The following is a 71,101-nucleotide window of genomic DNA, read 5'->3' as shown; positions in this document are numbered from 1 at the left end:
CACTCCTTCCACAGGCCCTAGGCTGAGAGGTGCCCCCTCCCAGGCTTTGGGCCCCTCCCCATGGCCCACTCCCCGCTCCCCTGCCAGAGGGGGGGCTCCCCACTCCTGGCTGGTAGACCCCAGGCTGTCAATGCAGGCTGCCCTGTTCTTAGTCCTGCATTTTTAGATGGGTATGGAAATGCTCTTAAAGAGGGGACAAAAGTCATCTCGAGGCCTGGGTGAAGGACCAGCCCAGCGCAGTCCGGCCTGAAATACCTGGAATTCTCGCAGCTGGCCCGGAGCCTCTTCCTCACCCCATCCAGATTGTGGACCCGTGGGTTTCAGGGTTAACCCTGTTTGGTTCTGTGCCGCGTGCACGTGGGTCCCCAGAACTCCCTGTGAACAGTGGGCCTGGGTTGGAAGCCCCCACTGTGGCGTTAGGGCTGTGATGGTGAGAGCGGCCACGAGGTGGCGCCATGAGCCTGGCGCCCGGCTGGTCCGCTAGCGGCTGACACCTGCTGTCCGGGCGGCGGCGGGGCGGCTGTCCCGAGGCCGCCACGGCGGGTTGGCCGGGGAGAACCAGACCTGGGCTGCTCTCAGCCCCCTCCTCTCCTTTGTCAGCCATCTAGGACCACGCGACTGGTTCTTGCTCAGTGGGAGAACAGCGTGCGGGGCGGGGGGTGCGGTGTGCTGGAGAAGGGAGGTGTGTGTGTCCTTGGAGTTTGAGAGTGGGGGTGGGGCAAGGTCAAAGATGCCTTTTTTCTTAGCCTGATAAGCTTCTTGGAAACAAACGCCAAACCCTGGATATCTGCTGCTGCCGCAGATCGGACATTTGAAGGCGCTATCTTGTGAGGGTTTGGATGCGTCTAATAAGCTTCCTTTCTTGTTTTTCATCCAGAACCCAGCCTTCCCAAAGTCCACGCTTCGCCCACCTCAGTTTGTTTCTGTGGTTAAATATGCATTTCTACAAATGTCATTTTCCAGACCCCCTCCCAACAGCTTTCTGCAAAACACAGCTCAGACACACATCTGTGCACACAGGTCCGTCCTCCTGCCAGCCCCGAGGCCCCCCCACACACACATACACATCACCCCCACACGCTTCTCACACGGGGCTCCTCACGGAGTTCGTGCACATTATCTCACAGGCATCGCTCTTCGTGGGAAGGTAGATGCGTGCCAGTGTGTGTGCACGTGAATGCACACGTGGACACGCACACTCACACACGCACACACCCTGAGACAGCAGACACAGGGTGATGCTGACCCCCACCCAAGGTGAGCTGCACACCCTTTGACCTTGGGTGGGAGATTTGTTTCCATCTCACACAGGCTGGCTGGGAGCTCAGCACAGGGAGCTGGACCTGGACGTGGAGCAGAAACAGGACGGTCTGTCCTCAGCTCTGAGGAGAGGGAGTCAGAGTTTGGAATCTTCTGTGAGGTCAGGGTTGAGGGAGACGCGCCTGTGCCCACAGGAGCCAGGAACGGTTGCCTTTGAACTTTGCCTTCGCAGGTCAGCCAACGGTCAGGGAGTTTGTTGATACAAGAACAAAAGTTACACTAGCGTGGAGCTGAAGCTGTGGGTGTTCAAAAAAGGGAAAGACCCGCGAGAGGAGGCAAGGACCAAACCACAAAGGTGGGAGCAGCGGCTGGGGACAGGAAGCCGTCGTCGGAGAACTTGGGAACAAAGACCGTGTTGAAATCTCAGATGAGGAGGGAGGGGATGGAAGCTGAGAGGGGCCGGAGGAGGACCAACCCAGGCGGGGCGGGGGCGGGGGGGGGGGGGGGTAGGGTTTTGAGAATGTGGGGGCGGGGAGCCTGAGCACCGCTATGGCAGCTCAGCTGTTACTTACAAGCACAAGCTCTTCTCAATCCTGATTAACAGGAATTAAGTGGCATATGGCTAATCCTCCCGCTTGCTATTAGTGCTCCCAGCCCTGCAGAGGGACCGGCGGCCCTCCTCAGCCAGGCCCCGGCATTCACACACCAGGGCTTCCAGCCAAGGGGAGGAGGAGGAGGAGGCTGGAAAACTTTCTACCTCCCTGCACAGAATACCCATCCTCTGTACATGTGCCCTTTGCCTTTCCTTCTTCCAAAATTCATTCCTGCCTGTTGTTTTATATAGATCATCACAGAACCGAAGACCGAAGACCTAGTTAGTCTCATGAAAGAACTAGGAAAACAAACCCAGGGAACTGAGAGGATTTAACCCAGGACTGACGACTCGGTGGATGACTCTGGGGTCCTTGCGCCCAGCCCAGACCAGCCCTGGAAGATGGTGGCTCATCTGCTCCTAGAGGAAGGGAACGAGGAGGGGGATGGGAAGAGGAGGGTGGGGAGGGGACAAAAGAAAAGAGCTGGAAAGATTTGAACTTCTGACCTTGGCTGGGGCAGAGCCAGGATAACGGAGGACCCCAGCCTCATCCCAGGTGAGTAGGAATCAGACCCTGGGGTGATGAGGATTTGTGTGGAGGAGTGTGCTCCCCGGGATAGTCAGAGGATGGTGAGCAGTCAGGGAAGGGAGGGAAAGTGTGCCTTTCAGGCAAAGCCCCACCCCAGCCTTAGTGGACCCTGGAGCGAAAGCCAGGAAGCCAGAAGGGGCAGGCTTCATTCTCCTGCAACAGAAGCCCCTCCCCACCGGGGACGGGCTGACTCCCAGGCACTGGGTTCCCTGAGCAAGTGGAGAGTGGCCTGGAGGCTCCAGGCAGCCCCCACCGGAGGGAGGAACTGAAGAGGGGGAGGACAGAGCCGGCACCCCCTACTACTCACAGAAAGCACCTTGGCGTCAGACTGAAATGTTTCTTCCCTTTCGGAGTTCACAGTTCAGAAGAAAGACAATTGCATACCATTCACACCTATGTAAATAATGATGAGCTATGGCTCAGTGGGTAAAGAATCTGCCTGCAATGCAAGAGACACAGAAGACTCAGTTTCGATCCCTGGGTCAGAGAGATTCCCTAGAGGAGGAAATGGCAACTCACTCCAGTGTGCTTGCCTAGAGAATCCCCTGCCCAGAGATACCGCCAAGATGCTTTGGAACACGGGAGTAAGTGGTTAATTCTGCCCAGGGTGGTGGGGAGGGTAAAGGTAGGACTCACTCCCCTGTTAGAAGGCCTTCCTAACCTCATCTCCTTCCGGATGCATTAGGAAGCTCTCTGCCTGGCACCCAAGGTTCTTTGCAGGGACTCCTTCACCTGCTCAACTGATCTGGAAGCCATGCACTTCTTTTCTTTTAAGGAGCACCCTAAATATTCCAACTCCACGCTCTTAATTCCAAAAGTCTAAATTGAATTTAAACATTTGCTGTTCTCCCTATGCTCTAAGTTTCTTCTAACCATAGGTTTTAATGTTACTAGTGCCTAGTATTTTAGGTTTATTTGTTAAAACTCACACGCTAGGTTATCATTATCATCATCTGTTTTTAGAGCCAGTGCTTACCTGCAGATCGCCTACCTGCTCACCAACGTTTTTGCTCCTCTTTGCTTCTTTCACCCCATGGCTTCCTTCTGGATCGTTCTCTCCTTTTCTTTTAGATCCTCGAGTATTTCTTTCAACACATAAACAGCTGATCAGCTGTCACCTGTTTTTACCCTTACTCCTGAGCCCTCGTTTAGCGGGAGATGGAGTCCTGGACTGTTCTGTCATTTCCTCAGCTCTTTGGAGCAGTTACTTTCTTTTGTTCCAGCCTCTCTTACTGCTGTTGTTCCCTTGTAGATGTCCTGTCTTTTCAGTGTAACTAACCGTGGGATGTTTCTTCTAGTTTTGGGTTCTGATACTTCACCATGTTATGTCTAGAGATGGCCTGTCAGGCTGGGCGACTAAATGAAAGGAGACATTTCTCTCTCCTGGGCACTCACACAGGATACCTCCTCAAACTAAAGATCTGTGTCTTTCATCCATTCTGGGCCTTTCTGAGTCATTGTCTCCTCACTTACTGCTTTTTTCCTTGTTCTTATTTTATTACTCTACAGGTCTTATCCTCTGTTACAAGTCTTAACATCTTTTTCGAATTTTCATGTCTTTACCTCTCTGTGTCTGATCCTGCATAATCTCCTAAGATCTCTCACTTCGTTAATTTTCTTTCAGTCAATTTTTTAAAATTATATTTTATTTATTTGGCTGCCCTGGGTCTTCGGTTGGGCGTGTGGGATATTTGGCTATGGCGTGTGAACTCTCAGCTGTGGCAAGTGGAACCTAGTTCCCAGATCAAGGGTGGAACCCAGGCCTCTTGCATTGGGAGTGCAGGGTCTTAGCCACCGGACCACCAGGGAAGTCCTCAGTCAATTCCATGGAGTTTTTTTTTTTTCCCTCCTAAAGGTTTCGTTCCTACTAACTATGCAAGTGCATGCGTGCTAAGTTGCTTCAGTCGTTTCTGACTGAAGCAACCCCATGGACAGTAGCCCCAGGCTCCTCTGTCTAGGCAAGACTACTGGAGTGGGTAGCCATTCCCTCCTCCAGGGGATCTTCCCAACCCAGGGATCAAACCCAGGTTTCTTAGGTCTCCTGCGTTGCAGATGGAGTCGTTACCACTGAGGCACCTCGGAAGCCCCTACTAACTCCTTATGTAGCTCTTTCTTGTCTGCCTCATCTTTCCAGTGCCCTTGGTGTTTCTCTGTGTTTTCTAACCCTCTTACCTCTGTGCATTTTGTAAGGCAACTTATTTTATTGTCCCTTTTGGATTATTTCATTATCTCAGGGTTCAAGGCTGATTCCCCTGCTGGTCACATGCTGCTTCTGTGTGAGGCGGGCCGTCTCCTCCCAGGACTTGTAAATTATGGTTTGCATCTTTGTGGGGTTGTTCCCTTCGTGGGGGCCTTTGTTCTCTCAGGACACACCAGGAACAGTTGTGGGTTTGCTTCAACTGATTGCCCACGGGTTTCCCCAGTATGAGAACAATTTTTACATTAATTTGGGGGCTTGGGGATTCCCACAGCCTGAGAGATAGTGAAAGTTCACACTCCACACCTGGAAATTTGAGTTTTACACAGGAAACATTTTTTTTTTTCCCTTTCCCAGAGCCTACGGCAGAAAGTGATGGATGGAGATTTTTCCTAGCCATCCTCCCCGTTAGAGCCAGAATTTCAGGTCCAGAGTCCTGCTTCAGACGGGTCCTAGGCCTGTCCCCGTCCTTGTGGGTCATGAGCTACTGCCCTGGCTTTGCATACCCTCCTGCCATTCGCTGTGCATTGGCTCCAGTTTGCAGACTTACTATTTTGGCTTTAAATTCCTTCCTTTTTCTGTCGCTTGAGGATTTCTTCATTTCAAGCTCAATGTACATGTTAATTTTCATGTTATATTTTATTCAGAATCTCCCTGTGTGATGCAGCGGAGCAGTGGAGATCCACACTGGCTCATTCTGTGAGTTACTAGACGCCTAAGGCACAATTATTTTTCCTTCTGTTTCTCCTACGGGACTACAGACTCCTGGAAGAAGGAAACTGTGCCCAAATTATCTCTGGTTCTTCGCTCAGTTCCGGGGACAAACACAGTATGAGAGTGACGTTTGCTGGACTGGATGGATAGTTAAATGATGGAAGGTGATCATCAAAGGTTATGCAGGACTTTTCACATCTCCAGGAAGAGTTCCTCAATCATTCCAAACACACAGGTATTATTTTATTCTGAAAAATCTTTACAGGTGATTCTGTAGCATATGTTATGATTGTGACATCGATGTACCTCAACACTCTTAACGTGGCCATCAAGCAAGCAGCATGCTGCAGGCCCTCAGAAGACGCGACACAAGGCCAGCACTGACCCGTGGCCTTCCAGCTGGAGGCCGTGGCGTGGAGGTGGTTTGCCATGATTTCACTCACAGAGAGCACTGTGTGTGTTTGGTGGAGAGCGTTCACCAGGCCTACCTGGGAGAGCAGCTCGGGCTACAGGGACTTGAGAGGAAGAGGCTGCCAAGGCAGCCGAGGCAGGAGACAGATGGACCCCTGGAATTTGTAACCTGTGGACAGCTGCTGCTGCTGCTAAGTCGCTTCAGTCATGTCCAACTCTGTGCAGCCCTATGGACAGCAGCCCACCAGGGTCTTCTGTCCATAGGATTCTCTAGGCAAGAATACTGGAGTGGGTTGCCATTTCCTTCTCCCACCTGTGGACAAAGACTCCAGAGAATGACAGGGCAGGGGGAGCTGAGTCCCCTTTCCCAAACCCCTGAGTAGGTAGGGGTGTGCCTGGGAGGGAGTTCGAGGCACACAGGTGCCCGGCAGCAATGGCAAGGCCCTGGTCTCTCTCCAGTGCCTCCAGGAAGTGAACACTGGCAATACAACTCAAGTGAAGAGAAAACTAGCTCTCATTCAGAAGGTTGAGATAAAAATACCTCCAGTCTGTAAACATAGCAGCAGGACAGGTCTCTGGGAGGGAGCGTCCAGGCAACAGGTCCCATCTGCCCTGGTCTTCTCACCCTGGTGTGGCCCTAACTCAGATCACACATGTCTCCAGTCTCGAAACATAGATTAGGAAAAGTTTCTTGCTTTCCCCAGGAGAGTGGAAATATTCTTGAGGCCAAGGGAAGAGAAAGAAAGAGCTAATCTGTTTTATTTCTCGGCAGGTGTCCTTCTGGGAGGCGATGGGGAGTGTTGCTTATCAGCCCCCCGTGCCCTATCCCTCTTCTCGCCCAAGCCCTGCTCCTCCACTTACTCAGAGAAGGCGCTGTGGCTGACACCCTGAGCCCTGACCAGGAGCTGGCATCCATCATCCTTAAGGCCCTCATCCTGGGAGAAGCCAATCCCACGTCAGGCTTTCATGTGGGCATGTCACAATTTGGCCTTGGTGGTGGTGGTGGTGTCATGGCTCCTTGTGCGCCGGTGAACAAAGAGGCCCTGGGTGATGCTGACCGCAGGCAGAGGGGAGAGGCTTCCTCTCTCACCCACGGCACATGTGATTCCTTTGCTTAAACACACACCCCACGCTGACACACTCTGGCTTCTGACACTCAGCCTCCTTTGGGTGAAACATGAAAGGCCTGCTAAATAGCTTCTTACAAAGTTTCTCTCTAGGAAGCTACTTTAAGCCCAAACTTGGACATTCATATGACCTTTTTCAAGTGAACCAGTACGATGGAGCTGCTGCTGCTAAGTCGCTTCAGTCGTGTCCGACTCTGTGCGACCCCATAGACGGCAGCCCCCCAGGCTCCCCCGTCCCTGGGATTCTCCAGGCAAGAACACTGGAGTGGGTTGCCATTTCCTTCTCCACTGCATGAAAGTGAAAAGTGAAAGTGAAGTCGCTCAGTCGCGTCCGACCCTCAGTGACCCCATGGACTGCAGCCCACCAGGCACCTCCATCCATGGGATTTTCCAGGCAAGAGTACTGGAGTGGGGTGCCATCGCGAATGTGCAAATAAACCAAGGAGTACAACTTTGCTTCTTAATCCAACACAAGCAGCATGTCTGATTGTTAGCCCCCAAAACTGTGTTTGCCTCTAGGTGGGTGTGGAACCAAAAGATACAACCAAGCCAGAGAGTGGGAGGAGGAAGGATGTATTACTTTCAGGAAGTAAGGAGAACATGGGGCATCTTTCCCTAAGCAGCTCCTCCCCAAAGAGCAAAATTGGGGAAGTTTTGCACTGAAGGTTACATGCATCTTCATGAAAGGGCTTGAGCAGAGGTGAACTCAGCATAGAATTGGGGCAAAAGTCAGCAGAGTCCAAGCTTGAGTTGATGGCAGCCACGAGAGTCCGCGTCATAACTCTGTCGCTCTCCCTGGTGGGCGCCTGAGTTCCTGCAGAACTCAGAGGCTGTGTGAGATGGTTACGTATTTCCCTTGAAGAGGGACTGGGACTCCTTTTTGTCGCTAAACTGTTGAGTTTTTGTTTGTTTTGCTTTTCGTAGAATTTTTTTTTAAGATTTTTTTTTTTTTGACGTGGACCATTTTTAAAGTTTTTCTTGAATTTGTTACAATATTGTTTGTATTTTATGTTTTGGTGTTTGGTTGCGAGGCATGTGGGACCTAGTTCTCTGACCAGGGACCCAACCCACTCCTCGTGTATTGGAGGCTGAAGTTTTAGCCCCTGGGCCGCTTGGGAAGTCCTCTGTGCTGTTATTTCTTGGCTCCTTCTCCTTTGTTTCTGCATTCTGTCTCTTCCCTTAAGAGCATTGATTACTGAGACCTGTTCAAGGGCAGGCGCTGTGGCCAAGATTAGATCACAGAAAGGCTCAAGCCAAACACGGCTTCTTTTATGTCTAGAGGAGAAGGGGGCGACAGAGGACGAGATGGCCGGATGGCATCACCGTCTCAATGAACATGAGTTTGAGCAAACTCTGGAAGATAGTGAAGGGCGGGGGAGCCAGGCATGCTGCCGTTCATGGACTGAACAATAACAACAGCAATGCCTGGATTTCTTTCTCCAGGGACCACCTACCCTGTTTACATTGTTAGAGGAAATGTCTGCTACTTGCTGACAAAAAAAATGTTGCCTGTCATTTCAGTAAACAGAGAACGTTGCCCACCAGCAAGCCATCAGCCAGTGCAGCCCACCGGCAGTGAGCCCTGAGAGGAGAGAGGAAAACGGTTCTTAGATCCTAGATATTTAAGGTGCATATCCAAGGCATGATTTCAATGAGCCCAGACTCTTGCATCGTCCCACAAATAGAAAAGCACCACAGTCATTAATTTCAGATGTCCAGTTTGTGTGTGTGTATGTGTATGTGTGAGATTAGCACTCATCTCTTGACATTTGATTACATGTGATTTTTTTCAGTAAAAACTTTTATACATCCTGATTCCCCTTGGCTCTCTGAAGCAGTCCCTCAGATTATGAGAGGCTGTTTCCCTGGTTGTATCCTCAGTAAATACCACCCTCCTGAAAAAAAAAAACAAAACCACCACCACAATTTGCAACTTTTAGGTTGTATGCTTTTCTTTGTTTTTTCAGTCTACATACTGTTTCCTGAGATTATGGGGAGGTGTCCTCCTACTCAAATAAAACTAAGGAAAGACATTGAAGAGAAAGAGAAGATGATAGTTAAGATAAAATGTGAGAAAACAGAGTTGGAAATATTGCAAGAGGGTAGGGCTTGAAGAGAGGGGATCTGGAGCCAGTTACTGTTACTTTTTCAGAATTCAGTCACACTGAAACCGAGCTGGACACTGTGGGGCTCTGGGGCACAAAAGCCTTTCTGTGTCCTCCACTCTCTTGTTTGCAGAAAATAGCTTCAATCAGCTTCCAGGAACCTTCCCTCATTTCTAATGGGCAGGTTCAAACAGTTGCTAATAGAGAAGGGAGGAGATGCAGAGAGGAGGGAGGAGAAGTCAAGGAACAATGGTGCAGCCTTAGGTCAGGTCCTATTTCCTTCTCAAGAGGAAGGTGTTTCACAGCTACTGGAACCCCAGCCAGGTGGGAGAAGTTAACTGTGTGCTGCCCACACGCACTCAGATCCCTGACGGGTTGGATTAAGGTAGATGATGTTGACATCTGATTCAGTTCAGTTCAGTCGCTTAGTTGTGTCCGACTCTTTGCGACCCCACGGACTGTAGCATGTCAGGCTTCCCTGTCCATCACCAACTCCTGGAGTTTGCTCAAACTCATGTCCATCAAGTTGGTGATACCATCCAACCATCTCATCCTCTGTCATCCCCTTCTCCTCCTGCCTTCAATCTTTCCAGGCTTCACGGTCTTTTCTAATGAGTCATTTCTTCACATCAGGTGCCCAAAGAATTGGAGCTTCAGCTTCAGCATCAGTCCTTCCAATGAATATTCAGGGTTGATTTTCTTTAGGATTGACTGGTTCGATTTCCCTGCAGTCCAAGGGATTCTAAAGAGTCTTCTCCAGCACCACAATTCGAAAACATCAATTCTTTGGTGCTCAGCCTTCTTTATGATCCAACTCTCTTATCTGTCCATACATGAGCACCTAGTATGCTCAAAATCTTTTCTCACATGATCTTCAAAGTGACAATTTGAGGTGGATATTGTTATCCCTATTTTATAGACAAGGAATCCATGACATAGGGAAGCAACTTTCCCAGGTTTACAAAATCCAAGGTTTTGAATCATTGTCCATCAGATGCCAGAGCCCATGTTCCTCCCTTGGACATGCTGCTTCCAGCATCTCCAGTCTGTTTGAAGGTGAATCTGTTTTTTAACGTAAGTTCACATGCTTGACTCACAGTGAGACCAATCCAACTAGAACACTGAAGTTTGGAACAGAGAAAGGTTTATTGCAGGGACACACAAGGAGACAAGGGGTTTATGCTCTAAAAAACCCTATGCTCCCCAATCATTTTGCAGGAAGAGTTTTTAAAGGCAAAGTTCGGAGTGAGCCCTGCAGTGTGTGTGACTTCCTTCTATTTGGTTGGTGGGAAGATAACAGGGTGATGCCCAGGAACCTTGTGCTCAGCCTGAAATTACCATCCTCTACCTGGGCAAGGGCCCTGGTTCTTGCTGAAGGACTCAAAGGTATGTTGTGCACTACCCGTAAGGAGGAACCAGGGCCCTGCTTTATCGAGGTACTATTGTTTCTTAACTCCTCCTCCTTTGTTTCTGCATCCTCTCTCTTTCCTAGTTAGGAACTGTTTGAACATGCCCTTTGGAATTCAGGGAAGGTCTAGAAGGCTGAAGCCTTTTTCCTGCTCTGGATGAAGAATTTCCCTGCCATATCAGTAAACAAAGGATGTTTCGGCCATCAAGCCTTTAGCCGATGCAGCCTCCCCCTTTCTAAGGGGATTCAGGAGGGAGAAAAACAGGATACTGGCCCTAGATAGTTAAGAGACATATCAAAGGAATGATTTCAATAAGTTGGGACTCTTCCCATATGTAGAAAAGCCCAAAATTCATTAACTTGAGGTATCTGGCTTTTCTTTAATTAACAGTAATCTCCTGATGTTCTGACTATCTGGTCTTTGTTGCAGAAATGGCCTGCCAGAAATATCTGCCCTGGCTCCTCCCTGCCCTCTTTGGAAAGGTCCCTCAGAGCCATCAGAGGCTGCCTCCCAGGCTTAAGTCCTGAGCAAGTCCACCAAATGAAACCTAACTCTGAACTTTAAAGTTGTGCTTCCCCCCGCCTCCCAGTCAACACAACTGACAAGAAACGGGGGACATGGAAAGGCTTTTGTACCTGAGGAAACCCCATTGCATCCTGCTTGGTTTCAAGTCTTGAAGGAAAATTCCACTCCCCATTTACTATTTGATTTGCACTTTGTGTTGATTTGAAAAGTATTGCAAAGGCTGTTGTTCAAATTTAGCACAAATATATTTCATTCCCTGAGGTCTTTTTTAAAAAAGTTATTTATTTGTTTTTATTTTGGGCTGCGTTAGGCCTTTGCTGCTATGTGAAGGCTTTCTCTAGTTGCATTGCACAGGCTTCTCATTGCAGTGACTTCTCCTGTTGCGGAGCACAGGCTCTAGGGTGCACAGATTCAGTAGTTGTGGTACATGGGTCTAGTTGCCTCATGGCATGTGGGGTCTTCCTGGACCAGTGATCAAACCTGTGTCCAGGTATACTGTCAGGTAGATTCTTAACCACTGGACCACCAGAGAAGCCCCTCCCTAGCTCTTTTAAGACTTGTGTCTCTCCTTAGTAAGCCACCATTAGAAACAAGCATAGTCAGTTGGATAATGTGGTGATAGAAGCATAGACTCCACAGCCCTATTCAGTGAATGCTTCCAGAGCTCTGACACCCTTCTGCACAGGGTCAGAACTCTCGCAAGAACAGTGAAATCATCGGAGGAGATCATCTGACAGCCAAGTGCATCCTACCATGTCACTAGTTAGTCTCCATTTCAGGATTCTATCTCAGCCACTGGTCCCGACATGCAGACTCCATCTGTAGAGGAAAATCAATGTTTTACAATGAGGACCTGCATTCACTCTCCTAGGAATCTCTGCTCCATGTAGAATATTCATTGAGCCTTTCTCTGATCGTGTTGTGAGTTTCCAAAGATTCCCTAAGACTGTTTAACAGACAGAACAATTTCACAGTGAAAACAAAGGAAATTCAGCAGTAGAGAAGAAGCACTGATTCTGAAAACTGCTGTTTTCACAATCAGATACTTTGTCATATTTCCTAGGTCACCAAAATGGCAAATATGCCTGAGTGTATAATTAGGACTAAAGGGAATGGCAGAACAGAGAGAGAGCAGAAGGAAAAAAGTCAGTGGGCCTAAGTAGAATTTTACTCTTTTAAATTTCTCTGTTGAGTTTGTTTATGGGACAGAGGCTGCCACTATAAAATAATTTTTATATATTTTTACTTGTGATTTTAGAACATGGTGATCTGGAGCAGAAAGAAGATTTAGGAAAGGAAAGACAATAGAATCATAACAGGTGATTGAGTTGGGTGATTGAGTTATTTTTAAATTTTTATTCTGTCTTTATGGGATTTGAAGGAATATAATTAATTCACACTTAACAAAAGTGTGCACAAAGACTTACAAAGAAAATCACATAGTGATGGCAGCTGAAGCATATCCTTGACAACTTCAATCGATTTCATGTTTCTTGACATCCATAATTTAGTACATATGTAAATTATATATGTATATGCACACTTATAGACACATTGTTCTACTTTGTAAAAACTAAAATATTAAAATATTAATACTGTAAAAACTAGGATGACTGTGTGAAAAGTGACGTTCATAAGTTAAACATTTAAAAACATATTAGTTGTTGGAAACTCTGCATTATTTTACTAATAACCATACTAAGAATTTTGTTTTGAGTTTGTTGTTTCCTGGAGCATTAGAGATGTACTGTGTTGAATGTAAAATAAGTTATTTCAATCATTTCCCACAGTATTAAATGACACTCAACATCTCCTGCATCCTTGGGTCAATTTCCAGTACATGTAATCCTTCTCTTCATTTTGTGTGCTTGTCCTTCTAAAATTCTTCTGTTTTTTCTCCCTAACCTTACCATTTCTCAATATTCAGAAATAAGAGCAAAGAATTATCTTGCTTTTCTGCGCAATAAACTGTCATGCTTATTGAACTAATGGATCAATAAATATACAGCCATGCTTTTGATCTAACAAACTTTTATTTTAGAAATATATCACTTTTATGTACTATATAATGCATGTCTTCCTTGTGTTTTATATAGATTTCAGCACTTTCCCCTCTCATCACATTTAGAATCAGGCCCCAAGGGGCTCATATGGCAAAGAATCTGCTTGCATGAAGGAGACCCGGGTTCGATCCCTGTGTCAGGAAGATCCCCTGGAGAGGGGAATGCCTGGAGAAGTCCGTGGACAGAGGAGGAAAGGTCACAAAGAGTGGACACGACTGAGCGACTAACACTTTAACTTTTCTTTCCAAAAAAGGCACAGGCAAAAATGCTTCTAGGACAACTGGGCTCCAATCTTATTTGTGAAATAAGAACTTCATTTCTCAAATTTTAATGGAGCCTTCCTTTCCAGATCTGTAGTGACGGATTCGTTTTATAAATGTGGGAATTAACCCGCCCACTCTTGAACGCGCTCCTTCACCTCCTCGAACCAAATTCTTTGAAAGAGACCCCAGGGGCCCAGTCCAGAGCATCCCTGCCTCCATAGCAACCAGACTCGGGCGTCCCATGCACCATGGCGACGGCTCGCCGCCGTGGTCGCTATGGTGACCGGGGCGGGCGCAGGACCGCGGGCAGGGCGCGTGCGCGGGGAGCGGGCCCGCGGCCCCTCAGCTGCGCTCGACATGGCGCTGAGGCGAAGGCCCTCCCTGGTCCTGCTGCTGTTGCTCGTGCGGGGTGAGTCCGCAGGCCTCCGCCAGACGCGGCCCGAGGGAACCAGGCGCGGGGAGCGGGTCTGGTGGCGCGGGGGCCCGGGGATCAGGGCTGCCGGGAGCGTCAGGGAAGGGTCTCGGGGGTGAGGGGGTCCGGCTCAGGTCCGGGGTCAGGGATGCGGGGATCCCGGCGTTCGGGCTGAGCGGGGAGCGGTCCTGGAGATTCCGGGTCCCAGGGATGCGGGTCCCGGGCTGGGGCTGCGGGTCTGGGGTTGGGATAGACGCGACAGGTCGGGGAAGCGGTCGGGAGGTGTGGAGGTCGGGAGTGTAGGGGAGTCCCGGGGGCCGAGGGCCCCGGAGTCGGGAGTCCAGATCTGATCTGGAGGTTTGGGTGTAGGGCGTCCCAGGGTGCGGGGTCCGGGCCGGGTCCCGTGGCCCCGAGCTCGGTCCCTCTGCGAACAAAGCCGACTGGTCCCCGGCCCCCTTTGTCCCGCCGGCCCCGAGCCCTGCAGCCCGCCCAGGAGTGGCGCGGGGGCCGCCCGAGCCGGGCGTTGGTCTGTCCCCCGACCCCCGCCCCGGCTGGAGGCCCTGGGCAGCGGAACGGCGGGACCGCAGGCTGGGGGCCGTGGGCGTGCGCTGGGCGCTCGAGACCGCGGTCCCACGTAGTCCTCAACGCAGTGTCCGGAAAGCATACTGAGGAGCAGGGGACACTCAGACCCGGTCCCGGGCGCCGCGCCGGCTTGCCTGGGACATCCGCAGGACTTCCCAGTTCTCCGGGTCACTTTCTTGTCTGCTTACTTGCCATCGTCATCCCATGGTGTTTTCAGAGTGTACACATCAAGGCCCCAAGTGACTGCTGGGGGTGAGGTGGGCGCACTAGGAAAACAAAGGCTCCTGTGTTGAAGGCTCAGTGAGGGGAGTGGTCCTCAGGGGTGGTGAGAACAGTGAGGGTCCCGGCAGAAGCCGGGGAGCAGGACTCTGTGGTGAGGGCTGAGTTCAGGGAATACGTGTCCCATACTGCGCCTGAAAGCGGGTTCCATAAACGTGTGTTTGGGAGAGATGAATGATCAAAGGCTAGCCAGGGGACAAGGGTGTCAGGAATGTCCCCTCCCCGCTTTGTTGGTCACACGGACACTGTCCTATTCACAGACTGGAACAACTCGCCATTGTTGAAAAGATCTGTTCACATCAAAGTTTGCAGTTTTTACTGCAGAAACATTTGGCAGTTTAGTTCAGGAATGAGTTTCAAGTTGGTTTGTTAGTAAAACTAGTGGATGCTAAGGCCTTCACATCAGCTTCGTTTTTTTGTAAATTTTAATTAAACAAAAAAATTTTTTTCTGGCCTAGCCATGCCTCATGGGGGAATCTTAGTCCCTAGACCAGGGATGGAACCTGTACCCTCTGCATTGGGAGTAAGGACCCTTAACCATTGGACCACGAGGGAAATCCCAGTAAACTTATTTTTACTAACTTCTTATTTTGGTTTCCTGGAAATGCACGTTTGTGATTTCCTTGATGTTAAAGATTGGAATTGACCTGTGGAGCATAAGAGGACTAATCAGATTTTGCATAGTAGGATGAATGACAAAGAGTAGAAGTGGTAGGATGTATTAATATGCTCTGAAGGGATGTGGCTGTCATTTTAATAGGGAGCTCTTTTCTATTATTTTGTTTATGCTGTAACTGTACGGTAATACCTTGAAAATTATTCGTTCACAGGGCATCACAGCTGCATCTCTTTTATTTTTATGATTACTCTTCCTAATTGCTGTTATTTTTGAGTGATCGCATTAAAAAAATCTGGTTCTGATATAATACATTCTTTGTTAGTTACCCTTTGCCAACCTCTGTTGTAAAAATTTAATATGTATTCATTTAACGTTGATAACAACTCTTAAGAGGTTGTTCGTATCATTTTGAGTACAGAGAGATTTAGTAACCTGCTCAGGGTGACATCCCTCGAGTGTCAGTTTGGAAATCGTCAACCATTTGTGTTAATCCTTTGTTGTTGTTGTTGTTGTTACTTAAATTGTTCCATTTGACAGTGGAGTTCTTGTTATGGATCATTTTAACCAAATTTTTAAATGTTCAATGCTGTGTGGTTTGCAGATAAAGTATTCTTTTGTTGAGTTGGTGACAGGTGCAATTCCTCTTTGCAAATGTTATGCCACAGGTCTTTTTTGAATGATTATGTGGTAATTGCCATTGGGTTTCCAAATCTTCTAATGTCTTAGAGAGATGCTTCATTAGAGGTAAGAGAGTTACAGTTTGTATTCCTGGGCTAAGACAATTTGTTAAAGTTTAGCAAAATCTGAAAATCATGATTTCAGGAAATTTTTGAAATAAGTTCTAAATTTTCCATTTGCATTTGTTTGGACTTCTGAAACATTTTAAAATGACCTCTTCTTTCATGTTGTGTTCAGTCTCTTGAATTAATTATATCTGGTATAATTGTTATCAGACATGTGTGTGCATGTGTGTGTTCAGAAAAACAAGGACCACCTGCCCTGAAGCATGCACTGCTTCAGACCAGCTGTTCATTCCCAGAGGGCCTGTTGAAGGCATTTGTTCTGAGGGCTTCAGTCTGGGGAAACTGAGTGGGAAGCTATTAGAGGTACTTAATCATAAGTAATTGCAGCGTTACATCTAGACAGACAGATCACACATGCCACCCCAAGCTCTGGGAAACTTTCTCTTAAGCAGCCTCACAGGGTAGGCTTAAATCATTTCTTTTGAAAGAAACCTGGTGTGTCTTAACACCCACTTTTTGAGATGGCCATATAATGTGACTGTAGAGGCTGTGGATTTAGTACAATCGAGCCAGCAGCTGTTAGAGATGTAATATTAGCAAATTCCTTCCCCACAAATTCTTTGCATTTTTTCACAAGCACAAGTGTGGTAAAACAAAGAGAAGTTTGTGTGTGGATGAAGTCAGGAGGTATGGAGTCTGCTGAATGATACCCTCGTCTTGAAGTTGGACCCTTCTCAAGACGTGTTTGTGATCAGGTGGTGAATGTGATGCTGTTAGGGCCGAGCGCAGATTTCACATCTCTTGTGTCTACTTTCTGGATCCTCATAATATATACAGATAGCTTCAGTGGATTCTAAAGCATTCCTGAAAGAAAGTTTTGGTAAGCACATTCTTTTACACCCAGTTTAGCAAGGACAGTATCCACTGTGGTTCTCTATATGGAGTTCTAAAGCCTTAATTTACTGCATCTTTCTAACACGTCCTGACACACAGAAAGCCTTCTGAGAATTGACCTTTGTTTCTGATGTCTAGGAATGCTGTTGTACTTTGTGTTGGTGTTTGTCTTTAAGGAGTATTTACTATGTGTTGCAGGGTTTCCCTGGTGGCTCAGGGGGTGAAGAATCCCTGGGTCTGGAAGATCCCCTGGAGAAGGAAATGACAACCCACTCCAGTATTCTTGCCTGGGAAATCCCATGGACAGAGGACTCCAGCAGGCTACAATCCATGGGGTCGCAAAAGGGTTGGACACAATTTAGGGACAAAACAACAACCGTGTGTTATGTTCCTATGAGTAGTTAATATGAACAGCCGAGATTTCAAAGCTAGTTATGTAGAAGCATAAAACTTGTTAATAGATTGGTAGCAGTTTTAGTCGCTAAGTCATGTCCAACTCTTGCGACCCCATGGACTGTAGCCTGCCAGGCTTCCCTGTTCATGGGATTCTCCAGGCAAGAATACTGGAGTGGATTGCCATTTCCTTCTTTAGGGGATCTTCCCAACCCCCGAATTGAAGCCGGGTCTCCTGCATTGCAGGCAGATTCTTTACAGACTGAACTAGGAGGAAGTCCATTCTTTTTCTCATACCATCTTTCATTTTCAGAGTATCCCAAGGCTTCTGTGACTCAGCTTTCTTTCTGCAGAATATTGCCCACATCAAGCCCTGCCATGTGTGTGTTGTCTGCTTTGCCCAGTTTCACTCAGCTCACAGTGATCCTTCCTGTTTCTAAACAGCAGAGCTTGTAGTCTGTGCAACAGACATTGAGTGTGTGTCTGTAATATGTCCGTGGTGCTAGGGGTGCAGACATGAATAAGGCTCCTCAAGCCAGGATGACTGCCCACCGAATTATGTTGCGCTTTTGTTGTTGGGTATAAATGCATTTTATCTTCTCAATGTTATTAAAAATTCATTGGGAACAGAGGCTGAATTGAATTTCTTTTGTATCTTTCCAGGGATGGCTATAGTAAGTATTGTCTTTGTCACTTAAAAGTCAGTTAACATTTCTTAAACACTTCCAGTGCATCCAAGCATTTTTTATGTATCTATCTCGTGACCCCAGAAACTTTTGGAGATTCTTGGTTTTTACCTCAGTAGTTTTTGTGGAAGAATGAGGATGGTATTTCTCGACTTGGTTTACTTTAAATATCTTCTCTCACCCACTCTATGCGGTTATATGATGTTAAGAAGGAAAACATGGGGAAATGCTTGTGAAGTCATTTAAGTGACACAGTCATATACCTTATGATTCCAACAACACAAAACATCTTGGAGGGGATGTTTGGAGGACCTGAAAAGATAATCAAAACTGAAAGATAATCAAAATGTTGATGGGGGTTCTGTTTTTCTTTGGCAGGTCTTATGGCTGATTGTTTTCTACTTTTCCCTTATTTACCTGGCTGATTATTTTATAAGGAATTTTTTTATATGTAATGGAAAAAATTTCATTTGGGGGGTCCTCCAATAACATAGTGGACTTTTAAGTTTGACAGTTGGTAAGGATTTTCTTTTAAAATGGGAAAACAGTTTAATGCGTTAGCCTGTGACTGTGGCTCCTTCTGGCTCCAGAGTTCATGCCAGCTGCAGAGCGAGGAGGAGGGGCAGCCCTGGGGCTCGGTTTGATCAGGCATCCTTTGTGACTCATCTGAGAGACTTGCTGTCACCGCTTCTGGGTCGGGGCGCCAGCTGTGGTGTCCTCAGCAAGTGCTTGGTGGGAAGACTGAGAGTGCACTGATGAGAATACCTGCGTCTCCGTTTTTGAACAAACAAGTGAAATCATCCAAGTAGCCGCTTTGGTCTGCCTGTTCTGCACAAGCCCGTGTTTAGAGGATCCCTTCCTCTGTGCCAGTCGGGCAGCTCCTGGGGGGCCAGTTTTCTTTGTCTTGGGTGATAGGAATACCAGGTCAAGTTGACTTCCTTGGGAAACTGACTCTGAAAGATGTTTCCTGAAGTCAGCCGAGAGCTGAAGCTCCCTTATCACGTCTTCCTGCCTGCCACGACTTCCTCCTTGGATGTCTTTCTCTAAGGGAAACTTTTGACGTCTTTTAGAATGAAGTGCAGCTGTCTGGAGGATTACAAATAATGCCACACAACCTAAGACAACTGCCTTTTCTTTCTTTCTTTCTTTTTTTAAAATTTGGTCCCTTGATTCTCGTCTAGAGCATCTCTACAAGGGTGCTGGAGCTTAATCAGCCAAGCCATAATTATTTCACAATCTTGCATTTTCACATCAGCAAAACAGGGACATCTAACATAAGCGCTTGCCCAGACCAGAAGCAGTACATGGCTTAGGTGGTTAACAAACAGAGCAGCCCTTCGGGTAAGTGTTTTACATGTACAGAAGTGAGAGCTCTTAACTCTGGGCTGACCTGGGAGAGGGACATTTCAAGAAGCAGCACCTTTTGGGGTAATTTGCTTGACTTAGTGCAGATTTGGGGGAGTGGAGGTGTTAGGGGCCAGGAAAGTGGAGGAAATGCCACAAGCAGAGGTGTTGGGAATGCATGTGTTGTATTCTGGGACCAGTGAGTTATCATGATGATAACTAAGGACAGCTGCCAGTTATTAGCAGGCTGCGCCAGGCACCGCTGACTGCGCCACCTCACGGGAGTCTTAGTCCATCTCAGCAGTCAGTCCCTATAAGCCTCACTTTGCAGGTGCTGAACCTGACACTTGCGCAGGTTGGTCACCTGGCCCCGGTCACAGCTGGTAAGTCAAGGATCCAGATCACCAATGGAAGGGAATGTCGCAGAGTAACTAGACTGTGAGACTGAAAAATGCTTTCAATGCCGGGCTGAAAAATGTGGACCTTGTCATGTAGGTTCTAGAAATTCCTATGGCAGTTTGGAGCAGAAAGTGATCAGATCGAATATTTTTAGGTGTGTTGGCCTGATACTGCATTCAAGAAGGCTGGAGAGGGAGAGTCAGTTAGGAAGCTTCCAGAGTAGTTCATGCCCATTCCCCTTAGCGGAAGTCTCTTGAATTCAGTTTTGTTCATATCTGAAAATGTATTTTTACCTTTGTTCTTGAGATATAGATTTATTGGGTGACAGCTGCTTTGACCCAGAGCCTGATCTCTGTGATACTGATGCTGTCTGGCTTCCTTTGCTCCTGTTGTGAAACTGCTCTCAGGTCATCAGCCTGTCTTCCTCCACCTGCTTTAGGGATCTCGTCTTTTCTTTGGCATGCTGCAATGTTACTACCTGTATTCTCCTTGTTAATTTGTTATAAGTTGTGTATCTGTGAGTTTATATCTTTCTGGAGAATTCTCAGAGAGGGTCAATTCAAACACTGCCTAGCTTCTATTTTCTTAATTCTTTCCTTTTAGAACTCCGATTGGATATATTCAGTCTTTCATCTTCCCAGACTGTTAACCTTTCTGTCATAATTTCATGTTCTTCTTTCTTGTTGCTGCTCTGGGTTATTTATTAAATTTTGTTTTACAACTGTTTCTCTTGCCAACCATGTCTATAATCTGTTTAACCAGTGTATGAAGTGGTTTTTTTTAACCCATTATATTCATTTCAAAAAATTTACCTGGTTCTTTCTATAATCTAGTTTATTTTACTTGCTCATTTTTCATTTCTTTTTTGTTTTTAAACATTTCGCACAAAACTGTTTTATATTGTACATGTGAGACTTCAAATATCTGAAGTTCTCTGGAGTCTAAACCTGATGCTTGTTGTTTCTCGTGACCGTTACTCGTCGTGGCTTGTTTCTCTTTCCTTGTAAACTGATGTCTGGTTGATCGCAATCTATGTAGCTCTGGGATGTGTTTTGTGAGAGAATGTGCTCGTGCTGGGCAGCAGTCGTCTGGGATGGCTTTCAGGGTCCCTGGCATTGTCTGGAAACTTCAGGTTCAGCTCTGCCTTCCTGTTGGCCCAGCTGCACAGTCTCCATGATGACCCTCAGGGTCACGGCCCACCCATCCTATTACTTCTTGGGTTCAGCCTACAGCTGAACTTGTTTACTTGTTTCCCATGAGCCCAGAGGTACAGTAAAAACTACAGTTTGTCTGCATAAGGTCTCACTGGAGTGTAGTTAAACCACTGCTGTAAACAGGAACCCTGGCCTCCTCCTGAAAAACTTAAGTCACACACCATCCTAAACTTTTATATTATGAAGGTAATGCTTCTGTTTTCATTTTTCAAGTGTAAGATGAAGTTAAAATACTGGCTTTTTTGGGGGGGAGGGAGCACATATGCCCCCACGGAGGTTCTGATAGGTTTAGGGGAAGGGGTTGAAGGAGCCTTGCTGAGTGCTGCCAGGATGGGGCTGTAATGTCCTTTAGACACACACACACTCTGCTGCACAGCTGTCATCCCCGTCTGTGGGTGGGTTTATCTGAAGAGCAGTGAGCATCAACGATTCGAGACCCAGCAACTTGAAATTTAGAGAATTACTGCTGTTCCACACTAGACAAGTGTTTGGTGGAGGAGCTCTCCCCTCTCCACAGGGAAGGAGCTTCCCAGATTTTCAGATTCTTGCTGGATGAGGCGAGAGGGATAGCCCACCCCAGGCTATGCTGTGCACTGCCTCCCAGATCCTTTTCTGGGTGGAGGAGGGAGCCCGTGTGGGTGTCAGGCATTCTGGACCCGCTTCCCAGCTTTGCATGTGATTCATTTGGGGACCTTGGGGAAATATTAATTATATTGGTTTTAATCCAAGTCACTTGAAAGTAATTTAAGCAGCATTCCTCTTCCCCTCCCACCAACACATTCACATTTCTGTTGACGGATTCGTTGAATTAGTTTGTTAATTACAAGTGTAAGTGAAAGTTTTGAAAGCCTAATTCATAGAAATGTCTTCATCTTCTGAAAGTTTAGAAGCTTTTAGAGCCAGGAAACCAGTGCAGGATTCAAAAGACACCAGTTCGATCCCTGGGTCAGGAAGGTTCCCTGGAGGAAGGTACGGCAACCCACTTTGGTATTCTTACCTGGAGAATCCCATGGACAGAGGAGTGTGGTGGGCTACAGTCATGCGGTCACAAACAGTTGACATGACTGAAGTGACTTGGTACACACACACACAACCTTGGTTTCAAGCCCTGTTCTACTCTAAGAGGTTAGGACGATTCATCTTTCAGAACCTCAGGTTTTGGGGTTTTTTTGTTTTTTAATCTGCTGTGACCTTACTTACTAGATCTAGTATTTTGAGAGTTCCTATGTTTGTTTACCAGGAAGAAAACAGTGGACCACTGTTTGGTTGGGCTGGTGATTACTGTTTGATATCTCGCATCAGATTGTGGAGTTTTCGCTCTGACCACATTCGGTCTCGCTTTCAAGTCCACTGCTGGTGGAACCCCTTCGCCATGAATCCCTGAAGCAGCAGTTCAATAAGAACAAGTGTTCATGTCTTTAATTCACCGGGTGCTGTTTTAGAGTCGTTTATGTTGCAGAGTCGTGAACACTGTAGGAGGTGATGAAATTCAGGGCCCTTCCCTCCACATGGTACTTTCATGTATATATATGGACATTTTATATGCTGTCTTGGGGGGTGGGTTACAAACCCCAGAAGGTCCCCTCAGGGGGAGCGGCCTGCTCAAGGGCACAGGGCCTGTGTTCTGAGTCGATGCCGACTGTATGCGGGTTTTGGGACCAGCATACATCCAGGAGGGTTATTTTATTGTTTCTTCTTCCCCTTAACTCTATTCCAGCCCAAATTTTCTGTTAGGCTGTGTTACAGATGGTGACTGTTGTTGTGAAACATGTGGTCATAATCTCCGTACGTTGCCAGTTTGCCTCACTCTGTGGTTAGGTCAGAGGGAAGACTTGATTTAGATGGCTGTAGGGACACTTCAGTCTGTGGTTTCTGCAGTGCTTCATCATGTTAGCAGAGCTCCGGGAGGTGTGCAGGATGAGGCCATAGGAAAAGCAGTGAAACCCTCGCTGGGCCCGCCCTTCCATTTCCCTCAGTGTCCTTGTCTGTCTGTCTCTACCATAGGCAGTGGGGATGAGGCAAGAGGCCTAAAGGACACCTCATGACATCGGCTGAGGGATCCGGCCTTCACAGAAGCCAGGACACACACCTTCCTGGTGGCGTGTGGCTAACCCCTACCCCCACCCCCCGCAGCACCCTGAGGCTGGCAGCTTTCCCCAGGAGGACTGTGTTTGTATGTGTGTTGTTTTCCCTTCGGCTCACAGATTTTGCTTTCTGTGCTGTTCTCATCAGGTACACTTTCTACGTGCAGAGTAATGCGGGGTAAATAAAACCTGTTAGGATTTGGTGCTTCTGTCCTCATGAGTGGCTCAGTTTTGACTCTGCCTCTCATGAACCCTTGAGGAAGATGCTTTAACCGGCACTTGGAGGCTTTGACTTGGGATGCCCTGTCCTGGTCCTCCTGCCTGCCCCACCTCTGTGGGGGCTGGGTTCCAGTGGGGAACACCGCCTTTGTGGGGCTCACAGGGTTTGGGCTTGGGGTGACGAAGTCGAGGCACTTGGGTGTCCACACCCGCCCTCTCCATAGAGGAGTTGGGAGTCTTGAGAAATGCAGCGTTTTCCTTTTCTTTTATAAGATTACGGTTATGTCATAAAGAGAAGAATTGATCCTTACAGTGTATTTACTCAATTCAGTTTTATCAGGGAATCATACAATCTGGAACATGGTCTTGGGCTCTGTAAGGCATTTCATCACCGGCTTCTGAGTCACCTTATGTGCTGTGTTTCCGCTTTATCATCATGGCCCATCCACCCGAATGCAGGTCACCCTCTTCCTGTTCAGTCCTGTTCATTCCCTAGTATCCAGCTCAGCGTACTTCTCCATAAAGCCTTTCTTAGCTCTCTAGCCTAGAGTAATCTCTTGCTTTCTGAATTCACGTTCAGCAGGAAGAACATAAGCTAGAATGAAGCTTGAATCTTAGCGTGTCCAAGTCAACATCCTTAGCCATAAAAGAGTAGAAAAACATATAACTTTGTGGGATTGTTTTGCAGCCCAGTGACTATGTATCATGCTCCTATCAAAGTGTCTGCATGAGTGGTAACAAAAATTATACCAATTAATATAGTAAAATTACAATTACTAGTGTAATTGCATAAGCGCTTAGCAGAGGTTGGGCATAATGATAAGTTCTCAGCATTCGGTTGTAGAGATTTACTGTCAGTGCTAACTGTTGCTGCTGCTGCTGATACTATTACCATGTTGTTGTTTAGTTGCTAAGACCTGTCCTATTCTTTGTGACTCCTTGGACTGTAGCCTGCCAAGTTCCTCTGTCCATGGAATTTCCCAGGCAAGAATACTGGAGGGAGTAGCCATGCCTCTCTCCAGGGGATCTTCCTGACCAAGGGATGAACCCCCATCTTCTGCACTGGCAGGCAGGTTCTTTAACACTGAGCCACCAGGGAAGCCCATAACTATGTTACTGCACTGTGTTTGATCCTCAATTATTCAGAGGCAAATCGAAAGTGAACCTCATCAGGCTTAGGCTTTTGGACTCCACTATTACAAAGAGGCCCCTTTCAAACCCCGAGTTTCATCCTAGCAGTATCCTCAGATTTGCAGAGCTTAGCCGCCTTAGCAGCAATCAGGTAAGAGTGTCTTCTTTTTCCCCTCTGCTGTTCTCCTTACGTCAGGTGGCCTTGCTCTAGCGCAGCACGGAGATGAGTGTCTGTCCTTAGTTTTTGTTTGGGAAAGAGGCAGGGGCTTCACTGGCCATTTTAGATAGGGGCTGACAGAGATTTCTGTTCAAACATATAACAGCCTGGACAGATGAGAAACCATGGCCTCCTTTCCTCCCTTTTTAATATTATGTATTTATATGGCTGTGCTGGGTCTTCGTTCTGGCTTGGAGGATCTTTGTTATGACATCTTTTAGCTGTGGCCTGCGAGCTCTCAGTTGTAGCATGTGGGATCTAGTTCCCTGATCAGGGATGGAACCTGGGACCCCTGCATTGGGAGTGCGGAGTCCTAGCCACTGGACCATCAGGGAAATCCTTGTGTTTCTTAACTTATTTTAAAATAATTGCGAGTCAGAAGACCTGGTTTCCACTTTGATCTCTGATATGTTCAGTTTTGAAGCTATTCCTGTCTGCTGGTATATCTTAGTGACTGAACAACAGCAGTGTATCTGAGCCCTCTATCTGTGGAGAGGAGATAATATCCACTTTTCAGGGATTTTCCAGAGTTCAGCCGAGACTGTGTGTGCAAGTGGTCTGTACATTATAAAATGCTGTGCAGATGTAAATGGTACCGTTCTCGGCTTTGTTCCCTGTGAGTCCTAGAGTTTCATTAATCTTCTGGTTCTTTAGCCTACAATCCTGATTTAGAGGAACTTTCTCATATTGAAGCTTCCTTGATGGCTTGTTTTGATGAGACAGCAAGTTTTTACACTTATTTTCTCTATATAGGAAAGACATTTCATCTGAAGTACAGATTGGTGTCCTGATTTTTTCTTAAAAAAAAACCCCAGAAGTCTAGTTTTAAGTTTCAAGATTAAAGAAGAAATTACCTGATTTTCTTGTATTTAAAAAGTGGTTCCACGATGTTTATAGAGAAGATTAGACCTCTTTTGCCTGGGGACATTCATATGCCTGCCCTAGCAAACTTTGAATAATAAAACGTTTCAGTGGAAATTCCAGCATATCTTTAAGTGAAGAAGCTGCCAATATAAATCTGTGTGTTTACATTAAAAATAAGCATCTTTTTAGATGAATAAGTATGAAGAATGGATGAGTTCAGGAGAATGTCATGTGAGTATACAGGCCTTTGTGTCCACAGGAATCCCACGTCCTGAGATGGGGAGCTGGGGTGACCGTGGGAGCGCTAGCTAGGGGCAGGTCCCGGGAAAGTAGGGAGAAAATGAAGAATAGCCCTTGGGGACTCAGCAAGTCACAAGCCTGGGCGAGAGCACATGTCTGGGGCCACAGCTGACCCTCATCCCCAGTGGCCTCTCTGTCGGGGGAGGGAGAGTCAGCACTGCCCTGCTTCCTGGGGCGCCCAGCACTCGGCACGCAGGAGTGCTCCTGGGGACGTCAGCGTGCATGTGTGTGAGATGGTGCACAGCCTGTGTATCTGTGTATTTGTATACACACCACGTTCTTGTTTAGATTGTGGTTGTAGTTTGACTTGGAACCTGCACATCATTTCTAATCCAGAGTGTACAGCTCATTTTAAATTGCTCTCCCCTGTTAAATTTTGCCACATGAGATGGGCCCTGTCACGTACAAGCTATGTTTCTGTTTCTAGAGACCTGTTGTCCTCTTGGGTTCTGAAATCACAGCCGTGTGATAAGGAGGTTTAGGGGAGGAGAGGCTGGGTCCCCGTCACCCTGTGGCTTGGCTCAGGGACCACACTGGACCTGCGTTACAACAGAGGGAAATCGGGTGTGTGGGTGTCCTGGTAATTTGTGGGTCTGCTGCTGCTGCTAAGCCCGACTCTGTGCGACCCCATAGATGGCAGCCCATCAGGCTCTTCTGTCCATGGGATTCTCCAGGCAAGAATACTAGAGTGGGTTGCCATTTCCTTCTCCAATGCATGCATGCATGCTAAGTCAATTCAGTCATGTCCGACTCTGTGCGACCCCATAGACAGCAGCTCACCAGGCCCCTCCATCCACGGGATTCTCCAGGCAAGAATAGTGGAATGGGTTGCCATTTCCTTCTCTGAATTTGTGGGTCTACAGAAGCGAAAAATGACAACCTTCTCCATTGAGATGGATTATTTCAAAAGAACACAGAGATTCCTGCTTTATTGTTTATCTGGAATGAGAACAACGCTTTTTTCCCAAGCTCCAGTTTGCTTTATTTTTTCATTTTACAAATTATTTTTGAAAAAAATCAAATGTATTTAAAGAGTGTGTATATATGCCATGTAATTTATTTTTAAAAAGTTAATATAGTTGGTTTATAATGTTAGTTTCACGTGTACAGCACAGTGATTCAGTTATACATATATATATATCTATTCTTTTTCAGATGCTTTTCCCTTGTAGCTTATTATAAAATATTGAATATAATTCCATGTGCTATACAGTAGGACATCGTTGTTTATTTTGTATACCGTTTGCTTTTAATTTGTGATTTAAAAAAAAATGTATATTTTATTGAAGTATAATTGACTTACAATGTTTCAGGTGCAGAGCAGGGTGATTCAGTTATACAAATACACATATATAAAAAAAATACACATATATTATTTTTGAAATTATTTTCCATCACAGGTTATTACAAGATATTGACTATAGTTCCCTATGCCATACAGTAAACCTTTGTTGCTTACTGAATATATATTTTTAAATTAGAAATCTAGCATTCTATTCATACTAAGTTAAACAAGCAGAATCAAAATATAATTTTTTAGTTATGCAAAAATTCATACATTTTCTAAAATATGTATATGTATTTATATATATATACACACACAAAAGCTTTTATACTACACTTGATAAAAATTGAGAAGGAATACCAAAAAAAAATGAAGAGATGGAGAAATTGGAGAACATAAACTAAATGAAATAGGAGCACTGAATATGAAATAGAAAAAGTGAAACAAACTAGGTAAAAGTAAAAGATCGTCATATAGTCTAGTTGTTTTTAAACATGACTGCTCATTAGGAATCTGGAGCTCCAGAGAAAAAAAGCAATACCTGAGCATTTTTATTCTTCAAAAAATTTTAAGGTAATTCTGATATGCATCTGGATTTTAAAAAGTGATCCCAGACCCCAGACCTGTGTCGCCTCAGACCAAACAACTGCAAGGGATGGAGTGCAAACCCACACATCAGCAGATAATTGGATTAAAGCTTTATTGAGCAAGGCCCTGCCCACCAGAGCAAGACCCAGTTTTTCCCATGCCAGTCCCTCCCATCAAGAAGCTTACACAAGCCTCTTAGCCTCATCCATCAGAGGGCAGACAGAAGAAGCACCATCTCACAGCAGCTAAAACAACAACCATATTACAGAAAGTTAATCACAGTGAAAAAGCAGAAAGGTATGTCCCAGATGAAGGAACAAGATACAGCCCCAGAAAAACAACTAAATGAAGTGGAGATAGGCAACCTTCCAGAAAAAGAATTCAGAATAATGACAGTGAAGATGATTCAGGATCTCAGGAAAAGAATGGAGGCAAAGATTGAGAAGATGCAAGAAATGTTTACCAAAGACCTAGAAGAACTAAAGAACAAACTGAGATGAATAATACACTAGAAGGAATCAATAGTGGAATAACTGAGGCAGAAGAACAGATAAATGACCTGGAGGACAGAATGATGTAAGTCGCTGTCACAGAACAGAATGTAGAAAAAAGAATGAAAAGAAATAAAAACAGCCTAAGAGACCTCTGGCACAACATTAAATGTACCAACATTCACATTATAAGGGTCCCAGAAGGAGTAGAGAGAATGGACCTGAGAAAATATTTGAAGAGAGAGTCGCTGAAAATTTTTCAAACATGGGAAAGGAAATAGTCAACTAAGTCTAGGAAGCACCAAGAGTCCCAAGAAGGATAAACCCAAGGAGGAACGCACTGAGACACATGGTAGTCAAACTGACAAAAATTTAAAAAGATAAAATATTTAAAAAGCAACAAGGAAAAAATGACAAATAACATACAAGGGAACTCCTATCAGGCTATTAGCTGATTTCTCAACAGAAACTCTACAAGCCAGAAGGGAAGGCGAGATTTAAAGTGATGAAAGGGGAGAACCTTCAACCAAGAATACTCTACCCAGCAAGACTCTCCTTCAGATTTGATGGAGCAATCAAAAGCTTTCCAGACAAGCAAAAGTTAAGAGAATCCACCACCAAACCAACTTTACAACAAATGCTAAAGTAACTTCTCTAAGCAGGAAACACAAGAGAAGGAAAAGACCTACAGAAAATAAACCCCAAACAAATAAGAAAACGGTAATGGGATCATACATATCGATTATTACCTTAAATGTAAATAGATTAAATGCACCAACCAAAAGACATAGACTGGCTGGGTAGATGAAAACATGTGCATTTATACACTTCCACTTACCACATCACTCTGCTTGAGCCCCCTCCCTCAATTGTATGTAATTATTTTGTATTGTTAAGTTAGTCATATTCCCATTACGGCTTGCAATTGTAATTATCTTTTATTTTTTATCTGGCTATTGATTGTGAAAACTGATAAACATCTTTTACTTATTGTGATTATATAACTATTACTCACTTAATACCATTGTATCATGATTGGTCAACAGAAAAATAATAGAACTCTGTATCAACAAAAGTGAAAGTCATTCAGTTGTGTCCAACTCTTTGCACCCCATGGATTATACAGTCCATGGAATTCTCCAGGCCAGAATACTGAAGTGGGTAGCCTTTCCCTTCTCCAGGGGATCTTCCCAACCCAGGACTCGAACCCATGTCTCCCGCGTTGCAGGCAGATCTTTACCAGCTGAGCCACAAGGGGAGCCCAAGAATACTGGAGTGGGTAGCCTATTCCTTCTCCAGCGGATCTTCCTGACCCAGGAATCAAACCGGAGTCTCCTGCACTGCTGGCAGGTTCTTTACCAGCTGAGCTATCAGGGAAGCCCTAAACTAGGATGTAATAGAAAAACCTGTAATCACTTTTTAAAATTAAAAAAAGAAAAGAGTAGCAGTTGGATATTTTGTAGAATGTTCCTCAGAGTTTTTCTGATGTCTCCTAATGATTAGACTTGTGTCATAGATTTTAAGGGGGTGGCTGAGTGACTGCCACAGAGGTACAGCACCCTTCTTATAATATCACCATGATGTGTCATTGATAATGCTGCCTGAATCTCTGGGTTTAGGTGGTGGCTTCTGGTTTCTACCCTGTGAAGTTACTATTTCTCCTTAACACTGTTTGAGGTTCAGCCAGCCTACCTCAAGGAGAGGGGTGTTAAACTTCACCTCCTACAGGGCAGAATATCAAATAATCTGTGTTCATATGTAAAACCACCACAATAGCTATTAAATATTTGGGGGATCAGATATTCTGAAACTGTCCAAATGTTCTGTTTCTCCTTAAAGTTTTCCCACTAATTTTGGCAACCATCAATGGATCTTGCCAGAAGCAGCTATTACTCTGTTATTCTAAAGATGGTTTTCTGTTTCCCTCATTCATTCTACATTATTAATTGGGATTCTTCCATAAAGAAAGTTCTTTCTGTCCCATCCATTTGCATATTCATTAGCATATGCATATCATATGGACTCATGGATATTTATTTTATTCTTTGTGTTGTAACACAGTCTGTCATTTATTTTTTGTGCTCAGATCTTCCAGCTTTAGTCTTTGGAAGCTCTTTCAGTTTGGCTTCTGGTCCTTTGATGTTTTTGTTTGTTTGTTTTAACACTTCCTCACTTTCTGGCACTACAAGATGTTCCAGGCTTATCTTGTAATATTTTCCCCACCCCAGCCTCAGAATTAGCTATTTCTCCAAGGAATTCTAGTTCCCTTCACCGGGGAATGGTATTTAGAAATCAGGATCTGAGTACTGAGTGTGTTCTTTGTTATGGAGGTGTCAGGACTTCTAGGCTCTTGGAGGACGGGGCTAGGAAGTGTGTGTGTTTTTAGTGACCCGTGTATGCACACACGTTTGTATTTATTTCTGTACTTGTGTACATGAAATAAACATTAGTTTGTATTAGTGCCTCTGACTGATCTAGCGCTACAGAGCTATTTCTGGCTTCCCCCTTGCATATTCATAACTTCTTTTTTTTTCTGACAGTGAAGAATTTGTCTCTCATTATTGATGGTGGCCCTTATAGTTTTTATTTGTTTAACCCAGTTATATGTGTAAAGTATTTTCAGAGTTGCTCACCTGTACTGCTGTAAGACGTAACTTTATCAACTAGAGTGCAGTGTTTGTGCAACGTTCTTGTCTTAGTAGCCTTGTTATATCCATTCAGAACATATTTTCCAAAGTTATTTCTGTCAATTCCTTTCTTCCCCTCCCCCTTAAGTGAGGTTATTTCACTCGTAATACAGTTAGTTTCATTTGTCAGTCTGCATCCCATCCTGGTTCCCAGGACATCTTGTATGATATGTATATGTATGTGTGTGTGTATATGTTTGCCTGCATCGGGTCTGAGCTGCGGCACGCCAGGTCTTCACTGTGTCACGCAGCTCTTTGATTGCAGCGCGTGGACTCTCCATTTGCAATGCATGGGCCTAGTTCTGTGGCACATGGGATCTCATGGTCAAACCCGTGCCCCAGGCATCGCAAGGTGGATTCTTAACCACTGGAGCAACCAGGGAAGTCCCTGTACTTTTCAGTGTTCATGAAATACAAAGTTCATTCTTTGTGGTATACGGTTCTGAAGGGTTTGGTGAACGCTTGGCCACAGATGCGCCATCACAGCACCACACCCTGTTATGTCTATCAGGCAGCCCCTCACCTCTTTTTTAAAATTGAAGTTATTTATTAGAATAAATGATTTAATGGGTCCTTATAGTGTATTTTTTGTTTTTTTACTAAAATAAAACACGTAATGCTAAAGTCGTTCCTTCAGAGCAGCTTTTGACATGAAATACTCTGCAGGTCAGCCAGGGCTGGAGTCCTTGTTTTGTTAGACTGAAATTGTTAGCAAAACAAGTGAAGAGGACCATGGCTTTACTCGATTTTTGTCCCAGAATGATAGTGTCTTTGATGTGGCTTCCCAGGGAAGAATTTCCTCTCTAGACAGGCATGTCTGATTTTCCTGTTCCTAGTGGAGCAGGTGAAGACCAGTTAAAAAAATCAGACCGAGGCCACCCCTGCAGATGTTTCAGCAGTCTCTCGTGCCGACCATTGATCTGTATTCCATTTCCTCTTCTATCTACTTTTTTTTTTTTTTACAGTTTTGCACTTTCTCCCTTTTTCTATGTCTATTTTTATGTGCATTTATATAGTAAACTTTATGTATTTTGTCCTGACTGTGCCTCTGTCTCTAAACTCTAGATTTTTCTCTCATACTGCCCTGTTTCTGTCTCCTTACAACTAGCTTTAATGTAAAATTAAAAAAATATATATTTTTTTGCATTGGCTGTATTTATTGAATGTATAATCTGGTCTGAACTTAAAATATAAGTAGATTGAAAGTTTCACTCTTTGTTAAGATAAGAAAAAGCAAATTAAATTGCTTCATAATAATTTGTTTATTCTGTGTATGACTCAGACGCCATCAGTAGGAAATGGTTTTCATACACTGGTGTTAGAGAAGAAATAGAATGTATTCTTCCACCTCAAGTCCAGTGGCATTAAAACCAGTGTGCACAGACCCCTCCTCCCCACCCCAGCACCTCCACCCCCACCCTGGCTGTGCCCTCCTTCCTCTGCCCTTCTAGGCTGACCCCCCAGGCTCTGGTTTACCGGGTGGTTTGATGCTGAGGGACATATAGGACCCAGCCATTCCTCCTCCCCCTCGCCAGGTTGCCCCCCTCAGCTTCCTTTAGTGATGGGACTCCTCCCACTGTGACCCTGGAAGGGTTCCCTGGACTGTGTGAACCCCTCTGCCTGAGAAGGGAGGGTGAGGGGAGGGCTCCCTCCAGGGCATTAGCTCTTCAGACACTGTCCAGGTACCACTTGATAGACTTTTCATCTGCTGTGCCCTGGCCTGGTTAGTGGGAGCTGTGGTCAGGAATCTTCTATGGCTTTGGCCTGGAGATGAGTTAAAGGAAATAGCAATCTGAATTGGTGTCAGCAGGGCCTCGCTGACGTCTTGCTGCTTAGCGGAGCCCTGGAGCAGGATGTGATAGTGCTGAGGCTCTGTCTAGAGTCATGGGGGTACACGTGCTGTGCCCAATAAATCTGGGATTCAAGACAAGATGCTCTGTGTCCAGGGTGTAAGTCAGGGTCCCCCAGAGAAATGCAGCAAACAGGGTGTGTGTGTGTGTGTGTGTGTGTGGCTAGAACAGAATGCATTTCCTTTACGTATGTATGTTCTATACACACACAGAGATTTACTGTTAAGAACTGGCTTGTGTGATTATGGAGGCTGGTGACTTGAAACTCTGCAGGGAAGGCCTGCAGGCTGGAGACCAGGAGGGCTGAGAGTGCCCTCCTGCCTGGGAGACTGGCATTTTTGATTTGTTGGTGCCTCCTGACTGATTGGATGAGTGCTGCCCACACCCCACCCCACACACACACATTAAAGAGGACAGTGCAGTTAAAGTCCACAATTTAATACTAATCACAGGTGGCACTATTGGTAAAGAACCCGCCTCCCAGTGCAGGAGACTTAAGGAATACAGGTTCTATCCCTGGGTCGGGAAGATCCCCTGGAGAAGGGAATGGCAACCCACCTCAGTATTCTTGCCTGGAGCATCCCATGGACAGAGGAACCTCGGGGGCTGTAGTTCATAGGGTCGCAAAGAGTCAGACACAACTGAAGCAACTTAGCACACACACACAACACAAACACTCTCAAGTTAACACTTGGACCATCGCAGTCAGATTTACTTGGAACCACATGATGCTTGGTTGGTTCTCTTCATACTTGATTTGTAAGGGTCTCTTTGAATAACCATTTAGTTGAGCCAGAGTAACAACAGGCCAGCTTTAACCAGAGCTTCAGCTGCCTGTGTTCTCATCAGAACCCTCTACAATGTGTCTGGAAAATATCACTGACATGGACCTTCTCCCCCTGCTCTTAAATTCCGTAAAACTTGCTTAAGGAACCGAAGCAATGTTGAAAACGTACTGTGATGGGAGGCCTTCTTCCAGGGACAGGCCCTGCTCACCAGGCACGCAGGCGTGGTCTCGAAGGGCGGATGTGCAGCCTTCTCACTGGAGGGCCTGCACTGCTGTTTATATTTAGCCCGGAGTCCTGGGACCTGCGAGGCGGCTCGCGGTGGAGCCTCTGTGCGCCCGCGCGGCCCCGGGCCCGCTCACTGGACTGGACGGAATGTCAGCAGCTAAATATAACTCTTTACAGACACACGCAGGCAGGCGAGTCCCGAGTGAGCCAAGCATCCGGCTTTAGTGGAAACATTTTCTAACAGAGTCGCTTTCCCCTCTCAGTTTACAGTAATGAATGTAAACCCAGATCAGTGTGATTTTTCATTGAGAGCTGTCTCTGCAGTTAAGATGGTTGCAGGCACTCAGAAGGCAAAAGGAAGGCCTCCGCCTGGCCTGGCCCAGGAGCCAGCAGGCCTGTCTTGCTATTCAGATTGGTTTTGTTTCCACGGGAGGAGAAGATGGGCAGTTTGCACTTCGCCATCTGATGTGTATGGATGTGGGTTGAGTGGTGCCTTTGGGGTTTCATTTTCCCTCTGTTTCAGACTGCCTCAGGACATAGGCACCAGTGTGGGCTCTGGGGTAAGTGACCAGAGCAGGGTACCCTCTGCGGAGTTGGCTGCCTGCGGCCGAGATGGCCTTACCTCAGCAGCTGTTCCAGCTCACAGTCTACTTTTCTATGACTGTTTTTTATTGTTATCAGTTCCTTCGGCCTGGGGATCCAGAAGCACTTGGTAGCCAGTGATTCTTGAGAAAGCAAAGTGGGGGCAAGCCGAGTCCTCATACCCAGCAACAGGCCTGTGCTTCTGGGGACCGGGCTCTGCACTTGGGGTGACCCTGGTTTGACATGAGGGGCTTGGAGAGACACAGACCCGGGCCCTTCCCAGCCTGCTGAGTTAGAATTCGGGGTATGTCCTCTAGGGCCAAGGAGGTGGAGTGGGACGTGGGCTTTTAAATGGGGCCCCAAAGTAATCTCCCCACAGCCTGCCTGGCGTCAGACCCCCAGGCCTGGGGGTCTCGCAAAACAAAGTAGAAATATGTACTTGCTACTCAGAGTTGTGGCATTGTTCCAGACCAGGAGAGCAACGCAGGCGTCTGGGTGGTGGGGGACGGGGACAGGAGGCTGCAGGACCCAGCGAGGCCTCCTCCCTGCCTGCCCGCTCCTCTGCTCCCCAGATTCAGTGTCCTGGCTTCCTGGAAGGAGGAGGGAGCTGCTGGAGACAAGACACCATTGCCATGCCTTCCAGAGGCTTCCTCAAGGCTGTTTCCCTGGCCTCTCGGCTAAGGAAGGTCCTGCAGAACAGAGTAATGTGAGCGGGACTTCAGGGTCTGAATCAGGCTTCCTTCAGCCCCAGATCCTCTTCTCACCTGCTGTTGCTGCTCTCTGTATAAATAAGGGACTGTTTGAGCAGTGAAGTAGGGACTGTGCATTGAAACTCCTGGCTTCTGGTTTTGGTTCTTTGCTCATAGATGTGAACCAGCTGGGTGCATGGTCACCCCGCCCCTGACAGAACCTGGGAGGGGGCAGTGCTTTCAGGAGATGCTGGAGCCAACCCACAGGGTGAAACCCCAGCAGCACTCTGGCCTTCCCACCCCTCCTGCTTGGCTCTTTCCTCAGCAGGCTGGGCGTCAATCCTATTATGAGAAAAACCCCAGCGCTTCAGTTCTCCTTCTCAGCAGGAGAATGGTCGAGCCACAAGCAGCCCCAACCCCACGCTGGCTGCTGGTGCGTGTCCAGGCCTCACTCCTCCCCCTGCTGACCCTGACATGCGTTCTCCATCTGGCAGCCTCGCCGCCACCCACCACAGTCTCTTAGGAAGAGCACCCGTTTTCCCTTGCAGACCACTGTCTAGAGGGGTGGGGTCCTTATCCTTCCAGAGCTCAGTCTCCTAACCAGATGACACTGGGACTAGACACTGACCTGGCCCTCTGGCTCCTACTCTGCATCTGCTGAGCTGGCACCCCAGCCAAGGGGCAAAGGAGGGTGTCCAAGCGGTGACTCGTGCAGTGAAACACCTCCGTACCCACCCCACCATCTCTCTGGCTTGTTGAATGGATGGTTGTGACCTGGAGCTCAGAGCACAGGTCTTCACGTATTCTTACCTGTGTTGTCAGCTGAGGCCCAGGAAGGCCGTCTCTGGGGATGGCAGATTTTCCTAGAGGCCAAGCAGCCGAAGGACTCTTCATAGGTGGTCAGTGTACCTACTTAATCTTTTCACCCAAGAAAATTGGCTAAAACATTTTGAGACCATGATAACCAATTACAACATTGTTTAAACTCATGGAGAGTCAGGAGCTAGTTTTGAAAGGGATCACCATGCAAATAGCATATTTTGATTTCATCCATTAGCTTCACTCAACTAAACTTCATGAAAATCACCATGTTGTTATTTTTCTTATTTTATTCAAGACTGGAGAAAGCCTTTAATGTTGGGAACCACAGGTTAGATAAACAGCAAATCCAGCGAAGTGAACCCTTGCGTGGCTGGTAACTGTACCCAGAATGTCCATGCCATCCTACTGGGAAGTGCCAGGCCAGAGGGAGGAATGGCAGGAAGGCCTATGTGGATCTGGGAGATGATAGAAAGATTAACAGTGACTCCAAGCAAGATAAAATTTAAAAAAAAATTTTTTTTATTGTGATAACATTGATTTATAACATTATATAAACTTCATGTGTACAACATTATACTTCTGTTTCCACTACAGCTGCTCACCACCAAAAGTTTAGTTTCCATCTGTCACTGTACTGCTCACCCCTACACCCGTCCCCACCCGCTCTGTAACCGTTACTCTCTCTTCTTGACCTATCATCCTTTGGTTTGTTCATTTATTTTCTCATTTCCTTTGCTTGCTTTCCTATTTCACGGTGACTGAAATCACACGGTACTTATCTTTCTCCATCTGACGTTTCACTTGGAATAACAACTCAAGTTTCATCCATGTTGTTGCAAATGGCAAGATTTCATCCTTTGTATAGCGGTGTAATATTCCATCCCACCCGGATTTATACATTCACATTGCCCCCCACCCCCACCCCGCCACACACACCTTTTATCTGTTTTTCCACTGATGGCCACCTAGTTTGTTTCCGTATCTTCGCTACTGTAAATAATGCTGCAGTGAACATTGGTGTGCATATATCTTTTATAGTTAATGTTTTGTTTTCTTCTGATAAATATCCAGGAGTGGAGAAATTGCTCAGTCATATCTAACGTTGAGTAGAACCATTTTTGGATTCCTGAAGCATTCCTGGATAAATCCCACTTGTTCGTGGCATATGATCTCTTCAGTGTATTGTTATATTCCGTTTGCTCATACTTTGCTGAGGTTTTTTGCATCTATGTTCCTCAGAGATACCGGCCTGTAATATTCTTTTTGTGTGTCACCTTTGTCTGGTTTTGGTATCGGGGTGATATTGGCCTTGACAAATCAGTTAGGAAGCCTTCCCTCCTCTTCCATTTTGGCGTAGTTTGAGAAAGACAGGTATCAAATCACTGAATGTTTGTTAGGATTTACCAAGGAAGCTGTCTGGTCCCGGACTTTTGTGTTAGGGGAGGTTTTGGTTACAGTTTCAATCTCCTTACTAGTGATGGGTCTATTTGGATTTTCTTTCTTCATGATTCAGTCTTAGAAAGTTGTACGGATTTAAGAATTTGTCCGTTTCCTCTGGGTTGTCCAGTCTGTCGATGTGTAGCTCTTCTCTTGCAGTCCCTCACAAATACATACTTAGAAGGAAGGTCCTGAGAGCTCTAGCGTCTTTATTCTGGGGCGAAGGAAGAGAGCGCACTCTGGAAACTCTCCTCTTTTCTCCGGGTTCCTTCTGGTGAAGGTCAGACCGAGAGAAAGCTGTCACCCTGCCGTTTCTTAAAAGACTAGATTGTGGAATAGGATGTCTTCTGTCCCCTGTGGCTAGTGACTGCAGCCTCCATGAAGGAAAATCTGGCCTCAGATGCAGGCTCTCTGCCGTTTCAGAGCCGCATCGTCTCTGACTTGGCTTTTCTTTCTCCTCTCAGGCTGCTTGATCGGGGCTGTGAATCTCAAATCCAGCAACCGAACCCCAGTGGTTCAGGAATTTGAAAGTAAGTACAACGGAGGCTTGAGGCAAAGGGGCATTACTCGGTGGTCTGGCGGCCGACACAGGACAGGCACACGGACGTGCGTGCCCAAGAGGCCCGTCGGCACCCCCGGTGTGCACGCGTGTCAGCGCAGCATGGCCTCGGCGGCTCTTGGCAACTCAGCAGGCTCCCTGCTGGCCACCACCTGGTCCCTGGCGCGTCTGCATTTACATGGCCAAGAGCATTCTGACGTAGAAGCACAGGATGAGGGGGACGTGCACTCTCTTTGCTAATCATCTTCATTGTTTTTCTGGCTAAAATTAAATTTTCTCAGAGTCTGGCACTAGCTGGATTTTTAATCTACACGACAGACCTAAATAGACATAGCTCGTAGGGTCTGGGTATACAAGTGAACCTGAAATTGTTCCACAATCACAGAGAGTTTTCTCTCCCTTTTTTCTAACCCCTTTCTCATTAGGTGTGGAACTATCTTGTATCATTACGGATTCACAGACAAATGACCCCAGGATTGAATGGAAGAAGATCCAAGATGAACAAACCACCTATGTGTTTTTCGACAACAAGATTCAGGGTATGATCCTGTGGTCCTCTTTGTACAGAAGGCCCTGGTGTGCACTTGCGGCCAAGACTTGGCTCTGCGTGGACCTACATCTGGAGCCGGAATTGGTTTTCTGTCTGTTTTCCTATGGCGAATTCGAGCCTGCAGAAGTGGTGAGGATAGGGGTGGAGCCTCCCTGTAGCTGCCTCTCTGCTTCAGTAAATATCACCTCCTCAGGAGGACTTTAGTTTCCATGCAGCCATCTCTTTGAGGTATCTAGTGAACGTTCTCTGAGGCCACCTCCCTCTCGTGAGCCATGACTTACAAGTTCAGTGACTTCAGCAGCAGCGGGACAGCAGTGACCACTGCATATACCTGGATGCCGATAACACCTCGCAGGAGAGCAAGGCAGGGGTGCAGAGTTGTGTCTGACTCTTTGCAGGAGATGCTGGGCCAGGAGCACGCGGGGCCCAAAGACATGGAAGCATAGGGAGCTTCATGACGTACTCTGCATATAGGTTAAATAAGCAGGGTGACGATATACAGCCTTGACGTACTCCTTTCCCAATTTGGAACAATATAACTGTGTGTGTTAGAGGTTGTGCAGGGCTTGTGCTTTTGGCGTCATATCTGAGAGATCACTGTCTAGTCCAAGGTCATGTGGTTCACATCTCTTTCTTCCTAAGGGTTTGAGTGTAGCTCGTGCAGTAAGGTGTGTTGTGTATGGTGTGGGCTGCGAGGTCGGGGTCCAGGTCGCTCTTGCACGGGGGATCCTGTGGTCGCAGCACTGTCTGTGGAATGCTCCTTGTCTTTTGGTGCCGGGTGACTAGTTTTCTCCTTTAACGGGAAAGCCTTAGGGGGAGCCAGGCATCTGCAGGGACTCCCTCAGTGCCTCTCCTCTCACAGGAGACCTGACCGACCGTGCAGAGCTGCTGGGGAAGACGTCTCTGAAGATCTGGAACGTGACGAGGAAAGACTCGGCCCTTTACCGCTGCGAGGTGGTTGCTCGGAATGACCGCAAGGAGATCGACGAGATCGTCATCGAGTTGACCGTGCAAGGTGGGGGTGCACGCGGGGCAGAGGCCCCTTGCCCTCGGCTCGGCGTCTGCTGGTGGAAAAGACCAGCTTCCTTTTCTTCCAGAGTCACGTCCCTGTGGGTGTGGCAGGACCCACAGGGGCTAGGCAGGGAGGGCTTTTGAGAGCTACAGGTCGGGGTTGCGGAGGGAAGTGGAGCTTCTGCCTCGCCCCTCACAAGCCGGAGGCACTGGAAAGGCTGGGGGTCTTCACGGGGGCTGGGATTCCCACTGTGGAGCAGCTTTCTCAGTGGGCTCGGGTAAAAGCAGGCCTTGCTGCTGGTTCTCACCCCCGCCCACTCTCCTCCCACAGTGAAGCCGGTGGCCCCGGTGTGCAGGGTGCCAAGGGCCGTGCCTGTGGGCAAGGCGGCCACCCTGTCCTGCCAGGAGGGCGAGGGCTTCCCGCGGCCGCACTACAGCTGGTACCGCAATGACGTGCCACTGCCCACAGACTCCAGGGCCAACCCCCGCTTTCGAAACTCCTCTTTCGTCTTAAACCCTGAGACGGGCACTCTGGTAAGAGCTCCGGGAAGAGGTGCGGTATGGGCGTCTGTGCTGTGGGCAGAGCACCTGTGAGCAGACAGGAGACCAGAGCTACAGACCCTAATATCAGGAACCACCACTTCCCCCCGACCCCGCCCTTTATAGACAGGAAAGCCTGTAAGTGGGTGCAGGAGGGCAGGCAGAGCTGAGGGGACAGTGGCCAAGGGGAGTGCAGGGCAGCCTGCCCAGCGCCATCTGGAGCAGAGTCGGGAGGCAGTGGGCCTTGCTCACTGGCCACACAATGACATTGCAACATTGTTGGTGTGTTCCGGCTGCTCATGGTGTCGTGGGCAAGACTGAGCCACATTGTTGTGTTTGGGGACAGCCCCTGGTGGGGAGGTGGGACAGCACTGGGTCTCCCTTCACTCCCGACGCCTGGCAGGTGTTCAGCGCCGTCCACAAGGAGGACTCAGGCCAGTACTACTGCATCGCATCCAATGACGCGGGCTCGTCGCGCTGCGAGGAGCAGGACATGGAAGTGTGTGAGTGTCTGCTGAGCCTCGACCCGGGGGCTGGCGGGCCGGTCACGCTCGCTGGTGCCCTCAGCTCAGTGCCAGCTGCTCTCTGCAGTGCGCACGGGCTCCCTGGAATCTGCCGGGTCTGGTGGGAGGACCCTCTGAAGGACTGACCCACGGGTTCTCTGCTCAACCCACAGCTTTCACTGAAGTATCCTGAACTCCATTTCTTTGGTAACTGATAGAATCATGGAAACGTAAGGTTGTGTAAGGTCTCTAGGAATTTACCCAGTCTAACTTTTTTGCAGTAAGCGGAAACTAGGGCTCACCCCAGTAATTTATGCTGTTGGGGTGATTCTTCCTCTGGGCTGTCGGAGCTCAGTGGAGGTGGGCAGGGTCCAGGGCCCACCCCAGGTCCCCACAGGGACCCCGTGGAACCGGTCCCCAGGGGACTCCCCAGCTGCTGCCAGATTTGGGGAGCTGCTCTTGGGCAGGAAGAAGATTCCTGGGCTGTGCCCCAGAGTTCCTGACCCGAGAGACGGAGCTTGGAAACTGACGTTATGAAATCAGAATTCAAATGCATCTTTAACCATGTGTTCACATTCAAGAACCCTCTACCAGACAAGGGAGAACTGCAGCAGCTCCCAGCCTGGACAGCGTTGGTCGATACACCCCTGTGTGGTTTCCACTGTGCTTTTATCTGCACAAAGGGTGCAGCCTCAGGCCCCACACTGAAGCTCGAGAGTGCAGCTGAGGGTCTCCTTGAGGGACGGCTGGTGGCTGCAAGGCCACGTTCTTAGCTCCTATTTGCCCTTTTAACGACCACTTGAAGCTAAATAATCAGCAAAGAAAAGCCCTCGAAATTTAGGGGTTTTTCTTCCTTAGGACTCTGGCTCCTAGTTCTGATCTGTAGGGGAACCGTTTCTCAGTAAGAAAGCCCTAGGATGTGCCCCAGAGGCTTGTTACTCCCCAGGGCGCAGGCCATGCTCCGTGGCTGTGGCGGCTGTGGTGCAGCAGGTGGTGTCACAGCCTGTGGGCAGAGCTGCTCCAGGCTGGGGGTGGTATTGGTGGGGGGACAGCATCTTCTCACCCCTCGCTTTCTCCAGATGACCTCAACATCGGCGGCATCATTGGGGGGGTCCTAGTCGTGCTGACCGTCCTGGCCCTCATCACAGGGGGCATCTGCTGTGCCTATAGACGTGGCTACTTCATCAGCCATGACCGGAGCGGGGAAAGGTGAGCCTGTCCTGCGTGAACAGCGTGCCCTGAGCATTGCTATGGCCTGTCAGGCGTCACCCAGCTCCTCTGCTCTGTTTCAGCTACAAGAACCCAGGGAAGCCAGATGGAGTTAACTACATCAGGACAGATGAGGAGGTAAGGGAGCCTGGAGACGGTGTCTCCACAGGGAAGATGGCATCCCCCCGAAAACCAGGCGGGTCCCCAGGAGAGAGATTTGAGTTATGTCCAGCACACGAGCCCCTCAGCATGCCCCCGGCGGTGTGCTCATGGGGCATTCGGTCCGCAGGCCTTGTGGCCATTCCCATCTAAAAGCACATCGAGGGAAGTGGTGTCAGGCTCCTTTCCTACCTGCTGGCCACCCTCTAACCTGCTATGTTGGCCTTTCAGGGTGACTTCAGACACAAGTCCTCGTTCGTGATCTAGATGGTGGCACGGCAGTGTGCACACACAGACACCTCCACGGGGGACCCTGCCAGGAGCAGCCCCGCAAGGGGCGCCAGATGGGGCTAGACACATGCACAAAAGCTTTTGTTTTGGCCAAAGTTGACCGCTACTCCTTTCTTACTTTTTAACAAGCTACACGAATAAAAGAGTTTTCCTGGAAATGGGCAAGTCACCACAAGGCGAGGAAGTGGCCGGGTTCGCGGAGCCAACCCCATGGGGTCTGCCAGCCTCGAGGTGGGCAGCCTGGGCTCAGGAGGCATGGTGACCTGTCCCGTGGTGGGGCCACGCCAGCATGAGCATCCAGGGCTGGCAGCCAGGGTCATGACCCGAGCCTTGGCTGCAGTGACAGGGCTTCACAGTGGCCCCGGGGCCACTTCATCCCCAGGCTTTGCCAAGATAGTCCTGGTGTCCATCTGAGGGATTCTTTTTGGGTCAGCATTTGATAACAGCAGCCCAAATCAGGACAGTAAACAGCTTGTTAGAAGGAGGGATCTTCTTAGCTGTGGGAACCCTGCTCATCCACAGAGGGTCCCAGCATTGGAGAGCCTTCATCTTGTGCTGAATCTGAAATGGTACTGACATGATGTTCTGCTTTTCTATGGGTGTTTATTTTATAAAATTTTACAGTCTAAATTTTTGCTAAAGATGTATTTTGATTATTGAAAATTTCTATTTAAATTGTAAATAAGTTGTCGTACGCCGTTAAATACTGTATCTTTTTTTTTTTTTTTTTAAGTTCAACTTAAACTAGGGAGCCCAAACTGCTCCTGTTCAATTGGAAACACCACTGGTGGCTTAGGAAACCTTTGAGAAAACTCCAGCTGAGTAACCTCATGGTCTATTTGTGTCCGTGCACAAGAGACGCAGGGCTCCTGGGTGACCTTCCCTGGGCCTACCCCCACCCCTACCCCAGGCCCTGAGACACAGGTGCACCAGCCGCATGCCTGTTCAGAGCGGAGTTGGCTCCTGAGCCTCCAGGCCAGCCCTCATGCCCTCATCCACCTGATGCCGCGACACGGGCCCTGGGCAGAACAGCTCTGACAGTGCCCTTCACCTGCCATGTAGGTCCACCCAGGATAGTGTCAAGGGGGCTGGAAGGGTGGGGTCCAAGGGTGGGTCCTCCGTGTGGTCCCCCAGCCTGGCTTCCCGGAGCCCAAGCTCTGTGGCTGTGCGTGGCTCAGTAAACACAGCAGCTCTGCTGTCAGGCCTTTAAATTCCTTCTACTTACTCATGCGGGCCTCTCTTGTGCCTCAGCTGGTGAAGAATCTGCCTGCAGTGTGGGAGACCTGGGTTCAATCCCTGGGTTGGGAAGATCCCCTGGGGAGGGGAAAGGCTACCCACTCCAGTATTCTGGCCTGAAAATCCCATGGACTGTATAGTCCATGGGGTCACAAAAAGTTGGACATGACTGAGTGACTTTCACACACACACACACACACACACACACACACACACACACACACACTACTTATGCAGTTCATGGGATGGTCCAGGGCCAAAGGCAGTTTTGAAATCAAACCTGTCAACCACATTTACATTTGTTTCAAGACAGCAACCTCCGCTGTCCCTCTGCCATGAAGACAGTGCGGGTTCCGTCTCATCTCCCAGGAGGCTGTTGTTCGGGGTCATGAGGCCAGCCTCTAAAGATGGCAGGAAGGGTAGCCAGGCGACGGCCCGACTGACGGTGGGCAAAGCATGAGCCTGGGTTCAAGACAGTTTCCTGACGGTGATGAAGTCTTTGTCCACCCGACCCGCTGCCTGTTTCGAGGGGCGTCAGGAACACCATCCAGAGGCCTTTGTTCCTTGCGAGCAGGCATTCCCAGCCTCAGACACGCCGCTGCATTCACTCCTGACATGAAGCCTTTTGGAGCAGGAGCTTCGCAGAAGGTTGCTCCCGCTCATCTGTCACCGGATGGTTTTCACGTAGAAGAACATAGTCATCATGGGGCTAAACGTTCAGGGTCATAATTTTTTATACTTTGGGTTTTTTAATTGAACACTCAAGACTGTGTTGACCTTTCTTTTCTAAGTGGTGTGGACACTGCCATGAGAACTGGTAGCAGCGGAAGACAGCTCTTCATCCTCCTGGGGTAGCATCTTCTCTGAGTTTGTGACTTGAAAGCGCTAGACCTGAGAGGATCCTTTCTTCTCAACTCCTCTCGGCGGAGAGGGAGGCACCCTCTGTCCCGAGGGCAGCTCTGGTGACGGGGTGGCCTTCTTGGACCCTAAAACCTCCACCCCGCTGCCCCGTGCCCTGGTTCTGACAGAGGAGAGGGGAGTGAGTGTGGGTCTGGAAGGTCGCTGCCCGTCACTGTCGACATGCAGACAGAAAAGGAGTCTCGGGAGATTTTAAGGTGTAAACGAGGCAGGAGCCTGGAGGCCGCCCCTCCCGCCATGGCCTTGGTGTGGCTGCGGCTGCGCCTGGTGCCACGGACTTGTGCTACTAACACACCTGCACGTTGGTGTTTGTTAAACCTCATTTATAAAAGCTTCTCAAAAAAAAAGGCAGCAGCTCAGCCTCTTCATTTCCCTCCTTCCTGCTTCGGGTCAGGCACACCCTGGGTTCGAAAGGCTGGACGGAGGTGAGGGCGTTCCCCCAGGGGCCACCCTCTGACCCCGCTGTGCATACATGCGGAGTATGCCGTGCAGACATGTGCACACATGCCCACTCACACATGGGAAGCTGGGGGTCAGGACAGCATCTACTGTCTCATCCTCCCACCACTCCACACGTGGCGCACACAAACAGAAACCCTGTGCTTTTGTTCCTGCAGAACTGGGATGAAACCTGAGCCAGCCCAGTTTCTTTCTGCTCATTCTTGGACAGAGCACACACCTGCCAGTGTTTTAAGGAGACTGGTGGTACAGAGGAACCTAAGGCCCCCTCCACCGCAGGGATAGCCCTAAGTGGATTAGACGTAAAGCAGTGCTCCCGTTGCTCTGGTAAAAAAACACAGGTTTTCTCTAAGCAGGGACTGCAGTCTATGCTAAGACATCTGCTGTGGGGGAGATAGAAGACTTGAAACAAAGCTTGGGTCCCTTTTCCCTAAGGGAAAAGATTTGGTTGTATTCTTTTCAGACATTCTGTCTGTTTAATGACTACTGATAAAAGCCCTGTGCTAAAAGTACTCAGAGACTGTACTCATGCTTAACCTTTATGCATTTGAAGAATCTTTAAAAAGTTTGACATTTACAAATAACAAAATATAGTCAGGATTTTGACATCAGACATAGGAAGCTATGTACTGACTATAAGGAACTGCTCACAGTGGCAGCTTCCAGGGAGAAGCAGTCAGTTGGGCTTCTAGCAGGCCTGGCGGCACGACTTCTGAACTGGGTTGGAAGGGACTGGCCTGTGAGGGGAAGCATTGGCCCAGGTGAGACCATGTAGCTGATTTCCGAGCAGAATGTGATGGTCCCTGGTGAGGGGAATGGTTGGCAGAAGGTTGGCAGAGGCCTTCAGGGAGAGAAGCTGGGAGTACAGGGAGTACAGCTTCCGAGTACTTTTAGCACAGGGCTTTATCAGTAGTCATTTAACAGACAGAATGTCTGAGAAGAATACAACCAAATCTTTTCCCTTAGGGAAAAGGGACCCAAGCTTTGTTTCAGGTCTTCTATCTCCCCCACAGCAGATGTCTTAGAGAAGCTGGGGCAGGTGGAGCATAAGCGGTGTGTGTCCAGCTGCGGATCCCACAGCAGTGCCGGAGCCTGACCTCCCTGCTCCGGCTCCCATGACCACTTTCTGAGCACCAGCGATCACAGCCTCAGCAACTTTTTACATAGCACTGACACTATATTAGGCATTATAAGTAACCTAGAGATGATTTAAAGTACTTGAGAGGTGGTGTGGGTTATATGCAAACACTAGGCCACTTTATATGAAGGATTTAAGCACCCATGGATTTTGCTCCTGAGGGGTGTCCTGGAACCAATGCCCTAGTTCACCAAGACATTGGTTCATTACCAAGGGATGATTGTACATGTGCAGTGGAATATCCTTCAGCCTTAAAAGTGGAATGATGCTTCTTGTTACATGGATGTACCTTGGAAACCGCACCCGCCCCCCCCGCAAGAAATAATTCAGACATAGAAGAACAAATACTGTAGGGTCCCGCTTAGTGAGGTCCCTCGAGTAGGCAAATCCAGAGACAGTGGCCTGGAGGTTGCCTGGGGCTGGGTTCTGGAGAAGTAGGAGCTGCTGTTTGCTGGGGACAAAGTGTCTGGGACAGTGAACAAGTTGTGGACATGGATGGTGGTGTTGATTGCACATGTGAATGTATTGCCACTGGGGTTATACATGTAAGGGTGGTTAAAATGGTAAATTTTATGTTGTATATGTTGTACCGGGATAAGCAATATTTTTAAATAGTGATGATGGTGAGGATGTGGGAAAAATGAAAAACAGTGGGAATACAAAGACAGGGCCCTCGTGTCATATTCAGTTGTAGGAATCTCCCGAGATAAAAAATGCTACATTTGGTAAAGGGGAAATCTTGATGTCACCCTGACTGACTCTGTCTTCACTAACCTTCAGTCGGGTAGCAGAGCAGACTCCCTGATGCTCATGGTTCAAGAGTCTGAAAGCCAGACCTCAGACAGGACTGCTGAGTGACATGCACTGCAGATTATCCGTGACCACACAAGCATCCCCTTCACACCCTGTGGTCATGAATGCAGTTACACCAGCTGATGTTTTACCTGACATGTTCACTGAAAGAATTCAGGAGGCCTTAAGTAAAAATCATTAAGTATGTATAGTTATTAGGTATATGATTTCTGGTGTATGGGCTTCCCTGGTGGCTCAAACGGTAAAGAATCTGTCTGCTATGCTGGTGTAAATATCAACACTTTTAAAACTTACATCACTTTCTGGCATACCCAGTAGATTCCAAATGCCATACTGATTCGAGGATCATCATTTTAGAAATAGAGTCGTGTTCTCCAATTTATTGTTGGAATAATGATAGATTCACAGGAAGTTTCACAGGTAATACAGAGTGGTCCACGGTACCCCCACTAAGTCTAAAAACAAAACTGTAGAAAGAAAACTTTCCTACAAGGAATTTTTGGTCCAGCCCAACTCTGGAAAACAGCTAGTTTCTCCCCATGCGACAACATACAACAAGATTTTGTGCTCTTGGCCACTTGTCCCAGAGCAAAGGAAACTGATGTTCATACAAAAGTCTGCACACAAATGGATACAGCAGTTTTATTCATCATAGCCCCTTGCCATGGGTGAGCATTTAAAGTGTGGGCTGGTGGCCACGTGCCCTCTGAGAACTTAACAGACTCAGTTTGGTTTTCTTTTCCAGCTCTGGGGGCTGAACATCCCAGGGGCCCTGTGGCACTTGCCTCTTGTGGGAGATGTTGCATTCACTTGCAGGGAAGTACCTGTGTGGGTTGGAAAGCCTTTGAGGGCCTGGAAATAGGAGGAATGGGACCTTGGGCGGGACCCCCCAGGAGGGAACAGCTCTAGGAACCACCAGGGACTACTTTGTTCCCCCGGTCTTGGGCTTTCGATGCCATCCAGCTTCCCTGGGGCGTGTGTCCTGGTCTGGAGGGACTGGCTTCTGACTTCCTGTCCTCTCCGGATGTATTACTGCTGGTCCCTGGGTCAGAAGAATGGTTTGCAGGTTAGCAAAGGCCTTCAAGTAGAGAAGCTGAGCAACGGTGGGTGCATGTCCAGCTGCGTGTCCACCAGGCCCAGGGCGGTGCCAGAGCCTGGCCTCCCTCCTTGAGCTCCCCTGTAGGACCCGACGGCTGCCCTGACCACCTTCCAAGCACCAGCGCTCACAGCCTCGGCTCCTCCCCAGCCACCTGTTGTGCCTGAGCCCCACCCCCGCACCCCCCACAGCTCAGAGCCCCCGAATCCCACCCTCTCTCTGCCATCCCTCCCCTGTCCCCTGAAGATGCTGCCCTGCCCACTGCCTGCTCCGTTCACTGTCACTCACCCTCCCACCGTGGTCCAACTTGGGCTTTTCATCCCAGCAGCTGTGTAAGCTACTCTGAGAACCTTTGTCTCTGGGAGGGAGACAGGCACCTCCCTCAGGGGAGTTTCAGGGTTTAAATGAGATCATCTGGGTTAAGTCCTCACTTGGTGCTCGGTCAGCACAAGGTGAGTGCTGAGGACACAGAGCCACGACTGCCATGTGCTGGTGGGGCGCCCTCATCACCAAAGGCATCTGTGTCCAAATCCACTTGTGCTCAGAGGGCTCGCCCCTCCACCTGGCTCCACGTGAGAGCGGATGCCAGTGCCCCAGGATGCCCCCACCCCGTCCCCACTACCTCTGTCACCATGCCCACCGCACGGCCAGGCTCCATGCGCCCCCTGCACTGTGACTGAAGGGGTCTAGGGAGAAAACAAAGCATCGTCTGCTTAGAAACCAACACAACAGTAACAGCACTGAGCTCGCCAGTGAAGGGTGAGCCGTTAGCATTTATTTAGCAGTTAGTGTAACAGCAGGACCCTACAGGGCCTTCCCAGAACGCACCCCTGCCCCACACCCTCCACCTGCCTTTCGTCCGTAGAAAACTTTAGTCAAAGAATAAATGCAATGAGGTAAGAAAATGCAGAAAGTCAACCAAAACAAAATCACAGTTTAGCCATTAAACAAAGTCAAGGACTTTAGCTCCTCCTCAGGTGCTACAGATAATATTCTGAGCCATGTCCTTTGAGCTGTTTTGCAGAGACTGAAACCCCACCAAGTGGAAGAAGTTAACTGTGTACTGCTCACAAGCACCTGGATGGGTTGGAACCAGGTTGAGGATATTGGTTCCTGATTACTTCACCAGTCAGAAGAATGTCTGCAACCTGGTTCCACACACCTCTTGACCCCCTTCCATCACCTGGTCTTTAAAATAGCCCCTGAAAGCCTTTGGGGAATATTTGGTGGAAAGCAGTGAAAAAGTTGGCTTATAACTCAACATTCAGAAAACTAAGATCATGGCATCCGGTCCCATCACTTCATGGCAAATAGATGGGGAAACAATGGAAACAGTGACAGACTATTTCCAGTTCAGTTCTGTTCAGTCTCTCAGTCATGTCCGACTCTTTGCGACCCCGTGAATTGCAGCACGCCAGGCCTCCCTGTCCATCACCAACTCCCGGAGTATACCCATACTCATGTCCATCGAGTCGATGATGCCATCCATCCATCTCATCCTCTGTTGTCCCCTGTTCCTCCTGCCCCCAATCCTTCCCAGCATTAGGGTCTTTTCCAATGAGTCAACTCTTTGCATGAGGTGGCCAAAGTATTGGAGTTTCAGCTTTAGCATCAGTCCTTCCAATGAACACCCAGGACTGATCTCCTTTAGGATGGACTGGTTGGATCTCCTTGCAGTCCAAGGGACTCTCAAGAGTCTTCTCCAACACCACAGTTCAAAAGCATCAATTCTTTGGCGCTCAGCCTTCTTCACAATCCAACTCTCACATTCATACATGACCACTGGAAAAACCATAGCCTTGACTAGACTGACCTTTGTTGGCAAAGTAATGTCTCTGCTTTTTAATATGCTATCTAGGTTGGTCATAACTTTCCTTGCAAGGAGTAAGCATCTTTTAATTTCATGGCTGCAGTCACCATCTGCTGTGATTTTGGAGCTCAAAAAAATAAAGTCTGACACTGTTTCCACTATTTCCCCATCTATTTACCATGAAGTGATGGGACCAGATGCCATGATCTTCATTTTCTGAATGTTGAGCTTTAAGCCAACTTTTTCACTCTTCTCTTTCACTTTCATCAAGAGTGATGAAAGTTCCTCTTCACTTTCTGCCCTAAGGGTGGTGTCATCTGCATATCTGAGGTTATTGATATTTTTCCCGGCAATCTTGATTCCAGCTTGTGCTTCCTCCAGCCCAGCATTTCTCATGATGTACTCTACATATAACTTTATTTTGGGGGGCTCCAAAATCACTGCAGATGGTGACTGTAGCCATGAAACTAAAAGACACTTGTTCCCTGGAAGAAAAGTTATGACCAACCTAGACAGCATATTAAAAAGCAGAGACATTACTTTGCCAACACAGGGCCATCTAGTCAAAGCTATGGCTTTTCCAGTAGTCATGTATGGATGTGAGAGTTGGACTATAAAGAAAGCTGAGCACCGAAGAATTGATGCTTTTGAACTGTGGTGTTGGAGAAGACTTGAGAGTCCCTTGGACTGCAAGGAGATCCAACCAGTCCATCCTAAAGGAGATCAGTCCGGAATATCATTGGAAGGACTGATGCTAAAGCTGAAACTCCAATACTTTGGCCAACTGATGTGAAGAACTGACTCATTTAAAAAGACCCTGATGCTGGGAAAGCCTGAGGGCAGGAGGAAAAGGGATGACAGAGGATGAGAAGGTTGGATGGCATCACCAACTCCATGGACATGAGTTTGAGTAAGCTCCGGGAGTTGGCGATGGACAGGGAAGCCTGGCAGGCTGCAGTCCATGGGGTCACAAAGAGCCAGAAATGACTGAACGACTGAACTAAAAGACTTTGGGGAACATTTGGCAGAAAACAACTAAATTCTGTAAAGCAATTATCCTTCAATTAAAAAAAATCAGAAAAAAAAAAAAAGCCTTTGGGGCCTCTGAGTCCTTTAAGCACAAGCTGTCTGAACTTCTGGCCAGGTCCTACAATAAATGCTGAACTTTTCTTTCCAGCACCCTGGCATCAATAGGTTGGCTTTTTTTTTAATTGGAGAATAATTGCTTTACAGTGTTGTATTGGTTTCTGCAATACAGCAACATGAATCAACCACAAGTATACCTATGTCCCATCCCTCTTGAACCCCTATCTCACCCCTCTAGGTTGTCACAGAGTACTGAGTTGAGCTCCCAATGTGGCTTTATTGATTCCCCCACTCCCCACCCCTACCCCAGCAGACCCTAGTTTGGTTTGGTAACAGCTGGTGCAGGTACTAAATTAATCTTCACAAATACCAGGGAAGGAGAGTTTAGAACCCCCATTTGACCTAAGTAACCGAGGCTTTACAAGGTTAACCAACTGGCCCACGATACTTAGATGCTCACTGGTGGACTGAGACACTGGTCCCATGTGTGACTGCAGAGCTCAGCTTTTGGAAAAGACCACCTCAAGGACAGGTAAGCTCTTCGGAAGCCGAGGGGAACCACTGAAGGTTCAAAGACCTGGTAGGTTGCCCGCTTAGTCAAAGTGGTCCTGGAAGGGGCGTGTGGCCGGAAAGACCGGCACCAGAAGGCGCCCCCAGTGCCGAGGCCCACCCCAGAGAGGACATGGGTAGTAACACGGCTGTGGGAGAGCGGTCACCAGCAGCTGCAGGGACTGGGGGCACCCACTGCCCTTCATTGACAATGGGCACCCAGGGACAGGGGGGATTATAAAAAATGTAGGTCCTCATGTCTTTCTCTAGAGCAGTTCCATGTCAGATTGTGCTGGGGGTGAGTCCCATGTGCCTCCAGATGCTGGAGCAGGAGACTCCAGCCTTGGGAGGAAGCAGAGGAGGCCAAGGGTTGCTGGAGACCTCCACCTCCAACACCTGCCCTGAGGCCATGCGTCCATGGTCGGGGGAGCAGGTGGAGGTGGGGACTTGAGGGCCTGAGCTTAGTGGGGGCTGCATAGATGAGGGAGGGAGGCCAGGGAACAGAGAGTGTGGCAGAGGATAGAGCTGCAAGTCTCCAGGAAGGCCTACCATCCAGCTTAGTGAGAGGCTGCACTGACTTATATCAAGGGGCCTGTGGGGTGCCAGGGAGGCCTCACTGCAGGGCTGGCCAGCAGTCAGGTGAGGCTCATCACCCTTCAGGGCTGTGTCTCTGCCTCTTTCTCATGCGTCCCAGGCCCCTAGGCTCAGGCGGACACCGTCCTGGTTCAGACTGGGGCCTCTCCTTCTTCGGTTGCTTTACTTCTGAGGCCGGCTCTTCCTCAAGGCCCCTCTGCCTGCAGCCCTGGATTGCCACCTCTGGTTGAGCACTCTGCATGTGTTCTAGTTTTCTGTTGATTTGCTGTCTCCCCCGGGGGTCGGCAGGGGGCTCTGCATCCCCTGAGACTCCATCTCTTTGTCCTAGATCTCTGAGTCCCGAACTGTGCTAAATCCACTTAAACATCCTGTGAGGCCTTTCTAAGTCAGCAAAACTGCCTTTAAGGTTTTGTTTTGGATTCCAGGTACAGCTGTTTCCTTCTACTGATGAGATTAACCTCAGAATGCTCTGAGTCCTGTGTGGGGTAGTGATGCTGGTTCAAGTGTGGGCATTGGGATTTGCCCTGTGGGGCAGCCTGGCAGGGACTTGGGCCTGCGTGGCCCCAACTCCCCTTGCCCACTGGCCCCCATGTGGGTGGCACCCTCTCCTGGAACCAGGAAGCCTGTCAAGTCCAGGGGCCATACCTCTTGGACATAAACACAGAAGTAGATGTGAACCATCTGGGTGCATGGTCACCCCGCCCCTGATGGGATCTGGGACGGAGCAGTGCGTTCGGAAAGTGCTGAGCCAACCCACAGGGTAAAACCCCGACAGCACCCAGGCCTTGCCACCCCTCCTGCTTGGCTCTTTCCTCATCAGGCTAGGTGTCAGTCCTGTTCTGAGAAAAACCCCAGCGCTTCAGTTCTCCTTCTCAGCAGGAGAATGGTCAAGCCACAAGCAGCCCCGACCTCACTCTTGCTGCTGCTGCGTGTCCAGGCCTTGCTCCTCCCCTTGCTGACCCTGACATGCGTTCTCCATCTGGCAGCCTCGCCGCTGCCCACCACAGTCTCTTAGGAAGAGCACCCGTTCCCCTTGCAGACCACTGTCTGCAGGGGTGGGGTCCTTATCCTTCCGGAGCTCAGTCTCCTAACCAGATGACACTGGGACTAGACACTGACCTGGCCCTCTGGCTCCTACTCTGCATCTGCTGAACTGGCGCCCCAGCCAAGGGGGCAAAGAAGGGTGTCCAAGCGGTGACTTCGTGCAGTGAAACGCCTCCGTGCCCGCCCCACCACCATCTCTCTGTCGGCTTCCGGCTAAGGCCGGGCTCTCGGGCCCCGCAGATCCCTGTGTGTAGGATTCTGTCGTCTGTGTCTGAGTGCAGACCTCCTGGCTGGGGGCCTGTCTGAATTCTCCAGGTGGGATCCCAAGTTGGCCCCCTCCCTCACAGTAGCACCTTGACTCCCTGACTCAGCACCCAGATTCAGCAAGGGCACTACGGCATGGTCTGAGACATGTGGTGGAGGTGGCTCAGTGACCAGTTAGGACCGCAGTCAGCCTTGGTCAGTTCTGCCTACGGGAAGACCTGTGCCAGACACCACTGCTCATGGCCGGGTGTGTCCATGTGTCACCTGAGTCTTAGCTTTGTCTCTTCCTCCCCAAGTCCTGCTGCTTATACCTTGTCAGCCTTACAGAGAAGGGGTGGGTGCCCATGGTGCTCTAGTAACGTGCTGTGGTCGGCACCATGGGGCCTGGCCCTGACACATCATGGAATAGCCTTGCCTTTAGGGGACCATTTTAGTGTCCTTTAGCATCAGGGAAATAAGTGGTTAGATTGTAGAGGAAGAATTCTGAGACTTTTCCATCATCTGCCACATTTCCTGTCACATGTGCACCACATATAAAACCAGCCACGTTTTAAAAATTCTTTGATGGGGTCGTGGGGACAAGAAGAAACCGTAGAAATACAGTGAGGTGGAAAGAGTGTTGGAGTCTCAGGACAAGCTTCACCCTCTGCGAAGGCCAGTCCCTTGCTGCTGCTCCATAGCCTGGAGACGCCACTCACCGTCACCGTCTTGAAGGGTGAACTGAGGAAGGGGTCAGAGTCATCCTCACCTCTGTCCCCAGCCCTGGCCTGTGCCACCTCTGATGGACTTGGTTTCAAGAATAAGAAAGAATGGCATTGTAATAAGCCATCAAAGCATGATGCCTCTGGAGATATGAATTAAATATTTTTCGAGCAATTAGGCCCCGTGGAGAATGGAATGACCACTGCTGCTCCTAGAATAATATGAAGAGGGTCACAGAGGGCAAGAACAGGAAGACAGGCCCGTGATGCTGGCCTGTGCCCTCAGCTCCTAAGCTGGCCCTCCTGCCTTGCTGTGTGGGCAGCGTGGCTGGCAGGTTAGTACGAGCTACCTCCAGGCAGAAAGCACATATTGACTCTCACAGTGGCCAAGTGGTGGTGTTTTTTGCTTGTAAAAATAAAATCAGAGCCTTTTGGGTGTTATTTACAGGAGAAGAAAGAAGAAGGGGGAAAAACAGATTTCCCTCCTGGGTTTTAGCCTTGGCTCAGCACCAAGCTGATATATTTTTGTAATTATTATCAGCTGGAGAACAGACCACTTTGAGGTCAGGTTTTCTCCTTAACGTAGTTGGAAATGCCATTCTGTAGGGTTTCATAAATCCTTTGTCATCTCTGCTCACTTTCAGAGACGGGCCACCCATGAGTGGACTCCATGTGCATCTTCAGAACTGATCTGACCTCCAGCTGTGTTTAAACACCAGTGAGCCAGAAGACCAACAGCCTTTGCCAGCTGAGTGTGAGCATATGTTGATGCTCAAAAGTTTAGAATTTCTGCATTTGCTGTAAAGTCAGGAATCATCACTTTGATGTTTTTTTTTTTTTTTTTGCTGCCTCTCAGGCCTCTCCTTTTCAGTTCCTCTTGCTCCCCTTCTTTCCTTCCCTTTTCTTTTTTAGCCTGCCTCACATCCTCCTTTCTCAGACATTGAATTTTCTTGGGATTCTCATTCATACTATTCTATTCATGGTATTCAGGGTTAATATAATTTCTGATCTCAGGGTTAGAGCCATTAAATTGGAAACAATGTTCTTGGGCCACTAGAAGTATGTTGGTCCCTATAAAGAAAATATAATGATAACAATGATAATAAATGACTGCTCTTCTAAGTGTTTATCATCAATTATTGGTGAAATGGGCTTTCCAGGTGGCTCAGAAGTAAAAATCTGCCTGCCAGCAGGAGAGTCAGACTCAATCCCTGGGTCAAGAAGATCCCTTGGAGAAGGAAATGGCACCCCACTCCAATATTCTTGTCCGGGAAATCCCACGGACAGAGGAGCCTGGTGGGCACAGTCCATGGGGTTGCAAAAGAGTCAGACATGATTTAGTGACTAAACAGTAGTAACAATTGGTGAAATATTCTGATAATATTTTACAGTTGGAAAAAGTGAGGGCTACAAAATCACACTGAGACTCAGTAGGAATATTAAAAATAGTGCCCAGATTTCTTGTTAGCTCATAGCTTTAGCTTATGGAATAGATTTGAAAATGAAACTTTTAAGCCCAAGACTCATCAGTCCTCTGTCCTGGACAGATCACCTAGTTCTTCTGGGTTGAAAACACATTGTTAGTCCCACTTAAAGCAATGAATCCTGGGAAATCATGGAACCCAAACCTGCCAGTTTCCCAATGTACATTTCCCAGAAATGATACCAAAAAAGCAAAGACAGTGAGTGGGACAGTTCTCAGCTTGGATCCTGGCACTCTAGCCAGCTTTGTCATGCTCTGCAGGCTTCTTTCATGATATTTATCACACTGTGTTGAAATCATGTCTCTTCTTCACTGGCAGTCAATAACATTTCAAAAAGCCTTGCATCTCACGTATGATGGTAGGGAATTGGAGGTGCAAAGATACATAAGAATGGATGAAATAATAAAAAAAAAGAGCAGCAGTGCTTATTTGGAATGACATCAGGAAGAGGTAGAATAGGAAACTCCAGGCCCTTGTTCCCCAACAGAAACATTGGAGAAGCAAACAGGAGCTGAACCGGCTTTGTAGTCCTGGAAATAGTTGAAAATTCATAGTAACCAAGTAAATGCCCAATCAAGAAAAAAGATATTCAAAATGGTAGGAAAGCTTCTTAACACGTGAGGGAGCAAAGCAAATCCTGTTTGTAGATGATCATGTCCATTGTTCTTAGCTGCTTGGGGATAGTGAAGGATGGGCATCAGGGGCGTGTCTTAGTCTCCATGACTTGGGATGTGGGTAGGAAAGGCAGCAGGCACTGCTTGTGAGTGCTGCAGGGGGATGCTGCTGCTGCTGCTGCTAAGTCGCTTCAGTCGTGTCCAACTCTGTGCGACCCCATAGACGGCAGCCCACCAGGCTCCCCCGTCCCTGGGATTCTCCAGGCAAGAACACTGGAATGGTTGCCATTTCCTTCTCCAATGCAGGAAAGTGAAAAGTGAAAGGGAAGTCACTCAGTCGTGTCCAACTCTTAGCGACCCCACAGACTGCAGCCTAGCAGGCTCCTCCGTCCATGGGAGTTTCCAGGCAAGAGTACTGGAGTGGGTTACCAGTGCCTTCTCCGACAGGGGGATGACAAAGCCTCAATTGCCTGAAAAAGATACTAGTGGAGGTCTATCTACAACAGAGCACTTGAGGCTGAGGAGAGGAGCTGTGGTGAGACAGGGATACTAGGGTGAAAGCAACCATGCTGGATCTCACGCTGATGCCTGCACTCAGAGCAAGCCTAGCTGAAGGGGGAAGGAGGAGAAACGTCCTTCTTTGCAGAGCCAGTTTGCAAAGATTTGGGAGAGGGAGCTCCTCCCTCTCTTCCTCTCCCCTCGTTTTTATTTCAGCTCTTGGCAGTCAAGGGGATCTTAATTTGAAGATGACGTAAAGAAACCTCAGTGATCATCCTCAAAAGGAAATAATGTTTGAGAAAAATGTTTGGAACTCAAGACAAACGGACTCCTCCAGCCCACAACAATAATTTTGAGTACACACAGCAAACCCAGGGTAGGGAGAATTTGATTTCCATAGGAACTGTTTCATAATAGATGTTTAGTTTTCAACAAAAAAGTCACAGCATACAAAAGAAACAGGAGAATGTGGCTCATTCAATGGAGCAAAATGAGTGAATAGAAACTATCCCAGAGAAGGCCCAGATATTGGACTTACTAGACAAAGACTATTATCATTTGTCTTACATATGCTCAGAGCTAAGGGAAGACATGGAAAGGAAATCAGGAGAATTTTTATGAGCAACAAAGTATAAACAAAGAGAAATTATAAAAAGAAATCAAAAAGAAATTCTGGACCTGAAAAGTAAGTAACTGAAATGAAAAATTCACTGGAGTGGATAAACAGCATGTTTGAGCAGGCAAGAGAGTCAGTGAGCTGGATGACAGGAAACTTGACATTATCAAGTCTGGGAGCAGAAAGGAAAAACAATGGGAAAGTGTAAACAGAACCTGTGTCCGTTTGCTAGGATGCCATAACAGCATCAGGCTAAGTGGCTTAAACAACAGAGATGTTTTTCTCACAGTTGTGGAGGGTAGCTATTCAAGACCAAGATGCTGGCAGAGTTGCTTTCTTCTGAGGCTTCTCCTTGGCTTGTATGTGAGCACCTTCTTACTGTGTTTTTGCATGATATTTCCTCTGCACACACATCATCCCTTGTGTTCTAACCTCCTGTTTTCTTAAGAACACTAGTCAGATTGGCCTCACTTTAACTTACCTCTTTACAGACCCTATCTCCACGTATTGTCACATTTTGAAGTGCTGAGGGTGAGGGCTTCAAGATAAGAATTTGGGTTGCAGCGAGACATAGTTCAGCCCATAACAGATCCTAAAGGAATCATATTGCACCCAAAAGCTTTATTTTAAGCTTTATTTTTAGGATGTGGCTTGTCTACCAAAAGCGTAGGAGCATTCCCTTTTCTCCAGGCACTGTTACCCTGGTATGACATCTCAAACCTCAGAGATTCTTACCTGTTGATATGACTATGTTTCATTTAATCTCAGTTTGAATAGAGAAGCAAAAAATCAGCGGGCCTATTTTTTCAGGTTTCTTCAGGGAGAAAAATGAAACTGTTAGAAGATGAAGTATACACAGCTTATGGACTCTTTGAATCACTAATTGTTTCCAGGAATTTTCTTTTTTTTTTAAGTGTGACTTTTCATTGATAAGAAATAATATAAATAGAAGAAACTTAATTTGAAATGATGGCTTGCTTCTACCTAGAAAATCTGAATACCAAGGAACCAAGGGGAACCACAAAGATCAGGGTGGCAAGCTTTTAAGAACATTTTAGGTTTGCAAATGATAGCTAGTATACTTGTAATTTCAACAATGTATTTTTATTCTGATAAAGAATATCCTTTTCCAGAAGGCTTCCAGTGTGGTTGCCTCCTGCTGGAAGCCTGGAATGCTGGAATCAGGCCACGTCCTGGCTTTACAGGACACCAGGCTGCACTGTAAGAAGTTCCTGGCTCTCCCCTGGATCCTGGCCATCACATGGTCAGAGAAGTTGGTGACATTTTTCTTTTGCCTGTTGCAATGGCACGGATTCTTTCAGTTCCCTGGTGTAGGTGCAGTGTGGAGCCCAGCAACGATTTCTTCTTCAAGAAATGTACATCCTATTTCCCACATGAGGGTGAACCCCCTCCAACAATGAGTGATTCTGCCAGTGTGTGACCTGTGCCTCCTGGGAGAGCAGCTTTAAGCTAGTTAAAACCTGACCAAGTTCAGTCTACATGGTGGATTTACACCCCTAAGTCCTGTATACACTGATGATGTGTAGATGAGACCATGGGCTTTCTACAGTTAGAACATTTACACCTGACCCTGTTCTGTGCGCTAGGACTGGAGTCCTGGGTAGGACCTGGCCTGCCTCTGTCCTGGAAAACTCCTTGCCTGCGTCTGAATGTCAGTGCTCAGATGCCTGGGGTCTGGACCTGAGGTGGCTTCTCTGGGCAACGTGCTCTTCTCTGAGGGGGTTCCGTGGCCCTCCCAGGGTCGGGGCTGCAGTGGGCTCTGAGTCTCTCCCCCTGCTAGGTTCACCCTCCCTGGGGCTCATGGAGACTCCTCAGGTGGGCTACCTGGTAATTATTCCAATTTTCTAGCGCCTTCACATTGAGTAGGGAGGCAGGTTCCCCTGATGAACTGATTGCAGGGCACATGGATCGGGGAAGAAGTCAACGGGCAGCAGGTGAGGCTGCTGCTGTGATCTTCATCAGATTGTTTCTACTCAACAGAAACCAGACCTGCCCCTAGTCTTCCTGCCTTGCATGTGTTGTATTTTCTCAGCATTTCAGTGAGACAAGAAAGGACCAAGCTTGCCAGACTAAATAGTGTGTTCAACATTATCATGACAGCTGTAAAAGCAGTTAATATCACACAGAACCAAAGGGAAAAGAGGAGGACTTCTCCGGAAAAGTGTGGGGAGAAGGGACCGACCCTGCACTTCTTTCTACCATCCCAGGAGGTTACCGCAACCCACTCATTTCTACCTTAAGGACCCAACCAGCGGAAACTGGTGTCCTGTCCAAGGGTCATGCCACCCCAGGTGCGGGGCCTGGGGAGGAGGTGTCACCTTGCAGACTGTGGACTTGTGTCCCCAGGTGCCAGGTCTGGGGATTGTGTGGGTCTCATCCCAGCTGCACGGGTCAGGATCCTGCACCTGGAGACCCCAAGCCTGCTCTCTACCTGCAGTGTGTCTTGTCCCCTCTGAGATTCCCAGCGTCTGAATTGAGGATGTTGCCCTGATTAACCCATGGTCCTTTTTCTTCTCATCATCTTGTCCCATTCATTTGAGGTCAGGCACTTTTGAGTGAGTTGCTGCTCTGTGTTCTGCTGAGTGAAAACCTTTGGTGATGCAACAGTCATATCATAGCATATCACATACCTAATTCATAGGGTCGCCACGGTCTGGTTTCCTCTAGACTGAGTTCATGTAATTTAATTTATAATTTATTGTTATTTTATATTGGAATAGAGTTGATTTCCAATTCCAATGTTCTGTTTGTTTTAGGTGTATGTGAACTTGGTTCAGGTATACATAGAAGTATATCTATTTTTCTGTTTTTTTCCTTATATAGGACGCTACATTTTTTTTTTTTTTTTTTACCATGGAGCTCCCTGTTCTATTCAGTAGGTCCTTTTTCATTATCAATTTGGTATATATTAGTGTGCATTTTTCATCCTGAACTCTTAATTTATTCCTCCCTTCTAACTTTCTTTGGATTATCATAATTTGGTTTTCTCAGGCTGTGAGTCTGTTTTGTAAATTAGTTCATTGGTATGACTTTATAGATTCCACCAGCATGTGATATCTTGGGATATTTGTCTCTTTCTCTCTGACTTACTTCACTTAGCATGAAAATGTCTCAATCCATCAATGGTGCTGCCAGTATCATTATTTCGTTTTGTTTTATGGCTGAGTAGTATTCCAGTGTGGGGCTTCCCTTGTGGCTTATCAGTAAGAATCCGCCTACAATGAAGGAGACGTGGGTTCTATCCCTGGGTCAGGAAGATCCTGGAGGAGGGCATGGCAACCCACTTCAGTATTCTTGCCTGGAGAATCCCCTGGACCGAGGAGCCTGGTGGGCAGCAATCCATAGGGCTGCAAAGAGTCGGACACGACTGAAGTCACTGAGCACACACGCACAGTATTCCAGTGTACAGATGTACCACTTAGTCTTCATTTTTCTGTCAATGGACATTTTGGTGGGTTCTGTGTCTTGTCTATTGTAAATAGTGCTGCCCTAAAAATTGAGGTGCACATGTCATTCTGAATGGTGATTTTCTCTGTATCTAAGCCCGGGAACAGGATTGCAGGATCATATGCTATCTCTGCGTTTAGTGTTTCAAGGAACCTCCATGCTCTTTCCCATAGTGGCTTCACCTTTTGCATTCCCACCAAGATTGTAGGGGGATTCCCTTTTCTGTACATCCTCTGCGGTATTTATTCTTTGTAGATCTTTTTGATGATGGTCATTGTGACCAGTGTCAGGTGATAACTTATTGTAATTTTGATTGATGTTGACTTAATAATTATTGATGTGGAGTATCTTTCCATGTTTCCATGTGCTTTTATTCTTTTTCACCTTGTGAGTGCAATTTACCTCTTGAAACTTGGCCCTGTTGGAATTCTTTTGTGAGATTTACTCAGGGACATTTCTTGAGGGCAGGTGTCATTTAAAGCCCTGTTGGACTAGTGACTATTAGGAGCCCTTCAGCATCTGTTTTGTGGCTTCCCTGCTGGTTCAGTGGTAAAGAAACTGCCTGCATTGCAAGAGACTTGCAGGAGATGCGGGTTTGATCCTTGGGTTGGGAAGATCACCCGGAGACGGAAATGGCAACTCACTCCAGTATTCTTGCATGGGAAATTCCATGGACGGAGGAGCCTGGTGGGGCTACAGGGCATGGGAGGCCAAGAGTCAGATCCAACTGAGTGACTAACAGCAGCAGCACCTGTTTTAAGGTGTATATGTTAATGGGAACCAGCTAATTACTCTCTGCCCGCTACTGTATTTCTTTTTGGGTAACCATAAGTTTCTTTCCTAAGTCTGTGAATCTGTTTCTCTTTATAATGAAGTTCATTCGTATCCATTTTTAGATTCCACCAGAAGTGGTATCATATGACACCTGTCATTCCCTGTCTCACTTCACTTGGTATGATCACCTCTAGTTTCTTCCCTGTAACTAGAAATGGCATTATTTCATCCTTCTTAATGTCTGAGTAATATTGACTGTGTGTGTATACCCCATCTTATGTATCCATTCACCCATCCATGAATACTTAAGTTGCTCCCACGTCTTGGCTATTGTACCCCGTGGTGCCGTGATCTTTGGGTGCAGGTGTTGTTTATAAATTTCGGTTTTCTCTGGATCTACCCCAGGTATGAAATTGCTGCGTCAGGTGGTACTTCTATTTTTTTTTTTTTAACTTCCATAATGTTCTCCCCAGTAGGTGTACCGGTTTACATTCCCACCAACAGTGTAGGAGGGTTCACTTCTCTCCACACCCTCTTTAGAATTTATACTTGTAGATTTTCTGAGATGGTCATTCTGATCAGTGTGAGGTGATACCTCATTGGATATCTGATTTGCCTTTCTCTAAGAAGTAGTGATGCTGAGCATCTTTTCATGTGCTTTATGGACATTTCTATGACTTCTTTGAGAAAATGTGCATTTAGATATTTGGACAATTTTTTATTAGGTTTTTTTTTTTGTTTTGTTTTGTTTTGCTGTGGAGCTGTAGGAGTGTTTTGTATGTGTTAGAGATAAATTCCCTATGAGTGTCTTTGGTTGCAAAAATACTTTCCATTCTGAGGGTTGTCTTTTTCTTTCAGTGATGGTTTCCTTTGCTGTGCAAATGCTTTTATTGTTTATTAGATCCCATTTGTTTACATTTGTTTTACTTTTCATGAATCTAAGAGGTGGATCACAAATGCTGGATTTTATGTCAAAGCCTGTTCTGCTTTTTCCCTCAAGAGTTTCATAGTAGCTGTCCTTTCATTTAGATCTTTAATCTATTTGGAGTTTCTTTTTGAGTATGGTGTTAGGAAGTATTCCAACTCCACTCATTTTCATTGCTAAGAAAGCTGCCCGATGTCCTCCACAGTGGCTGTTCTCAGTTCCCATTTACAGCATCAGTGCAGGAAGGTTCCTTTGCTCTACACCCTCTCCAGCACTGGTTGTTTGTAGAGTTTCTGCCTATGGCCATTCTGACGGTGTGAGGTGATACCTCGCTCAAGTTTTGATTTATGTTTCTCTCACATTCTCTCACAGTTAGTGATGTTGATATCTTTACATGGTGATGTTTTTATAAACAATGTGAATTAACATACTTATTCAAATTGGCTTTTTGAACACCTGCCCTGTTTTGAATATTTTTCTGAAGACCTCCCCTAGGACAGTTCTTGAGGGCAGGTGTGTTTTACTTCCAGCCCCGCAGGCCTTGTGAATATTAAGTGCCCATCAGCATTGGTTTCAAATTTGCTGTGGAAATGGGCACAGGGCAGCATGTCTTTATGCCCAACTTTGATTACTGGGGGAACCGTAGCCTTAGGGAAAGTCCAGTTCCTAGATTGTCAGAGTGGAAAGTGCCAGGAGAAACACCCAAGGCCTGTGTCCCATTCATTCTTCCTTCCCCCATCCCCTGGACAAACCCCAATTCCTTTAACACCCACTCTGTGGAGGGTGGTTTCATCCATAGGTGGGAGAACCCCAAGGAAGGAGGCTGGAGGTGGGAACCCCAACACCACGAGACATGGAGCCCTTGGGGCTTTTCAAATCTCTTCCAGCCCAGAGGCTCCACATCCTTTGGGTGCAGTAGGCATAGTTTCACTGCAGGAGGACCCCCTGGATCTGGATGTTGTGGGCCCCTACAGAGGGAAGCAGGCATGCCAGGTCCATGGGGCAGGGCTCATTGGCTGGTACATCCTCCCCAGCTCTGTCAGCCCCATGACAGTCCATCCTTGGGAACCAAGCCTGCCCAGGCTTTAGGGATGTGCCAGCAGCCCAGGGCACCAAGGCCTGAGGGGAACAGAGTCAACATTCTCTTTTCATAATTTGTATTTGTGAATTAGGTGACTTATAAGGTCGTAGGGTGTTTTTTGTACAGCAACATGATTCCCTTTGCCATAGATGTGGACATGTCCTTTTTTGGGTTCCCTTCCCATATAGTTTATTACACAGTGTTGATTAGGGGTCCTTGTTGATTATTTTTGTATATTCATCTCCACCTGCTCATTTCTCACTGCCCCTCACATCACCTTTCCCCTTCAGTAACCATGAGGTTGCTTTGCTATGTTGTGAGGCCGTTTCTGTTTGGAAAGAAGTTCCTATATATCCATATGATATCATATCATATGATACTTGTCTTTCTTTGTCTCACTTCACTTATTATGATCCTCTCTACTTTCTTCCTTGTTGCTGGACATGGCATGATGTCACCCTTTTAGTGGCTCAATGATACTGCTCTGTGTGTGAGTACCCAGTCTTGTTTGCTGATTCACGTGTCCTTATCCACTTAGGTTGCTTCCATGCCTTGGCTATTGTTCACAGCGCTGCCATGAACATTGGGATGCACCTGTCTTTTCAAATTATGGTTTTCTCTGGATCTATGCCCAAAAATGGGATTGCTTCATCCTTTGGTACTTCTCAGATCAGTCCTGGGATTTCTTTGGAAGGAATGATGCTAAAGCTGAAACTCCAGTACTTTGGCCACCTCATGCGAAGAGTTGACTCATTGGAAAAGACTCTGATGCTGGGAGGGATTGGGGGCAGGAGGAGAAGGGGACGACAGAGGATGAGATGGCTGGATGGCATCACTGACTCGATGGACGTGAGTCTGATTGAACTCCGGGAGTTGGTGATGGACAGGGAGGCCTGGCATGCTATGATTCATGGGATCGCAAAGAGTTGGACACGACTGAGCGACTGAACTGAACTGAACTGAATCTCGTGCTGATGTCATCCCAGGATGTATGTTACAGGAAAGGGTGTGGGAAAAATTTTCACAGCCATGAGTTTTTTTTTTTTTTTCTTTTTCCATTCTCAACAACTAACAGAAAAGTATATAATGCCCTGCTTCAAACTAACAAGGCGGTAATCTACCCCCTTCTGATGTCTATGTCAGAAGATTTTTTCTGCCATTATCACTTTAATAAAAATTCTACTACACAAAGCTCTGAGTGACTGCGACTGTCTTTGGTCCCTGAGTTAAACCTTATCCTTCAGAGACCAGAAATCTGGCGGAACACTCTAAGCTTTCATCCATCAAGGAGAATCCACAAAGAACTTGCTGCATTTATGTCAAATTGGGTCCTGTTTATATTTTTCTCAAGCAATTCACAGTAGCCATCCTTAAATTTAGATATTTAATCAATTTGGACTTTATTTTTGTGTATGGTGTTAAGGAGTTTTCTAATTTCATTCTCATGGTCAAAGGAATCTTCACAATATCCTCCACAGTGAATGCTACCAATTTACAACCCAAGCACCAATAGCAGGGTTCCCTTGCCTTCAGCACTTATTGTTTGAGTGTTTGACAATGGCCATCCTGACCGATGTGAAGTGATACTTCAATGTAGTTTAGCTTTGCCTTTCGGTATTATTTAGCAATGTTGACATCTTTTCTTGTGATTTTTTTAAAAAGGTGTGAGTTAAACTTATATCTTGAAATTGGCTTCATTAACACATGCCTTGTTCTGAATTCTTTTTCAATGACAACACCTAAGACATTCCTTGAGGGTATTTGTTTTTTCTTACAGATCTGGAATCCTTGTGAATATTAAATGCCCTGCAACACAGAGCTTGTGCGGTAGTTTGAGCATTCTTTGGCATTGCCTTTCTTTGGGATTGCAATGAAAACTGACCTTTTCCAGTCCTGTGGCCACTGCTGAGTTTTCCAAATTTGCTGGCATACTGAGTGCAGCACTTTCACAGCATCACCTTTCAGGATTTGAAAGAGCTCAACTGGAATTCCATCACCTCCACTAGCTTTGTTCGTAGTGATGCTTTCTAAGGCCCACTTGACTTCACATTTCAGGATGTCTGGCTCTAGATCAGTGATCACACCATTGTGATTATCTTGGTCATGAAGCTCTTTTTTGTACAGTTCTTCTGTGTATTCCTGCCGCCTCTTCTTCATATCTTCTGCTTCTGTTAGGCCCATACCATTTCTGTCCTTTATTGAGCCCATCTTTGCATGAAATGTTCCCTTGGTATCTCTAATTTTCTTGAAGAGATCTCTAGTTTTTCCTATTCTGTTGTTTTCCTCTGTTTCTTTGCAATGGTCGCTGAGGAAGGCTTTCTTATCTCTTCTTGCTATTCTTGGGACCTCTGCATTTAGATGCTTATAGCTTTCCTTTTCTCCTTTGCTTTTCGCTTCTCTTCTTTTCACAGCTATTTGTATGGCATCGTCAGACAGCCATTTTGCTTTTTGCATTTCTTTTCCATGGGGATGGTCTTGATCCCTGTCTCCTGCACAATGTCACAAACCTCCGTCCATAGTTCATCAGGCACTCAATCTATCAGATCTAGGCCCTTAAATCTATTTCTCACTTCCACTGCATAATCATAAGGGATTTGATTTAGGTCATACCTGAATGGTCTAGTGGTTTTCCCTACTTTCTTCAATTTCAGTCTGAATTTGGCAATAAGGAGTTCATGATCTGAGCCACAGTCAGCTCCTAGTCTTGTTTTTGCTGACTGTATAGAGCTTCTCCATCTTTGGCTGCAAAGAATATAATCAATCTGATTTCGGTATTGACCATCTGGTGATGTCCATGTGATGTCCAATCCCAAAGAAAGGCAATGCCAAAGAATGCTCAAACTACCGCACAATTGCACTCATCTCACATGCTAGTAAAGTAACGCTCAAAATTTTCCAAGCCAGGCTTCAGCAATACATGAACCGTGAACTTCCAGATGTTCAAGCTGGTTTTAGAAAAGGCAGAGGAACCAGAGATCAAATTGCCAACATCTGTTGGATCATCAAAAAAGCAAGAGAGTTTCAGAAAAACATCTATTTCTGCTTTATTGACTATGCCAAAGCCTTTGACTGTGTGGATCACAATAAACTGTGGAAAATTCTGAAAGAGATGGGAATACCAGAACACCTGACCTGCCTCTTGAGAAATCTGTATGCAGGTCAGGAAACAACAGTTAGAACTGGACATGGAACAACAGACTGGTTCCAAATAGGAAAAGGAGTACGTCAAGGCTGTATATTGTCACCCTGTTTATTTAACTTATATGCAGAGTACATCATGAGAAACACTGGGCTGGAAGAAGCACAAGCTGGAATCAAGATTGCTGGGAGAAATATCAACAATCTCAGATATGCAGATGACACCACCCTTATGGCAGAAAGTGAAGAGGAACTAAAAAGCCTCTTGATGAGAGTGAAAGAGGAGAGTGAAAAAGTTGGCGTAAAGCTCGACATTCAGAAAACAAACATCATGGCATCTGGTCCCATCACTTCATGGGAAATAGATGGGGAAACAGTGGCAGACTTTATTTTTTGGGGATCCAAAATCACTGCAGATGGTAATTGCAGCCATGAAATTAAAAGACGCTTACTCCTTGGAAGGAAAGTTATGACCAACCTAGATAGCATATTCAAAAGCAGAGACATTACTTTGCCAACAAAGGTCCGTCTAGTCAAGGCTATGGTTTTTCCTGTGGTCATGTATGGATGTGAGAGTTGGACTGTGAAGAAGGCTGAGCGCCAAAGAATTGGTGCTTTTGAACTGTGGTGTTGGAGAAGACTCTTGAGAGTCCCTTGGACTGCAAGGAGATCCAACCAGGCCATTGTGAAGGAGTTCAGCCCTGGGATTTCTTTGGAAGGAATGATGCTAAAGCTGAAACTCCAGTACTTTGGCCACCTCATGCCAAGAGTTGACTCATTGGAAAAGACTCTGATGCTAGGAGGGATTGGGGGCAGGAAGAAAAGGGGACGACAGAGGATGAGATGGCTGGATGGCATCACCAACTCGATGGACGTGAGTCTGAGTGAACTCCGGGAATTGGTGATGGACAGGGAGGCCTGGCGTTCTGCGATTCATGGGGTCTCAAAGAGTCAGACACGACTGAGCCGCTGAACTGAACTGAACACAGAGCTAAATGTTGTTATTACAGAAAATGGCCACATGGTGGCAGCACGTCTTCATTGCCACACTTCGTTTTTTGTTTTTCTGTAAATTCCTCGTTATTTTGCATTGGAATAGAGTCAGTTTCTGATGTTTGTTTCAGTGTACAGGAACTTGAGTCAGCTGTACATAGGCCTTAATCTATTCTCTTTCTGGTTGTTTTTCATATATAGGAGATTACAGTGTGTTTGTTTGATAAACCTCCCTCTGCTTTTCAGTAGTTTGGGATCATCTATTTGATATATATTAATGTGAAAGTGAAAGTCGCTCAGTCGTGTCCGACTCTTTGCGACCCCATGGACTATACAGTCCATGGAATTCTCCAGGCCAGGATACTGGAGTGGGTAGCCTTTCCCTTCTCCAGGGGATATTTCCAACCCAGGGATCAGAACCCAGGTCTCCCACATTGCGGGCAGATTCTTTACCAGCTGAGCCACAAGGGAAGCCCAAGAATACTGGAGTGGGCAGCCTATCCCTTCTCCAGCGGATCTTCCCGACCCAGGAATCATGTGTATATGTTAATTCCAAGCTCTTAATTTCTCCCACCTCTATCTCTAGGCTGGGGGCTCTGCAGGGGGCAACAGGCACTTAAGGTTCTTTACACTACCAGCCCCGTGCTCCCAGCTCCCTCAGCCCCGGGACACTCCAGACTTGGGACTCAAGCCAATCTGGCTTCAGGGACATGACGCCAGCCCTGGTCACTGTGGCCTGAGGGGAAGAGAGTCAGTCTGTTTTGTTTTTTTTTGTTGGTTTTTTTTTTTTTTTCCCCTTTTTTTATCCTATCATAGAACTGGAGTATATAGGTGAATTACCATCTTGTTGGCGTCTTTTGTTTTCCTTTTCAGTCTAGTGCAGCTGGTTCATTTCCACATAGATGTACACATGTTTTTGTTTTTGTTTTTGGAGGGGGGTCTTATTCTGTATAGGTTATTAGCCTGTATTGTGTAAGTTTCTTTGTGTTACACAGTGGGTCCTGGTGACTTATTTCATAAATTATAGCGTGCATATGTTAGTCTGAAATACCTCACTTCTCTCTGCCCACATCTTACTTTCTTGGTGACTGGAAGTTCTTTTCTAAGTCTGTGAGACTGTGTCTCTCTGGGAGAGAAGTTCACTTCTATCCATCTTTAGACTACACCTAGGAGAAGGCAATGGCACCCTACTCCAGTACTCTTGCCTGGAAAATCCCATGGACGGAGGAGCCTGGGAGGCTGCAGTCCATGGGGTCGCTAAGAGTCGGACATGACTGAGCAACTTCACTGTCACTTTTCACTTTCATGCACTGGAGAAGGAAATGGCAACCCACTCCAGTGTTCTTGCCTGGAGAATCCCAGGGACAGGGGAGCCTGGTGGGCTGCCATCTATGGGGTCGCACAGAGTTGGACATGACTGAAGCGACTTAGCAGCAGCAGCAGCAGAAGTGATATCATATGATACTTGTCTCTCTGTGTCTCCCTTACATCACTGGAAATGATCGTGTCTACTTTCTGTGGCTGGACTTGGCATTATTTCCTACTCCTTTATGGTTGAGAAATACTCATTGTGTATAGGTACCCCACCTTATATATCCATTCATCTGTCCTGATACGTTTAGCTTGCTTCCTTGTCTTGGCTTTTGTATCTCATGGAGCTGAGATAGCAGAGGTAGGAATGTATTTTCAGTTTTTTCTTTTCTCTGATTTATTCCCAGGCATGGGATTGCTCAGTCCTAAGACTGAAGCGACTTAGCAGCAGCAGCAGCAGCAAATTACTTCTAAGTTATTTTTTAATGAACCTACATGCTGTTCTCCCTACTAGATATACCTATGCACGTTACAAAGAACAGTGCAGGAGAGTTCCCTTCTCTCCATAGCCTCTCTAGTATGTATCCTTAAGATGTTTTCAGATGGCCATTCTAACACATATGAGTGCTTACATCATTGAACATTTAATTTGCCTTTTTCTAATAATTTGTGATGCTGAGCATCTTTTCATGTGCCAGCTGCAATCTGTAGGTCTTCTTTGGAAAAATATCCATTATGATCTTTGGCCCATTATTTTCTTGGGTTGTATGTATTTTTGATATCGAGTTGCACGAGCTCTTTATTTACGTTTTGGAGATAAGTTCCTTGTGGGTGTTTCCGATTGGAAACATTTTTTCCTACCCTGAATGATATCCTTGTCTTTTCTGTGGAGTTTTCCTTGCTATGCAAATGCTTTTAAGGTTAGTTCAGTCCAGTTTCTGATTTATGGTTTATTTTTAATTATTCTAAATGATGGCTCCACAAAGAACTTGCTGCTGCTGCTGCTAAGTCGCTTCAGTCGTGTCCGACTCTGTTCGACCCCATAGACAGAAGCCCACCAGGCTCCCCCGTCCCTGGGATTCTCCAGGCAAGAACACTGGAGTGGGTTGCCATTTCCTTCTCCAATGCAGGAAAGTGAAGAGTGAAAGGGAAGTCGCTCAGTCATATCCGACTCTCAGCGACCCCATGGACTGCAGCCTACCAGGCTCCTCCGTCCATGGGATTTTCCAGGCAAGAGTACTGGAGTGGGGTGCCATTGCCTTCTCCGAGAACTTGCTGCAGGTTATGTCAAATCATGTCCTGTTTATATTTTTTCAAAATTTTCATAGTACTCGTTCTTACATTTAGATATTTATACCGTTTGGAGTTTACCCGTCCTTACATTTGGATATTTATACCATTAGGAGTTTATCTTTGTGTATGGTGTTCGGGAGTATTCTCACCTCATTCTCATGGTTGAAGGAACCCTCACGGTATCCTCATAGTGACTGCTGCCAATTTACATCATGAGCACCAGCAGAGGAGGGTTCTCTTTGTCTCCACACCCTTTCCAGCGCTGTTTGTTTGCAGAGTGCTTGACGATGACCATGCAGACCAGTGTGATGCGATACCTCATTGTAGTTTAAAATTTGCATTTTTCTACTATTTAGTGATGTTGCCATCTTTCATGTGACTTTTTTTTTTTAAAGGGTGTGAATTAAACTTACCTCTTGAAGTTGGCTTGTTGAATGGCTGCCTTGTTTCGAATTGTTTTTTGATGACAACTCCTAGGACGTTTCTGGGGCAGGTGTTTTTCACTTTAGGCCCCTGGATCCTGTGAATAGTAATGCCCAGCAGCACAGCGCTCCACGGGCTTGTCACAGAAGATGGCCACAAGGTGGCGCCACCTCTCCATGCCACACTTTTCTGTTTTTTAAATTCTGTAATTTCCTTGTAATTTTATATTGGAATATAGTTGATTTCTGATATTGTTTGTTTCAGGTGTACAGGAACTTGATCCAGTTATACATACAGAGATGTTTACTCATTTGGGTCCTTTTTCACATAAGGTGATTACAGAGTGTTCAATAAATTTCCCTCTGCTTTTCAAGTTACTTTGGATCTTGATACATATAAATGGCATATGTTAATTCCAGACTCTTAATTTCCCCACCTGTATTTCTAGGCTGGGGGCTCTGCAGAGGGGAAGAGACATTCCCAGTCCATTTTGGAGGCACACTGCGTGCCCCATGCTCCGAGCTCCCTCAGTCCCAGGACACTCCAGCCTTGGGACACAAGCCAATCTGGCTCCAGGGATGTGACACTAGCCCAGGTCACTATGGCCTGAGAGTCAGAATTATTTTTTATTTTTTTCTGCTTTTATCCTATCATTTGAACTGAAATTATTTTTTTGAGAGTCAGAATTATTTTTTTCTTTTTTCTTTTTCTGCTTTTATCCTATCATTTGAACTGGAATATACAGGTGAATTACAATCTTGTTGGTATTTTTGTTTTCTTCCTTTCCAAGCTATCGCAACTAGTTCACTTCCACATAGATGTACACATGTTTTTTGGAGGGGTTCTTTTTCCTATAGATTATTACAGAATGTTG

General features: G+C 47.0%; 1 protein-coding gene and 1 non-coding gene across 3 annotated transcripts; one reads left to right on the top strand and one right to left on the bottom strand.

Annotated features, from left to right (window-relative positions):
• Positions 1-13,573: 13,573 nt before the first annotated feature.
• Positions 13,574-43,348, top strand: JAM3 (junctional adhesion molecule 3). 2 transcript variants are annotated; one of them, XM_070365041.1, is made up of 9 exons: positions 13,574-13,664; positions 37,544-37,609; positions 38,064-38,177; positions 39,051-39,203; positions 39,531-39,733; positions 40,143-40,242; positions 41,322-41,451; positions 41,535-41,589; positions 42,635-43,348. In XM_070365041.1, the coding sequence occupies exons 1-9, from the start codon at positions 13,613-13,615 to the stop codon at positions 42,647-42,649; spliced, it is 888 nt and encodes a 295-aa protein (XP_070221142.1). In that variant the 5' UTR covers positions 13,574-13,612; the 3' UTR covers positions 42,650-43,348. The 2 variants fall into 2 exon arrangements, with proteins under 2 accessions (XP_070221142.1, XP_070221141.1); XM_070365040.1 differs by having other exon boundaries at positions 41,842-43,348.
• Positions 24,734-24,806, bottom strand: TRNAG-CCC (transfer RNA glycine (anticodon CCC)). Its single transcript has one exon. It is a non-coding gene; the product is annotated as a tRNA-Gly (tRNA).
• Positions 43,349-71,101: the final 27,753 nt, after the last annotated feature.

The sequence above is a fragment of the Bos mutus genome, chromosome 29 (assembly GCF_027580195.1).
Source record: "Bos mutus isolate GX-2022 chromosome 29, NWIPB_WYAK_1.1, whole genome shotgun sequence".
In the NCBI taxonomy this organism is placed as follows: Eukaryota; Metazoa; Chordata; class Mammalia; order Artiodactyla; family Bovidae; genus Bos; species Bos mutus.
The sequence above is the reverse complement of the archived record's forward strand: the minus strand, read 5'-3'. Positions and strand labels throughout refer to the sequence as shown.

What these genes read in the sequence shown, in the direction of transcription:
- JAM3 (XM_070365040.1), top strand. Translation starts at nt 13,613, where the DNA reads ATGGCGCTGAGGCGAAGGCCCTCCCTGGTCCTGCTGCTGTTGCTCGTG. An exon ending in CATCGAGTTGACCGTGCAAG is followed by an intron (nt 39,204 to 39,530) that starts GTGGGGGTGCAC and finishes CTCCTCCCACAG; the next exon opens with TGAAGCCGGTGGCCCCGGTG. An exon ending in ACCCTGAGACGGGCACTCTG is followed by an intron (nt 39,734 to 40,142) that starts GTAAGAGCTCCG and finishes GACGCCTGGCAG; the next exon opens with GTGTTCAGCGCCGTCCACAA.